Source organism: Adiantum capillus-veneris, chromosome 1, assembly GCF_014529385.1.
Source record: "Adiantum capillus-veneris isolate H3 chromosome 1, ASM1452938v2, whole genome shotgun sequence".
Lineage (NCBI taxonomy): Eukaryota > Viridiplantae > Streptophyta > Polypodiopsida > Polypodiales > Pteridaceae > Adiantum > Adiantum capillus-veneris.
In genome coordinates this window covers 188,180,085-188,252,173 of record NC_140931.1, presented here as the reverse complement: position 1 = coordinate 188,252,173, position 72,089 = coordinate 188,180,085, and the positions used below count along the sequence as shown (strand labels likewise).

Genomic DNA, 72,089 nt, shown 5'->3' with positions numbered 1-72,089 from the left:
TACGACTAAACAAAGGTACATCCAATTTACTGTCATGCAAAGTATGCATCAACCATTTTGGCATACCTCTAGCCTACTCATTCTCAAACCTTTTGACATCATGTACATCAGCTACATCAGAATTAGGCTGATCTGTAGCATTTTCAAAAAACCCCATAGGCTGTACATTTACCTCATTGAAATTTACATTCTACTTTCCACCATTAAAAAGAGGCAGCAAACTATCATAAATGTGCTTCGAGAGGGTCACAAAGTAAAAGAGGCAGCAAACTATCACAAAGGTGCTTCCAGAGGTAAAAGTCACAAGAAGACGCACCATAGACAAAAGTCACAAAGTATAGGTAACTTCAAAGGCTGCATCTTACCCATTATACACTACATTGTTGTTACCACCTTTTCTTTGAGCAACAATAAAAGCATGTTCAACAAGCATGTTCAACTGCACGTTGTTTAGCCCTGTCCTTTATTGAAAGTAACTCTTGCAACAGCAATGTACGTAATGCATTAAACTTGACAACGTCAAGATTTTCGTGGGTCATAAGTCTCCAAGTACTTGTTGCAGAAGTCTGGTAAGAATTTAGCAAACACAAGGGAACTATTAGAAATAACTTCACCTACAAAAATGAGTTTCTCATTAATATCCTTGATACCAACAAGGAAAGTGTCCATATCATCTTCCTCATGCATAGTCTTTGAGTCTAGCTCTTTACGAAGCAATGCAATTATAACCTCATCGTGACTTGCATAAAGACCAGCCAGAATATCCTAAGCCTATGCTGCTAATTTAGCTTAGTGAATGTGAGGAGTAATAGTGCACTTCATAAACAATACGATTAATGTATGAGCCTACACATAGTTAACATCCCAATGAGCTTGCTCAATCGTAGGCAAAACAACTCTAGCAACAATAGTCCTGCCACCAAAACCTGCAACATCCTCAATAGAGTCTACATCCACAAAAGGCATACATTCATCAATGCCTCGCACAACATTCCAAACACCCTTGGATACAAGAACATGTTTCATCAAGTAAGCTTACATTGAGTTGTCCCTATCTAATTTATCCTCAGTAAAAAACATCTTGAACACATCTGTGTTGTTGTTAGTCATGGCGAGTGTGTGCACATAATGTAAAAACTACCCGAAAGAAGGAGAAATGAAGCGAGACTACATGTGCTATATAGAACAATCCAAAGAAGACTATAAGGATCTCTTATGCAAAAAATTACATTGACAAAATTTCTATAGAAAAGGATGAAATTGCATGTGCAGTACTCTACCTATAGTGGAAATGGAGGCCTAAATGAGTTGGAATGAAAATTCTAAACGGACCAAGCTCTACAAGCCATCCCAAAGTATTTTTGACATGTTGACGCTCACCAAAGCTCATCCAGATCGGAGAAAGTGAGCAGACATGTGTTGGTGATGCTGGCAACTATGCCCGTTAGGATGCAACCTGCTTTGATACCCAATGTTGGAATAAGGGTTGCAGGGAAACACACACAGATTGGAGAAGATGAAGAAGCTCAAGGCACATAACAAAGAGTTTATTGCTTAGTGCACAATAAAAAGATAAGTTAGCCCTAGAGTGAATGTGCGCACATACAATGTATGGGGGGAAAATCCTCCTTGTGAGGGAAAAAATGCCTCAGCAGTCCTAAGTGTGTTTACACACATCACTACCACAAATATATGGTAACATGTCCCTAGATGTAATTTATGTTTTACATTTTATTATGGTTCAAATGTTTTAGCAAGCTTTTCAAGTGATTGCAGTACATTTGGGAGGTATTTGCATCAAACTGTATGGTGGTCTACTTTGTAGGTTCATTGACACTAGACACATAGAGGTCTCGACATCGGAACACATGATTAACATCAAATTGTTGAGTAAGAGAGAGAGTGGATTTTTGGGGTCTCCTCTGGCACTCAACTACTTAGCAAGAGCATGAGGAAGCGATTTTGGCTCTCTTCCAACATAGACTTGCCATCGATGTTTATCCTTTGACATTGACCCTCATCTTAAACACATCGTCACGGATCCCATCAACATTTTTCGGAGCAGATCTCCCATCATCGATTATAACTCCTTGACAACCTTGACGACTACATGTACATCTTAAACTATCATAGGGTTTTCTGAGTTAGATCATGCTTTTCTTGGGCACAAATCCCGTACGACATGTATGCCTTATGTGGTTATGGTGGTTATAGGTGGTTGTCAATTCCATTTGTTCAATTTTCAATTGATGCATTTTTTGGTGGATGAGGTAGTGTGTCAAGTTACACCCTATGTGTTTACCAAGCAACGGACATTCCATATTTGTGGTGCAACAAATCTCGCACACCAACAATCCTAGAGGTTATTTGTAGTAGTTAAGGTGCAAAAAATCTCACGCCCAAACAACCCTCCCCTTGAGGATTTTGTTGCACTACTCAAACACATTCCTCCCCTCAAAACACACTTGGGTGAGACACACAAAACATAAGCCTCCCCTTGAACACAAAGGGTTTAGGCACACAAAATATTAGGGTGTAGGCATACACGCAAGCATTCCCTGGCACAAATAGAGGGTAAGGGACAATTGAGAGAATGCTTACAATATATCATCATATACCAAGCCAACATTGTTGTCGTTCTCTTCGTCAGAATTTCTAGTGGTGGCAAGGTTGATTTTTGCTTTTGCTTTATCTTTGAAATTCTCTTTGTGATTGGTAACCTGTGAACATTTATCCTTGAGTCTGCAATACTTTGTAGCATGGTTGTTCTTGCCATAGATGTCATAGCAATGCTTTGAAAGATGATTTGTTCTACCACAGTGTGTGCATTTTAAGTTCTTTTTGTGAATTTGATTGTAGCCGTTGGAGGAGACCACAAAAGCATCATTGGTCGGTTGTTGATTTCCTTTTAGCTTCTTTTCGTGCTCTTGAAGAGAGTTTATTACATCTTCAATTTTAGGGATTGGGTCTTTTTCTTTAAGCACTGTTACAATTTGACCAAAATCTCTATCGGGTACTGCTTTGAGAAGCACATCAATTTGGTCATCATCATTTGGCGGCTTAATGATGGACCATAATTGCTTTGGCATTAAGTAGCCCTTAGTTTTTTCTTGCCATGTATGAAAACCACTGTCATTGAATTTATCGATTCCCTTTTCTCCCATGATGGTGTACTCCCGTGTGCGGTGAGAGGAAGGTCTTAATCGAGAGATTGGGCAGTGTCTAGTCCTCGTGATCTCTTAACCTCAAAGGGTGTTACAAAAGGATTTGTGAAGTCACTCTCCAATTATATGGAGTACCCCTTCACAAAGTTTGCGGTACACTTCAACGTTAAAATATTTGAAATGAAAATTACAAACTTTTGAGGTTTTGGGGTTTAAAAACCTTGAGATGAAAGCTTGGGTAAAGGTTCCCTTAAGAAGAAATTGCCCATTTCCGTTAGAACCAACTCGCTTGATAGTGGCAAGTGGCTTTCTAGAGCTTGAGGGTCATGATGATGCTTTGAAGATGTGCGTTGATGCTTAGCTTTTGCGACAGCTAAAAAAGCGAATCTTGGCCAGGCCGTGGGACGATTCCTAGGCTCGGATGAAAGCTTCAAATCTCCAAGCAGTTGACAAAGCTAGGTGGGAATGGGCCCTTTTTCAAAAAAAATGATTAATGCCAAAAATAAATGTCGAATAAGCCATAGTTGCAGATGCCGGTGACAAAGATGATGATGAGGTGACGAGGGAGGGAAGGTAGGTGTGAACAGGGCATTACAGGGGTCGCAAGAGTTGATGGGTGCAGAATCATAGTGCAAATAATGAAATGGCCAAATTCTAACAGTGCTTAAAGAAAAAGACCCAATCCCTAAAATTGAAGATGTAATAAGCTCTCTTCAAGAGCACGAAAAGAAGCTGAAAGGCAATCAACAACCAACCAATGGCGCTTTCGTGGTCTCCTCCAACCGCTACAATAATCAAATTCACAAAAAGAACTTAAAATGCACACATTGTGGCAGAACAAATCATCTTTCAAAGGATTGCTATGAAATCAACCCTTGTCGCATTTGTGGCAAGAACAACCATGCTACAAAGTATTTGATTATGGTGGATAGATTATTGTGCCATTCATTACTAATACATGTGATTAGAGACAGTTTAATTAAGAGATTAACCTAATTCACAATAGATTAGAATGTAAACACAAAAAGGCTTAATTATTCAACACACGAAGAGTATTTACAATGCCTCTTGTATAGGCACTACAAGTGGAGATCTTTCCACCAAGATATTTGTACAGAAGAGTCAAGAGGCAAGATTCCTTTGTCCCCTTTGACCCTACACATGATCACATGGCTCGACACATGATGGCTTGGCCTACAAATTCACATGACTCTGGACCACATGTCTGTCTACATGGTGGTCTACATATATAGAGGTAATTCTCACATATTTGTGGTGCAACAAATCCCGCACACCAACAATCCTAGAGGTTATTCATATGTAGTTGTGGTGCAACAAATCTCGCACCCCAATAGTATTGGTCGAGTGCATTTGACCAATGGATTGTCGTTTGATATTACAAGAGCAGGAGATGTATGTACGTCATTGCCTAATGGTGCATCATATACACTTTGAAATGTTTGTTATGTTCCTCAACTAAGACAGAGTTTGATCTCAGTGAGACAATTAGCAAATTGTGGGTGTCAAATGGTACTTATAGATTAGCCTTTCCAGATACATTGTAGATTGCTAGTGATTGCAAGGGAAGCGCGGGGTATCTTGGTCTATCCATTGCATGTAGTTGTGGTATGAGATGGCTCGGTCTCAATTTGGTTGCAGACATGTTAATGAGGGATGAGATGAGTCTCTTTCACAAATCCCCAGGTTGATGTGCACAACGTTTCTGTAGATACAAAGTTGGAGTGGTCATGCTGTGGCAAGAAATATCAGGTTTACCCTCTTAATACAAAGATGCCTCTTACTATGAAGATGGATGATATGGAGTTTTTAATATGCTCATGGTAGAGGTTATCATGAGTAAACTTGATGATGCAAACTATTAGACGTTGGGTAGTACCTCTTTGTATATAGACTTCATGATCCTTTCTTCATAATTTCTTGATGACTTGTTTATGTAACCCTTGAATTCATGCACTAGAAGGTAAAGGAAAGTGGTTGAATGAGATTGGCCCTACAAGTTGTTGCACTGGATCAAGACACCTCTCAATCAATGGCATCAATAAGATATTTTGATGTTGTGTGTCACTCTTGCATCCGCACGAGGCAAGAGGAGAATAATGCGTTTGGCACCATGCTTGGGAAAGGTGTGTCTTAGCTTATCCTTGATCATGTTAGATGTAATGGAAATGGCCTATGAACTTTGAGAGTAGCTGTTAAGGCGGTTACGCCGCTAGCGGAAGCTAAATAGCGAGAACTCAACCAACAACAGAATTTGTCAGACGAGGACGGAGCTTGACCCGCAGGCGCATGGAAACAACTAGGTGGGTGTCAAATCACCTACTCGACCTTCTAATGACAATCACTACTAAGGAAATCAAATCTAAGTTCTAAAATACGCAAGTGACTGAAATCCGTACTACGAACGAATGCTATACGAAACAAGATCTAGAATCATTGAATCGATCTCAAACTCAAGGGGAAGTCTATACACTAGGTAAGAACAACACCCTAAAGACTTGAACTGCAAAATCAACCTATAATCACTCCGTGCGGTAAACGCGTATGAAGACAGGCCGAAAAATACAGGTGACCGAAACTTGACCCCGATGGTACTAATGCGTAGCTCTACTCGTTGTGGTTCTATAGATATGCTGCACGCTCTATTCCGACACACGAGTTGGAAGAGAACTCACACCGAAGCTCGTAGGAACTTACCACACATAGAAGCCGATAGCGCGCACTCTTGGTATCAGTGTGTAGCTCTCGCCGTTGCTGACACAATGGCGGTGTCGCTTCTCTAATGGCGGCTCCGTAGCTCGCGTAGCAAGTAGATAAGACTCTCTCTCTCTCTCTCACTCTCTCTCAGACACAGTCACGGCGCTCAAAAACTCACTTTGATAAATAATCTGAATCCCCTTAGGTTACAAAAACTTTGGCTTATATACCTCAGCCTTGGAGGTGAGAACATCTCTAACTAATTACATCAGCAAGTGAAATTACTTCGGGATTACAAGCTGGAAACTCAATTGAGTCCCGTTACTTAATGAATGGCTCAATTCAAAATCAATGTCGGAAAGACATTTATTACAATCAATGGTTACAAAAATGATGAGTGTGAGCAAAAATGTGGGTGTGATCCTCTACTGGCTCAACACTCCCCCCCTCCGCGTTCATGTCGTCCCTGACATGACTTTTATGCTTGGTCAATAAAGTCCTGTCGTCTTGAGCATCTGCAAATGTGATTCGTATCTTAGGTTGCCGATGGTCAAGGTTGGGCCGAATATTTTGCTTTCGTGGGTGAAAAAGCCGGTGTAGAAAGCTTCTTCGAATGTTTGCATGTGGAAGCTAGGCAAAAACATAATCCTCTGGTATAGGAGGTGCAACACTTTTGGAGAAGGCTGCAATGAAAGGTCATACATCATATCAGTCACTGTGTCGGCCGTCGATAGTAGACTCGAGGTCGTGGCTTTATCTGGCGCGAACACTTCAATGCAAGCTAAGAGAGTCCTGCAAATTTTCTTGAGCATCTGACACGAAAGGTCAGGAGAGCCAGTAAAGAGCTTGATGGTGCCCGTTAGGGTTTTCACCATGTAGGCTTTACCTATTCTCTCTCCTGCCTTTGGTCCTGGCATCCTTGGGTAATTAAGCCAATTTGGCTTCTTTTCTGCAATCCTGCCATGCTCTTTCCAGCTTCTGACTCTTGGCACCGGGCAGAAGGTTGCATCCTCCCGAATCTCCTTTGGTGCCTCTACCAAGTAGATGAGGTAGGCTGGGTATTTGTTCAGCCAACCTTTCCTCCATCTAGGCTGCGAATCTACAATCTTCTTTGATTGTTCCTCTTTTGTGATGTCGCCTTCGTAAAGAGCGACATACTGCTCCTCCTCTATTCTCTTTTTCGTTTTTATCACTTCAAACTTCATCAAAGGGAAAGGCAGGCTGGGTTTCATCCACTCTTCATGGAGCACTTTTGTGTCTAATCCCTGAAATCTAATGGAGATTAGGAGTCTCCTCTCCCATTCCATTTCCGCCTTGGCACTCTCCTCTGTTGACTTTTCTATTTGGTCATGGAGCCTTTGTTCTTCTTCTTTAGAGATTCCTGAAGTTGAGGCCACCTCTTGAACTGGGGCTGGATCTTCAATTGTGGTTGCCTCTCCAGTTTCTGGTAGCTCTATGGCTGCTCCACCTGATCCTTCTTGTGGTGTCTCTGTCTCTCTTCTTTGTTGCTCTTGTAGATCTTGGAGCTGTTTGCGGAGGGTCTCATTCTCTGTTCTTAGTGTTTGATTTTCTAAAGTGAGCCTCTCCTCTGCTGCCAATGATCCCTCCGCAATGTGCAACCTTTGCACTTGCTCTAATCTTAGCTCTCTTTGTAAGCTTCGGACCTGGTCTTCCAGAGCTGGTACAAGAGCTCCCTCTTGTTCGGTTCCTGCTCTGCTAGCTCTAGGGGTAGTCCTGAGTCTAGTGATTGTTCTTTCTTGGAGCTCGACTCTTTCCCTTAGCTCAATGAGCTCATCTTTAGCCGCCTCAAAGTCGTCTTCCATCCGCTCCCTTGCTTCCTGTGCACTTGTTACTTCTCTTGAAGCCTCGGCTAGCTGGAGTATCAAGCCATCTCTCTCGTTTTCCGCATCGTAGAGTGATGCTTTATGACTTTCAGATTCAGTCATAGCATCCTCTAATTTTCTCTGCAACTCGGCTTCCCTTTGTTTGGCTGTCTCAATCTCCACTTCCTTTGCCTTGGATCTTTCTTTGATCTTGTTGAGCAGTTCATGCACCATGTGCATGTCTTTTTCATCTTCATCTGTCAACTCTAAAGCTTTTTTGGCCACCACCTCCACTGGCTTCGGCTCTTCTAGTACGTTCTGCTCGTTCAGTTTTTCATCACTTTCTTTTGTACTCTTTGTATTTTCCTCTGTCCCTCTCCGATCATCTCGTTTTTGTAGGGTGATCCCATAAACCGCCTCAAGGGCCTCTTCTTCAGTGTACCCTATCGCTACCAGATCCCCATAATCGTTTTTCTTTTGTTGAATTGGATCTATCTCCTTTTCCTTGGTCCCGGCCTCCGGCTTTTCCATACCAGCCGTGTCCATCTCTACTGTGGTCTCTTCCACAACGATTTCCGTCTTCTTCGGGCTTGGTACATCAGTAAAGGAGGGCTGATTGTCCTCAGTCATCTTGGCTTTCCCTTTTGTTTGCTTGCCCGTCTTTCTCTTGAGGTTCAGTAGACTCATCTACTTTCTTCTTCCCCTTGTCGTCCTTTTTCAGCTCAGCTTTTAAAAGCTGTACTTCCTCTTCAGTGTATGGCTCGACAGGTTGTTGCTCCAGTATAGCCTCTGACTCCTCATAAGCTCTAATATATTGATCATATTGATCAACATGTGGCCTGGCTGAGCTAGTTCCGACTTTAGTGGGGTCTGGAACCCACTTTTCTTCAAAGTCCCCCTTTAGAGCTCTTTCCGCTCTAAACTGCTCCACCAGTCTTTCCATTCTTGCCGCTTTCTGACTTTTGGTTTGCTTGGGAGCAACCTTCTTCTTTGCTTTCTTCATAATCGGCTCATCCACATTCTCTTCAGGTTCTGAAACTATTTCTAGTTTCCTGCGTGCTCTTGTGGACGCCCTCTTGGATACTTCAGGCTGTTCTTCCTCCTCATCGGCTTCTCTAAGCCACTCATTCTGGGAGGGAACCTTTGGCCATTGATCTCTGGCTCCAATAGCTTCATAAGCTATTCTTGTCAGAACTTCAGCTCCTCCTATATACTTTGGCTTCTCGTTGTGCATGGCAATTACTTGCTCGTGGATGTGTTGAGCGTAATTCACCTCTTTTGGCATATTGCTCTTCAATGCCCATGTGATGGTAGTTGCAATGGCATGGGGCGGTGTTGTATACTTTTGCGGTCTTTTACTGCAAATATGGAGAAATTGGTTGTACAGTCGGCAAAGGGTTGCCGCTCTTTGGTCTGCCATATCTCCATAAGTTGCATTCTGTTTCTTGGACCCATAAACCTCTATAGCCTCCCTTCTTTCCCTAATAGAGCTCCCTTTGTTGTTCAGCTTCAATGCATCTGCAATGAGCTGTGGAGTGATCTGTACCTCTACTTTCTCTCCATCTATTGCTGTCAATGTGGCTTTCCCATCCTTCTGAATGGAGGTTGCCAACTCATACACTCTTCTTGTATCTACACCTGATGGTCTCGAGGTGAAGAATCTGTGCAAGTCTGCCCTTTCCAGGTACCTGCTGATGTTCTCTGACCTGCTATAATCCACCAATTCTTGTGGGATCATCGGTATATCCACCGCTTGCCCTTGAGGATCTCTGAAAGTCCCCTGGTAGATCTTTATTCCCTCTTTCTCCAATACAGCTTCCTCCACCCAAGTTTTGGTTGGCTTGAGGGTTTCTGCTGGAATGTCAAAGGGTTCCGCTTCTGCAAGAGCATCCTTGATTGTCGGTCTTTTTCTCTTCGTTGCCGATAACTTGGCGGAATCCATGGATCCTGTAACTCCAATTTTAGAAGTTAGTGTCTTTTTAGTACTGAAAGCCGAAATGAAGCTTTTAACTATCCAAATGGCTTGAAAATTGAAACATGAGCTATTCAGGGCCTAAGGATGCAAGGTAGGTGAAAAAATATGCAAAATGGGCTCAAAATCATGCTGGAGACATCATACGCGTATGATGTCTTTTGTGTCAAAATGACTTCATATTGGTTGTGCTTGTAGCTGATAGTGTATACATGAGTAGCATATGCTTGGATTTGAGTTTGGATACCATTTGGTCAAGTTTTGGCCAGTTTAGTCCAGTTCCGGCTCTTGGCAAAATTTTGAAAGGGATTTGGATTTTATGATCCAAATTGGATAAAACTTGGTGGTTCACTTTCAAATGGCATGTAGATCACTTCTGTTTGGTGGTTGAAGCCCTGAGGTGCCAAAATCACATAGTGAGACATCATACGCGTATGATGTCTTTTAGTGTATTTTTGGACCAAATTTCTCTATAAGCTTGGATTTGGCTTTAGATAGGCTTATTCAGTGGATTTATGAATTTTGGATAGATTTTGGGCTAAAAATGGCTCTGGAGACATCATACGCGTATGATGTCTTTTTCATCAATTTTTCATGGGATTGGTTCTGTGGACTCCCCATGTACTAGTGAAGGACTATATCTACTCCAAATCTTGGTTTGGACTTGGGAGTATGTTGGATTTGGGGCCAAAAATAGGCTTTGGATGAAGGATTTTCCCTCAATTGGGCTAATGGGGTGATCCACTTGACCAAATGGTTCCAAACTTTTATGTAGCATGTATTAGATATATATAATGGATGTATGATGACAAATGAGCAGTTTTGGCTCTGTAAGTGCAAATAGACATCATACGCGTATGATGTCTTTTGTGTCAAAATGGTGCTTTTTGGTTCCAGATAGCTTGTAGATGTGTTAATCAACAATCCTACAAAGTTTCAATGAGTTTGGAGTTATTTTGACAAAATTAGGACCAAAAATCAATTTTATGGCCTACTTTGCGTCTTTTTGGTTTTCTTGGGTTTTCTAACTCCAATTCTCATGATACTTGGTTCATAGGATGTGATTAACATGTGGAATGAGGCTATGCACTCAAATGTTGAAATGGATGTGAAAATCATGCTGTGAGACATCATACGCGTATGATGTCTTTTCTTGAAATGTTGGTCTTTTTGTGCAAAGAATGCTTTGTGCTAGTGCCCTAAGCCCTGCTAACTAGTTTTCAACTTAAAAAGTCATCAGTTTAGCTAAAAAGCCCCCTTATAGGCATTTCAGTCTCCGAAGTCGTCTTTTTGCCTTGGAGTTGAATTTCTTCAACTTTTCTTCTCGAGAGTTGCATTTCCAGCTCATTGGATATGTTGTGAAGCCACCTATTTGGTTGAACTTGACTTTGGCTCCCCGTTCTCCATCTTTCTCCATTTGGTTGCCCGAAAGCGTCTTTTTCACCATCGGTAAGTGAATCAGCTTTCTTTTGGGTTTTGCTTGCAAACATAAGTCATCCATGTATATTTGAAGCTGCTTGTGAAGTTTCATGTCATTTGGTCGTCAATTTTAGCCGTTATGCCAAAATGACGCTTTGTGTGTCCGCAGCCGAATCGGTTGTTCCGACCTACTTTTGGTGATCCAAACCGGAGATACTCCATGGTTGCATTGCCCTCGATGTTGTTAAGCTTCCTGAGAAGTTTTGTGTCGTTTCGACAACTTTTTCCTGTTTGCCTCTTGCAGGCTCTGTTGACCTAGGGTTTTTCCAGTCGTTCTTTCTCGAGCTTTGAGTGTTAGAAACCCATCTTCTATACTAGGGTAACCCACCTCTAAGTTCTTGCAAGGTTTGGTTAGGCGGTTGTGCCCCTACCTAGCGTTCTTCCCCATTCCCCGTCTGCTCTTGTTTCTTGGTTTTGGTCAGTTTTCGCGACAAAAGTTAACGATAAGCATCAAAAGCTTATGGCAACGAGTCTACCTCTCATGTCTGGTGTCCTCTGAGCTCTCGTAGCAGTCGTAGAAGGCGGTAGAAGGTCGGATGCTCCTGTGTGCTCTTTGCTCTCTCCAAGAAGGTAATAGTGGAAATGAGCTTGAAAGTGAAGTGAAAAATACTTAACTTCGGACTTCCCGGATCACTTGTTACCAAATTTGACATGTGCTCCTATCTCGTCGTGAAATGCACTTTAGGATTTGAAATTTCTCAATTTGGACTCCGTTTGACCTGTTTCTGAGAAATCTGTCCACTTTGCCAAAATTCTGTCATTTCGGGCTTTCCGCAACTTTTTCAGAATTGTACCAATTTTTACCATGGGTTGCCCTTGTCATTAGGACCATCACCGTCTATTCTTTTCTTTTTTCCGATCTCATTTCACCTGCTTTTTTATTTTTCTTTTACTTTTATTAAGAAAATCATAAAAAATAAAGGAAAATAGCAAATTGAAGCCAAAAAATTCCAAACATACACGATAAATAGCTGGTAACCCTGTGTATATGAATATACACTTATTTGTGATTTCTGGACTTGGATTACCACTTTTTTCCACTTTTTAGCTCCAAAAACACTCTTATTTAGTGATATTTACACGTCTAGAGACCCAAATTCATCATTTGATCTCTTCTTGTTGCAAAACAAGGTATATAAGGGCATAAATATTATCAATATCCGCAATCAAACATAAAAATTGCAAAATCATGTAAGACACTGCCCTTGTAATATAATTTTTGTTTTTCTTTGTTTTTGGCGCTTGTAGCTGCTTTGTACTCCTGTATACCTGTATACCTCCCCCCCTCCTAGTCTGAGTCCCCGGACGACTATGAAGTGTCTGTGGGCGAAGCATTGTAGTTGTTTTGGTCATAAGTTCCCAATGCAATTGTAGAGCGATGATACAACAGTCTTTCCAATAAAGCTGCTCTTTGTTTGATTGAAGGATTGGTGGTCGGGTTTTGGGTTGGTGGCACTTCGGTAGTAGAATCAGTAGATGGATTCTTCTTTACCTTGTTGTTCTTTTTCACAATCCAAATCTGCTTCCGCTTCGCTTGTGCTTGCCACAAACTCTTTGCGACCCAAACCTGCTTTGTTCTTTGTGTTGATTTCCTCGCCTTGAAATACCTAGGAGTTTCCGTTGATTGTACTGAAGGGAGTTCCTGTTTACAAATCTTTGGATCCAAATTTGCTTGCTATAGCTTTGTGCCGTCATGAACTTCTTTGGAATCCAGATCTGTTTCACTGTCCTTGATTGTCTGGAATCACTCTGTTGTCTGGTATTGAAGACTCTGTTTTCCACCTTTGTGTTCTCTGGCACAACCTTTTTTGGTCTCCATACCAACTTTGACTCCGTTTTTTCCAAGGTTGAGCTGTTATATTATTGCTTGTCTTCCTTATCCACTGTTGAGAATTCCTCGTCGAAGAGTAATCCGGTTGTATAGAAACTTTTGGTTGCCATTGCTTCTTCTTTTTCTCTGGTTGTTGTTTACCTTTGTCTTTGGATTCTTCCTTTGGAGTTGGCTCTGCTCCTTTGGTGAACTTAACTGATTGACTTTCACCTTCGTATTTGATAAGCACTGATTTAGAACTCCAGTCAATCATTGCATTGTATTGCTTCTGCCATGGTTGTCCTAGCAATAATGGATGTTGTGTAGCTTGGTCTTCAACCACGTAAAACATATGAGGATACACATATTGGTTAATCTGTATATGTAAAACTGTGCATCCGACAGTTTTGATTGAATTCTCAGAGTAACTCTTTAACTCTTGCTTGGCAGTTTGTAGTTTAGTGTCATTTGTCAATTGTCTATACAAACTGAGTGAAAGTAGGTTAGCTTGAGCTCCTGAATCCAATAGTGCTCTGGCTTTGATTTGGTTGGTTCCTACTTTGCATTCAATGATGGGTTCTTCTTTGTCATTATCCATTTCTGTTATACTGACTGCGTTTATTCGTATTGCTCCTTCATTGCGCTGTTTCTGACGCAGTAGTCTTCTTTTCTCCATTCTTTCCTTCGCCTCGGCTTGCGCTTCCTCCACAATCTTTTTCTTTTTCTGGACACGCAGCTTTTCTTGATGTATTTTGAGAAGCATGTCTTGGGTTAGCGGCAAAAGATACTTTTTCACTCTGCATCCACTAATCCAATTGGGCATTTCTTCTCCGTCTAATGTAGCAAGCTTGACGGCTCCACTTGGTGATAGATCTTTAATCACCAGAGGTCCCATCCCTCGCTTTTTAAGCTTCTTAGCATGCTGTTTCAGAGTGTAAACTAGGACATAGTCCCAACCTTAAACTCTTTAGTCCGCACATGCTTATCAAAAAATTCCTTTTGTCGCCTTTTTTGAGCGTAGATAGAAGCTACTGCTTTTAGGCGAAGCTCATCTAGCTTTTCCAGGTCATCTATTCTATCAGAAAGCTCGTGCCCTGTCCACTCTAGATCCTTAGCCACCCTTAAGGTTGAAATCAAGAATTCTATTGGTAAGATAGCATTTAGCCCAAAAACCATGTTATATGGGGTCGTTCCTATTGATGTTTTATATGCTACCCTATATGCCCATAATGTTGAATGCAACTCTGGTCCCAGTCAGTTCTCGACTCAGATACAATCTTCGTAAGGACCGTGCATATGGTTTTGTTTGTTGCTTCAGCTTGTCCGTTTGCTTGTGGATGATACGGGGCTGATTTCCTATGGATTACCATGAATTCATCTAGAAGGATCTCTATCACTTCATTTATAAAATGTGTGCCTCGATCACTCACAATTTCTATTGGCAATCCATATCGTACAAAGACGTATTCATATAGAAATTGTGCCGTGGTCCTGGCATCTGCTTTTTGAGTTGCCTTTGCTTCGACCCACTTTGTTAGATAGTCTGTAGCCACAATGATGTATTGTGCATGAGTCTTATATGCAGGAGGTGAAATGGGTCCGACATAATCAATCCCCCATTTTGCAAAAGCTCTTGCCCCCATCATTGGTCTAAGCGGCATATCATCTCTTTTAAGTGGTACTTTGGTCCGCTGACAGTCATCACACCGTTTAACGTATTCCTCAGCGTCCATATGTAATGTTGGCCACCATATTCCTGCGGCTAAGACAAGTTTTGCTGTCTTATCACCTGAGAAATGGCCTCCACCTACTCCTCCATGAGCTTGCTCCAGGATTATCACATACTCAGACTCTGATGCGCAAATCCTAAGCTGGTTGTCTTTACCTCTCTTATAGAGTTGATCTCCTATTAAAGCGTAATCTCTAGCTTCTGTCTCTACAGATTTCTGACGAGCTTTTGACGTTCCTTCTGGGAAAGTTCTATTTGTGAGATATTCAACAATATACTGACTCCATTCTGGAGCGATCATTATCTGATATAATGTCGAATACTCTGCTGGCGGTTTTGATGAACATACAATACATACAGTGACATATTCATGTACGCTTTCTTTCATTCCTGGCCAATAGACTCCCAATTGTAACAAATTCCTATATGTGTTCCTTCTTGAACAATGAAATGCACATTCCTGAACATGTGCTTCGCGCAGATATATATTATATTCCTCAGGATTGATGCATAGTCGTAAAACATGATCATTTCCCAATTGATACAACCTTCCTGCAACCAATTGAAGATTCTTGGATTGCTGAATAGCAATATGTTTCTGGTTGTATTCTCTTCTATCGAACTCTCCTCCATAGGTTAATAGGTTAACGACATTTTGAGACCACTTCGGTATCATTTCTATGTTGAACAAGTACGCGTCTGGCATGTCGTCATCTACTCCTATAGGGTCTTCTCCATTCGTCAATCGCGAAAGATGATCAGCTCTAAGATGTGTTTTTCCTTTCTTTACTACTACCGTGAAGTCGAATTCCAGTAAGATAATGAACCATCTCACTATTCTCCCGGTATTGCATGGTTTATTCACTAGGTAGAGCAAGGCTTGGTGATCCGTAAAAAACACAAACTTGTTGGCTAGAAGATAATGCCGAAATTTCTTCACAGCATATATCATTCCTAATCCCTCTCGCTCTGTTGTGGTGTAATTCTTCTCTGCATTGTTGAGCTGTCGACTGGCGTAACAGATAGGAAAATCCATGTTTCCTTCTTCTGGCTGAGCCAGAATGCATCCTATTGCATATGCCGAAGCATCTATATGCACATGGAATATCTTCTCCCAATCTGGTGATTTCAAGACTGGAGCAGTAATGAGTGCCTCTTTCAATTTCTTGAATGATTCCTCACACTCCTCTGTCCATTCAAAGTTCACTATTAGCCTGTAAAGTGGTTGGCCTATTATAGCGTACATGTAAATGAATCGTCTATAATATCCGCAATGTCCCATAAAGCTCTGTACTTGTTTCGCATTGGTTGGTCTAGGCATATCCACTATAACTTTTATCTTCTCTAAATCCGTGGATATTCCGTTTTGTGAGACAATATGTCCCAGAATTCTGCCCTGTCGGACCATAAACACACATTTCTCAGGATTGAGACAAATGCGATATGTCCTACATTTCTCAAATACTTTTCTTAGGTGTTCTAGATGCTCATCTCTCAGAAGAGAATGTACACATAAGTCATCCATGTATATTTCTAGAAACAACCTTAAGTATTCTTTGAAAGCATGCGTCATCAGCCTCTGGAAGGTTGCGGGAGCATTGGTTAGACCAAAAGGCATAACCCGATAAGCATAAATTCCCCACTCCGTTGCAAAAGCTGTTTTATGTTGATCTTCCAGTGCTATGGCTAGCTGGTTATATCCTGAAAAACCATCAAGAAAGAGTATGCTGTTTTCCCTGATACACGCTCTAGAACATGATCAGTTATCGGCAGGGATAATTGTCCCTGATTGTTGCAGCATTCACTTTCTTTAAGTTGACACACACTCGGAGTTTTCCGTTCTTCTTGGGTACTACCACAATCGGAGATACCCAATCGGTGTGTTCAATCTCGTATATGAATTCAGCTTCCATTAGCTTATCTATCTCTTCTTTGATTCGCTTAGCAAATGTATCATTATATGTGTATGGTCTCTGTCTGCTAGGCTTTGCGTCTTGTTTCAGTGGGATTGTGTGTTGGCATATCGATGGGTCAACTCCCTTTAAGTCCTTATAAGACCATGCAAACACATCCCTATACTCTCTGAGAAGACTCAAAAGTCTCTCTTCCTCGCCTGGAGACAAATCTGTGGCTATGTACACCGGTCTAGGTGTCTCACCTGGAGCTGCTAAATCAACTTTTTTTGCATCCTCCGGTCCGTCATAAGATTCGTTCTCCTTTCTCTCTCGAATAGGTGGGTTAATACCACCTTCCTATCCTCTATTGTGAATTTCCTATAGTGAGAGGGAACATCCATGTTTTCCTTGATTTTGGCGTTTTCGTCCTCTCCACTCTCAATTTCTGTCGTCCAAACTTCTTTCAGAGTTTTCTTGAGCTCTCTGTACTTGTTTCTACGTTCTAACTTGGACTCCGTGTGTTCTCTGTTGCGCTTGTTCTTTTCTGATTTTTCTGTTTCAGTTTTCGTTCCATTCCTTTGAACTTGATTTCTTGAGCCTCTTTTGTCTTTTCGTAAGCTCTTTTGATCATTGCCTCTCATTCTTCCAGAAATCTTGTCCTTAACACAATCTTCCGCCTTTACTAGCATTAGGAATTGATTTTTTCCTCTTATTCTAGGCATCGGATTGGTTCTAACCCCCTTTGTTTTTCTCTTTGCTCTATAGCGTTTCTGGCGTTGTTTAGTTTGGTTCGGAAAATCATAAAATCGGACATCCGTTATAGTTTCTTCGTTTCCGCTTGAATTGTCCGTTGACTCGTTGTCTGCTTCATTTCCCCACTCTGGATGATCGGGAATGTCGTGAAACACCTCCTCTTCATCTTCCTTTTCCAGTGTATCGTTCTTTTCAGTTTCTTTTTCGAGTACAGTTCTCAACATGAAGTACGGAACCACGTCGTACCCGTCCTTGTCGCAAAATTTTGTTGTGGGACCATCCGGAATTGCACAAACATCTAGGGTTGCTAGAATGTGTGTCCATTCTAATGGTTCAAGCGTGTCCTCTGGAAAGGGTTCTCCTATATAAGTTTCGTCTTCGATAGCCCTTTCTAAAACACATTCTTCTCGTTTCAGACTTCCACATTTCGAAGCTCCACACATCCATAACTCCTTGGGTTTACCTAACCAAGCTGGAAATTCGGATCCCGCCAAAGTAGCTGAATCAAACTCCTCCACCGGTGTTCGGTTCACATCTTTGTAGCTATGGTCTTTCAGGTTCACACGTGTAGTGGTTTCCATATTTCTCAGGTATATGTGATCGTAGCCCCAATCCTGGACCATTTTCAACTGTCTCATGAATGGTCTTCCCAGTATGATATCATAGTTATTCTCCTTGCCAAAATCGACAATAGCAAAAGTATGTTCGTATTCAATGCCGCAAGAAGTCACTACGACTTTCTCTAATAACCCCATAGGTTTCTCCATGTGTCCATCTGCTAATTGGAGTTTCAACCTAGTCTTCCTTATTGCTGGTTTCCCCCATTTTTTCCAGATTTCTTTTGTAGCAATGGCTACCCCAGCTCCGCTGTCTAGTATTGCCATCGTGTTCACTCCTTGGAATTCAACTGGTAAGGTTGTATTCCCCTCTTCACCTTCGCAATACTCTCCGACCTTGTTTAAGGGTACAGGCTTAGCGTTCTTTTGTGGTTTACTCAGCTCTTGTATACCCTCTTGCAGTCTCGATGTTGGGTCTTTTATCCCAAATTTCTCCAAGCATTTTCCTACAGTGGTCCACATATGTGGTCTTAGCCTCAAAAGCTCAGCTAGAGTGATAGTGCATGTCACTGGTGTTGACAAGATCTCTATCAATCCTTGCGAGTCCATGACTTTTTCTGATGAGATTCTTCGTGAGGGAAGTGCTCTAATCTCGGATTTTGCTTCATACTCTCCTAAGTATGAAGGTAAGGTATTCAGTGAATGAGGTTTGCTCTCCATTGTTCTAACAAAGCCCCCATCTCCCCAGTAAGATTGCAGATCCAAGTCCACTTGAGATCCTGCCTCAAATTCCACTATGGGAGGATTCCTGATGTCCTTTTCCCAATTTGTCTGATTAGCTTGGCAACTTAGCTCGTTTGCAAAGTTTGCCTCTCTCACTTGTTTCCAAAATTCATTGTAATCCTCATCTCTTCCGTAAGACCTCTGTATGACTGGATGAAAACTCTCTATCTCCTAATCGGTTGTGTTCAATACTATGCGGTCATCCTTGTGTGTATTTTCAGGCTTTTGTGCACTGGGAGTCTTTTCAGCTACCCGTGAAACGATAGTCTCCTGCTGAATTGGGTTTTCCGTTCCACCATTCATTGTTTCTCTTGGTGGTTCTAATAAGGCTTGTGCAGTCTCAATCATTCTCTGGCACATTTCAAGTCTCTGCTTTTCCAATTCCGCGTTTGGGTATGTCATCCACCTCTGTTCTTGTGTTTGGTTGGTCTTTAACCTAGCTTCGTAAGCTCTCATCAGTGCGTCCAATGGTTCGTGTACTTTGTCGACTAGCACTGATCCCCCTGAGCTTAAGCTCGTTGTTTCTTTGATACTCTTTTGTTTCGTTCTTTCCGGGCTCATCTCTCGTTTCCCGTTTTGACTCTCAAGTTTTTCTAATCTAGCTTTAGTTTGCTTTAGTTCCTCAGCTAGAATAGCGTCTTCACGTTCTTTTCTCAACTTCATGCGTGCTTTTCTAGCTTTCCATGTGTTTTTCTGACTCCGCGGTCCTTGACTAACCATTTCAGTCGCTAACTTTCCATTCTCAGGTTCTCTAGTGGTTTTCTTAGCTTGAGCTCTAGTAACAACTTGCATTGGTATCAGAGTTTCATTTTCAGACCCACTGCTGGTAGGAATAGTTTCTAGCATATTCAATGTCGTCTTTTGCACTTTGTTTGGATTCTTTGAACAATCCTCAATGAAGTGAGTAACCCCACACTCAGTGCAATAAGCGTTAATTCTAATGATTTCCGTATGTGGGCAAACATTCATCAGATGGTCACCTCCACACTTGTAACAGGGTCCTAGTGCTGGTCTTGGTCCCATTTGATTCGTCCTTTGTGGATAGGATGGTCTTTGTCCTGTTAACCCTCCATGAGCTATGAACATCAATGTTCTTGCGTCCAAATTGTATCTCTCTTCATCAGAAGCACTTGTAACTGTTGGTGTTCCAACATTCCCCATCATGCCCCATGGTTCTGGTTGTTTGGGTTCTTCTGGTGGGTAATACACAGTTGGAGACATGTGTGCACCAGATTCTTCATAATAGGCTTGAACAGGCACTAAGGCTTGTTCTTCCTGATTCTCTAAGATTGGTGCATATCTAATGCCCACTGGTCTTGCTCCTGGTAAAGGTGGTTGTTGTCCCAATACCGGTTGCGGTCTTTCTATCCCCATAGGTCCTGGTACATTTCCCGTTGGGTATCGAGGTACTGGATGTACTTGAGGTGGTGCTAATTGAGCAGGAGGTGCATACTGACGCTCCCTTACATACCCTTTGTTGTAATAGCACTCCTCTGTTGGATGGTTTGTCCATTTTTGTTCAATAGCACACCATTTCAGTGTTTTTGGCAATGGTTTTTGGTATGGTGCCATCCTTTTTAGAGCATCTTCTATCATTTGCTCTACATTTGGCATGGTTGTTGTTTGAACATTCTTTTTAGTGGTAGTCTCGCTCGCTACGGAGGAAGAGCTACTGGATGCGAAATCTGTATCCGCTGACACCTCTCCATAAACCGTACAGTTATCCACTAAGTACAATGCTTCTCTCGTCACTTGCTCGAAACTTGTACAAGCTTTCAAGTGCAAGTCCTTCTTGAGAGTGTCGTTCCTCAGTCCCTCAATAAAGAGAACAGATAGTCTGTCATCTTGTGGTCATTCACGTACTGGACATCTCTCAATGTATTGTTTGAAGCGAAGTGAAGCTTCCTTCACTTTTTCGTGTTCTCTCTGTTGAAAAGCATATATTTGTGAGACCGTATTGTGCTTAATCCCTCGTTTTGAGAATTCCTCAGCAAACTCTCTTAGCAAATGGTCAATGTCATGGAATCCCCCTATGTTCAGTGGTTGAAACCATGTCAATGCCGTACCTTCTAGAGTAAGACCAAATCCCTCGTATTGTGTATGGAAATCTGTTATCTGCTCAGCTCTTAAGACTTGCTTAAAGAGTGACACATGTGCATACGGATCTCCCGAACCACCATACTTCTTTGGCATACACTTCACTACTTGAGATGGTCTCATACGTCTATGGTCTGCTACCAATCTCATTGCTCCTGTGTCCCGGCTAAAGCTTTCTCTAGCATCATGGACTTCATGGGTTACCCTTGTCGGTTCCCCTGCCCTGAATCTACTACTAGGAGGTAAATGTGATGGTTCCGCTTCGAACCTTGGACCTGGAGTGGTATACGTAGGGATTGGAACTGCACTACCTCGATTCGTATCCATTGACTCTCTGGAATGTAATGATCCCATTGGTCCGGGCTTCGAGTACTGAGGTTGACTGAAAGAGTCAGCAGCCTGAGTTCTTTGTCCTCCTGTCGTCATTGGGTTTTGCCCTCCATTTTTTGGTGCTGGTCTTTGTGAGCTAGAAGTAACATAATACTGATGTAGTGGTCCCCCAAAGTATGTATATCCTTCTAATTCTTTCTTGCCCATTGTTGAGTATTGCCTGCCATACTTGTCGTAAGCGGCAATTTTCACTTCCGATCCCTCTGTGTAGGTAAAGACATAAAGTCTTTTTTGGTTTGTCAACTCTCCGGTGTAGGGTTCTTCACATCTATAATAGAGATCTTGCTCCCCATTATTATATTTGTATAGCCCCACATAGATGTTATCAGTGTTGATCCTTGTAGTTTCATTCTCTCTTCTTAACCTCGCATCGGGGAAGTTCATTATTGGTGCTTTCTCCTCAAGTTCTTCATCTACTTTGGCTTTGGTGCCCATCAATCCCCACTTGTCCACAATGTTAGGGTTTAGGACTACCAAGTACATGGTACCCTCATCATTTAGATATCTATCTCCACTATAGCTCACAGGCACTAAGTCCTTGAACTCACTAGGTCTATCTTCTATCTTTACACAATAGCGGTCCATTCCATCTTTGTAGATCTTGGCACCTTGCTCATTGTCGTACTGGTATTTTATGAACAATAGCTTCATTGTGGCGGAAGGGTTTGATGATCCTACTGCCATATTTTTTCTGTTGTTCAGGTTCAGGTGTCCCAAGTGTTCGGTGAAAATCTCGTAAGATCTCTCCGAAGAAGTATCAGAGACACTTCCTTCAAAGATCGGCTCTAATAGTTGCACCCAACTTTGGTTTACACTTCCCTCGGTTGATATGACACTTGCTTGTTCCCCTTGTTTTGGTTGGTTATTCTGGAGGTTCCTGCCCGATCTCAAATTCATCAATTCCCCTAAAGGACTTTAACTTTTCCGTCTCGGCAATTTGTTTTCCCCAAGTTTTTGTGGTCAGAATTGATCCAAACTGATTGATACTTGGTCAATTGTTTAATCTTGTCAGTTGGACAACTTCTGTTTCATCAAGTGAGAATTTTGTTGCAGTTATGCTGAAAAAGACATTATACGCGTATGATGTCTTTTTTCACAGATTTAGACTATTTTGGTTATGCTCACTCTCAGTAGCCCCCTTATGCTCTATCCACTCACAAAATTCAGTTTGAACTCTGTTTGAGCAAGTTATGGCTAATTTAGGCTTTTCTTGGCAATTTTCCACTTTTGACTTGTTTTGGGTCAATTATGATCCAAATGGGATGAAACTTGAAATATAACCTCTAGACAGTTATTACAATGGATCTGTGTTGGCAAAGTATCAAAATATGTCCAAAATTAGGTAAAAGACATTATACGCATATGATGTCTTTTTCATCAATTTGGGTCAAGACTTGATATTTTTGCTTTCTACAGTGTTTGTAACAATCTTGTCAGGTCAGATATAAAAAATAAGCAGTGGATGTGCTAAAAGACATTATACGCGTATGATGTCTTTTGTCCCAGATTTTGACTATTCTTGGTTTTAAGCCTTCTCCAATGTTTACAATTGAGTTTCAAGTGTTTTTGTCAGGTTTGAATGTAAAAACAAGATCTGAATCCAAAATTTCCTATTCTTTGCGTTTCTTGGACTCCGACTTGTCTTTTTGGGTTTCATTGAGTGTTAATGCGCTTGTTTTAAGTTGAAATTAGGGTATAACCCCCCTTTTGAACACTCTGGTAAAGTCAAAATTTCTGTTTTGGTCTCTGTTTGGTCATTTAGACATCATACGCGTATGATGTCTAAAGTTGCAGATTTCCAATTTTTTGGCACAGAATCCTTCCTAAAGCTTTCTCTAGTGCTCAGCAACTCACAGATACACAAAAAATTTCTCTGACTTTTGTTTATTGCAAGTTTCACTACTAACTCGACGGTTTAGTGATCTAACATGCAATCAACCATATCAAGCAAATACTCCAATGATTACTAGCTCTAGATCAGGATCAAATGAAGTCCTACCTAAGCTATTCCTAATCATAAAATGGGTTTGGTAATTGTGATTTTAAAGAGATCCACTGCCACTCACGGACTAGCAAATTCTTCTTCTATCAACAACTACTCAACACCAACAAAACAACCAACAAATCTAAGCTAAACTAAAAATACTGTCAACACGGAAGACCCAGGAATACCCCACTTCCTAGTATCTCTCGCGATCTTCGGAGTCCACCACTCCTAGATCTTTTCTAACTAAAGTATACAAAGTAGTTTATACGACTCACCTCGTAGGATTAGTCTAAGGTCACCTACTTAGGGCTCTCGTCCCCGGCAACGGCGCCAAATGTTAAGGCGGTTACGCCGCTAGCGGAAGCTAAATAGCGAGAACTCAACCAACAACAGAATTTGTTAGACGAGGACGGAGCTTGACCCGCAGGCGCATGGAAACAACTAGGTGGGTGTCAAATCACCTACTCGACCTTCTAATGACAATCACTACTAAGGAAATCAAATCTAAGTTCTAAAATACGCAAGTGACTGAAATCCGTACTACGAACGAATGCTATACGAAACAAGATCTAGAATCATTGAATCGATCTCAAACTCAAGGGGAAGTCTATACACTAGGTAAGAACAACACCCTAAAGACTTGAACTGCAAAATCAACCTATAATCACTCCGTGCGGTAAACGCGTATGAAGACAGGCCGAAAAATACAGGTGACCGAAACTTGACCCCGATGGTACTAATGCGTAGCTCTACTCGTTGTGGTTCTATAGATATGCTGCACGCTCTATTCCGACACACGAGTTGGAAGAGAACTCACACCGAAGCTCGTAGGAACTTACCACACATAGAAGCCGATAGCGCGCACTCTTGGTATCAGTGAGTAGCTCTCACCGTTGCTAACACAATGGCGATGTCGCTTCTCTAATGGCGGCTCCGTAGCTCGCGTAGCAAGTAGATAAGACTCTCTCTCTCTCTCACTCTCTCTCAGACACAGTCACGGCGCTCAAAAACTCACTTTGATAAATAATCTGAATCCCCTTAGGTTACAAAAACTTTGGCTTATATACCTCAGCCTTGGAGGTGAGAACATCTCTAACTAATTACATCAGCAAGTGAAATTACTTCAGGATTACAAGCTGGAAACTCAATTGAGTCCCGTTACTTAATGAATGGCTCAATTCAAAATCAATGTCGGAAAGACATTTATTACAATCAATGGTTACAAAAATGATGAGTGTGAGCAAAAATGTGGGTGTGATCCTCTACTGGCTCAACAGTAGCGGAATTAGGGAATTAGATAAAGCACTTCTGTGAGATTACTTTCTTAGCATAGCGGATGAACGTAATTGATGGTAGCAACGTAAACATGGTACTTAGTTATCTTGGCATGAACAATAATTTTGCAAGAGAGAGAGTTTAGAGAACATGACAACAGTTGAGGACCAGATTCATACGGAGCCGGTCCCCCCTCCAATAGGCATTTGTATTAAAGTTTCTCCCATCAAGAGAGACTTGGTACAATACAATGTTTGTGTTCCTTGTGACCTAGGTGATGCAATGAAGATGGAAAAGCTTCATGCATCACAAGCATAGCATAAACTTTGTAGAAAGTATTAACTATTTCAAGCCTCAGTCCCAAGGCCTCAAACACCTTTGAAGGTGGAGAGAGCTAGCGGGGAATGAGGGTAGGGAAGAGGAAGAAGAAACATTCCATAGGAGAAAGAAATAGTTCCTCACTTATCATCACTCTTCTTGCTAGCACACATAATAGCATAGTAATGAAGATGGAGAAGATGACAAGCTTAAGCATTGAAGCATGGCTCTTGGTTGGATTTGCATTCCATAGCCAAGAGTGTTGGTGTAAGCTATCACTTCTCACACGCTTGGAGAAGGAGGTGGAGTTCCTCTACTTTCACCAAGTGAAAATGAATCCACAAAATGAGTGTGTGTCTGTGTGTGTGTGTGTGTGTGTGTGTGTGTGTGTGTGTGTGTGTGTGTGTGATGTATACCCCCCAGCACACCCCTTGCTTGCTTGTGGCGAGTTCTACTTTTTGCTCATGCCTCAAGATCATTGGGACCCCTCTCCCCCTAGCCAATCATATGCACCATGCATTTCAAGTACATGGGTAGTATTTGGACAAGTGTCCTCCTTACCCCTTAGAGAGAGAGAGAGAGAGAGAGAGAGAGCTTAAAAATATCTAGATATTTGTTGAATGGAACTAGAAGCTCATTGGACCCCTCTTTAGCCCACCCAATAGCATTCAAGCACACCATGTGGCTAAGCATAGGGAGAGTCTGACATGTGTCACATGTGCCCCTTGAGAAAAGGGTGCCCTTTGGGTGAGTGGGAGGTTAAGTCAAAGATTCCCCTAACTTTGGGGCTTTCCCCCTCCTTTGTAGGATCTCTTTTTGACTCAAGCACCTTACCCCCCATGCATAGGAAGCTTTTCAAGAACCGTCCTCATCAAGCATGACAAGCACCTCAAGCACCTTAGTTATCAAGCACGACAAGGACCTCAAGCACCTTAGTCATCAAGCATGACAAGCACCTTAGTCATCAAGCACGACAAGCACCTCAAGCACCTAGTCAGCAAGCACGACAAGCACCTCAAGCTTAGGTCGGGTTCCCACCTCAAGCTCAACCCTAGCTTGCCTAAGGTTAAAGGACTTTTAACACTAACTATTGGACGTCTTTAATGAAGATAACCCTAAGGTCTTTTAAGCTCCATTAGATGCATGTTGCTCTTTATAGACTACCTTCTTTTGGACCCGTATTGAGATGTAACCATCTCTCCTCTTGGTCCCTTGTTGAGGTAAGTCTAGAAGCACTTATTGCACATTTCTCTTTGGTAGACCATCTCCTTTTGGACCCCTATTGAGATGCAACCATCTCTCCTTTTGGTCCCCTGTTGAGATAGGTCTAAAAGCACATGTCTCTATTATAACTCTTGTTCTCGTTTATTCTCCCACATTAATATAAGAAAATCAGTTGGGTTAGCTAGACATTAGATTTTATGACATCAAAATTCAAGACAACTAGTTGAAAGGATACTAAAAAGGAAAAATTACACTTGGGTTTGCAAGAAAAAGTGATTTCCTCATGAGATTGGCTTGACGGGATTTGTGTATGTTCGGGATGAAGGTTTTTTCATATCTCTACTTAGGGTATGGGTTTTGGGCATCCCCAAGTGACCTTTGGGTAGGATTTTGGGCCTTATGCATAGAATTGAGAGTTAGCAATGTACTTTACCCCAAGCTAGACAGTGTTCGTCCACCCACTTGGGTGACCATTGAAGTTGCTTCCTTTGACAATGGGCCTTTGAAGTATTGGATAATGAAAACACTTTCTTGTGACAAAAAACTTTTTGCCTTTGTAGCATTGGCAATGTCTCTCCAACTTGTAACAAGCAATGTGTGATATGCTTCTAGTGTCAAGTCAAATCTTTCTAAATATTCTTGATTACAACAACAAGATTAGATTCAAGTCATCTTCTAGCTTCAAGTCAGCCCTGTCTAACTTTTTTTCTTGATTACAACAACAAGATTAGATTCTTAGTTTGTCTTGCATAAGGGATGTTTGTCATCTTGCCCCCCTCTACACGGACCCCTTGCAGAGAGGGTCGACCTTCCTCCAAGAACGCTAGTGTGAAAATGAGCATGAAAGGGGGTCACTTTTTGTAGCTAATGTTGTAGTGAATGAGTTGCAATTGCAGTAGGTTTGTCATGAACCTATCATTTTCAAAATGGTCTCTAGGTTGTACAAGCTTCTATGGCCATCTTGAGATGATCTTTCAACACCTTTTCCCACCTTCTTTTGTAACATGGAAACCTAGAGTTTTGACCAATTCCCTACAGTTTCACCACAATCTCCCATGTAAACTCCATTCCTATTCTCATTTACCTCCTTCTAAATACCTAGGTAATCTACAAATAATTTAGGTCTATTAAAACAAGCTAAACACAACTCCCTACATGAACTCCACCACATGCTCTAATGTAAACACCTTTGACAGATAGATCGTTCTCATGATCATTTCTATCCCATTCAAACTAACAGATAACCTATCAACGATCACTTTTAGCACAACTTAACTTATATACCAAGCTACATTGGATTCCCTACAAAAAAACAAAGAAGTGACTCTTTGCAATCTAAGAAACATTAACTCTACAAGAAAGTTGTAGTCATGAATTTTTTAAATTTGTATCTCTAAGGAATAAGTTGATCCTAGAAACATGTTATGCAACTTTTATGGAGATAGCTTACAACATCATGCTCGTGGGCATCTCTTCGGCCACGTTGTTGGAAACCTCTTCTACAACCTTCTCACCGGCCAAGCTCTTTCCACCAACCAAAATTCACTTCATGCAGGTGACTAGCCTCATGCATAAATATTAGCCACACAAACCCAAGGGCTATAGCAATCAATAGATTATGATAGGCAAAGAGATTATTAAAAAAAGGATAATGGTGATAACTCTATAAGGCTTAGAGACATGGTAGAGCTAAAAAAGGGAATCAATTGAGGATTAGAGAATGATTACTGGAGGGAGGGAGGGACACAGACACAAGGGGGAAGGGGAGAGAGGGAGAGAGAGAGAGAGTACATCCTGAGAGAAAGAGAGTATATCTCGAGAGAAAGAGAAATGAGGAGGGGGGGAGAGAGAGTACATTTTGGGTGCATTCAAACTTTTACCTTTTGATATGTATACAATTGACGGGTCAAATTTAAAAGGGAATATGTTCAAAATGGAAACTCAAAACCCATATATTTATTTTGAAACTATGGATGATTTTGATTATGTGGAAAGAAGTTTTGAAAGTTAGTGTATGGGGGGGAAGAGAGAGGGGAGAGAGTACTTGTATGAAAATGTGTGATGTGAGATGGAGACATTTAATGAGATAGGGGCAAAAGAAGAAAGAGAAAAAGGGAGTAAATGTGGAGTTTTGTGAGGGAAATGATTTTAAAAATTATGTTTTGATATATATGGTACTTGTGGGCCACTTTTCCTCCATGAGGCTGTCATAATTTCAACTTTTTCTAAAATCCTTTTTTTGTAAAGTGACCCATGACAATTGAAAGAAAATATATTTGGGTCACTATCTCACTATAGTCCGCTTTCAAAAGGTAAAGAGAGTACGTCTCCCCCACCTGCCACCCTCTCTGGAAGCTAGAACTAGAGTGCTTCGTTAGCTGCATTTGCATCAAATTGAGATCGAGCAAAGTATTGAAAAATTGTATATGCCATTTCAATGCTTCTTAAATGGAAAAAAATCTCAAAAAGTTCTATTATTTGAAGCTATTAATTATGTCTAAGATATTTATTAAATGGGAGGAGAGACATTAAAAACAAGCACGTGCACGCGCAAAAAGAGAGAGAGAGAGAGAGAGAGAGAGAGAGAGAGAGAGTTTTCATCAAAATTTGTTAGATTTTTTTACCTGAGAGTGTGTTTGGGATACGGATCGTAGTGTTTCAGAAGTGTACCTCGCAAAGAACCATAAGAAGGATTAGAGTTTTGTCAAGCTCAATGTTTGTAATCATACAAGATGTCAATGTTATTAATTATTTGTTGTTCCATTTTTATGTTTCAAAAAAAAAAAAATGCAAGTCTCTTTGCATGGGGAAGTTTGCACATTCCTCCCCAATTTTTATAATACGAGGGAACGTGCCATTTCCACGACACCGTGCAATTTTCAGCTCGTTCATTTACTGCGTTCTCAGTGTCAAAAATGAAAAATGGTAATGCTCACTCAGCGTCTTATTAAATGTCTATCCTCAATGTACACAGGTTGCAACCTTTCGTGTAACTGCACTAGAGGTGGGGTGGACATTGCAAAGCCTGAATTTGCGTTCCTAAGATTTGATATGGAAGAGCTGAGAGGGGTAGAGGACCATTTTGAGCTTGGTAGGTACATATTGGAGGCGGGGTGGCCAAGGCGAAGGCTGAAGATGTAAGCATATTCTTCAAGACAAAAGTATAGCTGACTGGAATTCACAATCTCCATAGACCTAATCAGCTATTGCACAAAAGAGACAGCTACCATCTTCAGCCATCCGTTGCACCTCCAAACCTCTTGAGCGTCTAATTTCAACCTCAAACTCTCTCTCTCTCTCTCTCTCTCTCTCTCTCTCTCTCTCTCTCTCTCTCTCTCTCTCTCTCTCTCTCTCTCTCTCTCCTCATTGTCTCGATCTGTTTATCTACACTATTGTAGCCATCCTACTCAATGTGTAACCTTGAATATGAAGCTCTTGATGTCTGAGGTGGTCTCTTTGATGATTTTACATTCCTCCACCCCTTGCAAGAGGATCCACTTCCTGTTTTGATTGAGCTCGATGCAAGAGATAAGCCCCAGCTTCCCCATCGGGAGCTTGGAAGTATGACTAGCAGTAAGCTCCGATCAATGCAATCCAGATTTAGGTGCAGCAAATGGTTGATTCATTGACATATCTTGTACATGTGAGGATGAACGACCGAAAGAAATGGAGTCTCCATCAGGCTTACACGAAGGTAATGGAAAACCTTTAGCATTGCTTTGGTCTTCTTGACATGCATTTATTGACAACACAACAGCCTTCAATTGTGAATCCCCATGCCCCCACAATAGTACATTCTGCAGTTGTCACAGCATTTCCTCTGCATGAGCCTGCCTCAAATTGCCTGCCATATCAGGAGGATCCTTCTCACTGTGCTACTTTAAAAAAGCAGTTCTTGTAGCATTTAAGGTCTCACTGACTTCTTCATAGCTGACCACAACATTCTCTATTAACCTTTCGTTTTCTGCCAAGGGATATACCTCTATTTGTGGCAAATGTTGCAATCAGTGCATTGCAAGAGTCCACACTCCGGACTCTAGCGCTGCTATTGTTGCGCACATCCCAGACATAAATCTCCTCAAGCAATTTTTGTTCTTTCTCAACCACACCATACTTTGCATACATATATTGAACATTGACGAACAATATAATTATGATTTTTTGTACCCATAGCATCTTGCACCACATGCCTTCAAGATGCATGCGTAGGTGATTACATCTGCTGAAAAAACACTAGAGCTTTCTCCTCTGGGACATATGTGCAATCAGTGCATTCCAAGAGTCCACACCTCGGATAGGAAGCTGAAAACAGCCTAGAACTTTTTGGCCCTGCTCTTGTTGTGCATAACCCGCGACCATTGCATTCGAATGCTTTGCATCCGTTGAAAATAGCCTAGATATTTTTGGCTTTGCTCTTGTTATGCACATCCCGCATTCAATGCATTCCAAGAGGCGACAGTTTGGATAGGAAGCTCCTCAAGCACTTTTTGTGCTTTCTTAAGTGCACCACATTTGGCATACATATCGACCAAGAGAGTGCCACCCTTACTAACAATATCAGAGTTTGCCAACCACAATAATTTTTTGCTGAAGTGTCCCATAGTTGGCGTGCATTACCACAGTCAATGCACTCAAAGAGACAGCATTCAGGACATGAAGCTCCTCAAGCACGTTTTGTGCTCTCTGAAGTGCACCACATTCAGCATACATATCGACCAAGCCATTGCCAAGCATGACAAAGCCTTAGTGAAAGTGTCCCACATTTGGCGTACGTATCAACAAAGGCAGGGCCAAGCATGCCATCTCTTGTAGAGAGCCTCTTGCATAGAGTCACGTGCCTGCAAGATGCACACGTAGGTGATAGCATCTAGAGAAGGCCCCCGCTTCGCACGTGCTCAAAACAACCCATCGCTTCCTGGCCTGGCCATTGTCGGACATATCTTGCAATCATTGCATTCCAAAAGACAACATCCCACACAAGAGTACTACATTTGGCATACATATCAACCAAGGCATTGCCAGACACAACAATTTTCTGTAACAACCCATAACTTACAACATCAGAGTGAATTTTTAAGCCCATATCGGTATCTTGCGTACAAACACATGCCTTGTAGATGAACGCGTATGTGATTGCATTTGGAGAGAGGCCCTCGCTTTGGATCCGATGAAAATAGCTGAGAGCTTTCTGTCCTTGTGCCTGTTGCATGTATCCTGCAAGCACTGCACTCCAAGAGACGGCGTTGGGATTAGGAAGCTCCTCAAGCTCGTTTTGTGCTTTTTGAAGTGCACCAACCAATGCATTGCCAAGCATGACAATTTTTATGAACAACCCTTGTTGAAGTGTCCCACATTTGGCATACATATCGACCAAGGCATCGCCAAGCGCGCCATCCCTTTTTGAGAGAAATTTTCATAGAGCCACATGCTTGCAAGATGCACACGTAGGTGATAGCGTCTAGAGAAATGCCCTCGCTTTGCACCTGCTAAAGAAAGCCCAGAGCTTGCCGGCCCGGCTATTGTTGGGCATATCCTGCAATTTGTACATTCCAAAAGAATGGCATCCCGCACATGAGCACCACATCTGGCATAGATATCGACCAAGGCATTGCCAAGCATGGCAATTTTTTTCAACAGCCCCTTACTACCAATATCGGAGTGAATTTTTCTGGCCCACAACAACGCCGTGTGCCTTCAAGATGCACTCTTATGTGATTGCATCTAGAGAGAGGCCCTTGCTCTACATTCATTGAAAATAGCTGAGAGCTTTCCGACCTTGCTCTTGTTGTGCGTATCTAGCAATCAATGCACTCCAAGAGATGGCATTCGGAACCAGAAGATCCACAATCACATTTTGTGCTTTCTCAAGTGCACCACATTTAGCATATGTCTCAACCAAGGCATTGCCAAGCATGGAAAATTTTTGCAACAGCCCCTGACTAACAATATAAGAGTGAATTTATAAGCCCATGTCGGCATCTTGCATAAAACATCATGCCTACAAGATGCACGCCTATGTGATTGCATATGGAGAGAGGCCCTACCTTTGCATTCGCTGCAAACAACCAAGAGCTTTTTGGCCCTGGTCCTGTTGCGTGTATCCCACAATCAATACACTCCAAGTGATGACACTTGGGACAGGAAGTTTTGGGCGTATTCTGTAGAAAACGCATTCCAAACAAAGAGAGCCTTAAAGACATTTCATGTTTCCATGATGGCACCACATTTGACATATATATGGACCAACGCGTTGCTAAGCAACACTAGTTGATTGTGAATTCTCTTACCCATATGAGAGTCTTGCGTAAGAAATAAGCCAAGTACGACAATTTTTTGAAACAGCTATACCGAAAGTGCCCCACAGTTGGCGTACATGCCCGCAATCAATGCACTGCAGGAGACGACATTTGGGAGTAGAAGCTCCGCAAGCAGGTTTTGTGCTCTTTGAAGTGCACTACATTTAGCATACGTAACGACCAAGGCATTGCCAAGCATGACAACTTTTTGAAAAAGCCCCAGCTGAAGTGTCCCACATTTGGTGTACGTATCGACGAAGGCAGTGCCAAGCACGCCATCTCTTTTACATAGCATCTTGCATCGAGCCACATGCCTGCAAGATGCATATGTAGGTGATAGCATCTGGAGAGAGGCCCTCGCTTCGCACGTGTTCAAAACAACCCATAGCTTTCTGGCCCGGCCATTGTCGGGCATATCTTGCAATCAATGCATTTCAAAAGACGGCATCCCGCACACGAGCACCACATTTGGTGTACATATCAATCAAGGCATTGCCAGGCCCGACAGGTTTTTGCCGCAACCCTTGACTAACAATATCAGAGCGAAATCTTAAGCCCATATCGGCATCTTGCGTTCACACATGGCTTCAAGATACACATGTATGTGATTGCTTCTGGAGAGAGGCCCTCGCGTCGGATCCTCTGAAAACATCCAAGAGATTTCTGGACCGGCTCCTGATGCGTCTATCCCGCAATCAATGCACTGGGGCAAGAAGCTCCTCAAGCTCGTTTTGTGCTTTCTAAAGTGCACCACATTTAGCATATGTATCGACCAAGCCATTCCCAAACACGACAAGTTTTATAAACAACCCTTGCTGAAGTGTCCCACATTTGTCATACATATTGACCAAGGCAGGGCCAAGCACGCCATCTCTTTTGAAAGCAATTTGCATTGGATTGTTTTCAGCAAGTACAAAACGAAGGCCTTTCTCCAAACGTTGTCACCTACATGTGCATCTTGCAAGCATGTCGCTCTAAGCTTGCTGACCCTGCTGTTGTTGGGCATATTCTGCAATCACTGCGTTCCAAAAGACGACATCCGGCACAAGAGCACCACATATGGCATACATATCGACCGAGGCATTGCAAGGCATGGTAGTTTTTTGCAACAGCCCCTTACTAACAATATCAGAGTGAATTTTTAAGTCCAAACCATCGCCCTCTGTGCTTTCAAGATGCACGCGTATGTGATTGCATCTAGAGAGAGGCCCTCACTCTGCATCCACTAACAGCTGATGTCATAAAATCTAATATCTAATATCTAACCAACCCAAATGATTCTCTCATATTAAACTGATCACTTAATCTGGGAGAATAAACGGGAACAAGGGTTAAGATATAGACACGTGCTTATAGATCTATCTCAACATGGGGCAAATGGTAAAGGGGCCCAAATGAGAGATGGTCTATCAAAGAGCAAGGCTAAACAACGGAGCATAAGACCTTAGGGTTAGCTTCATTGAAGACCTCCAATAATGTGTGTAAAAGTCCTTTGACCTTAGGTAAGCTAGGGCTGAACTTGAGGCGCGGGAACCCGACCCAGCTCGAGGTGCTTGTCATGCTTGATGACTAAGGTGCTTGAGGTGCTTGAGATGCTTGAGGTGCTTAATTATTCGGATGCTTGAGGTGCTTGACATGCTTGAGATGCTAGGGTTGCACTTAAGGTGAGAACCTAGCCCAAGCTTAAGCTTGTGGTGGGAACTGGGCCCATGTATGAGGGGCTTGAGGTGTCAAAAAGTCAAATATTCAATCCCTACAAGGAGGGGGCGAGACCTACATGAGGGGGGATGAGAGAGAACACCCACACACTCACACAAGGCATGCATGGTACAAAGAAAGCAAGAGGGACACTTGTCAAGTTCCTCCTCATGTTGCCCTCATGGTGTGCATGAAGCCTATTGGTTGGCCACCCAAGGGGTCCAATAATTATTTAGGAGATTTAATTAATTGATTTAGCATTTATCTAGCCCTCTCTCTCAAAGGGGAAAGGGGGACACTTGTCCCAAGGCTACCCTTGCTGCTTGTAATGCCTCCTGCTTGTGATTGGTTAGGCCTGGAAGGGTCCAATAAGCTTCAAGCATGAGCTACAAGGGGGGGGTCGACCCAAGCAAGCTAGGGGGTTGCTTAGGGTGTATACTCACCCACACACACTCACAAACACTCTCATGGTGTGCTATGCAAAGTGCAAGAGCTCCCTCTCCTTCTCCAAGTAAGTAGAGGTTGAGAGCCTACACCAATACTCTTGGATATGGAGTGCAAATCCAACCAAGAGCCATGCTTCAATGCTTAAGCTTGCCATCTCCTTCTTCTTCATTACTATGCTATTATGTATGCTAGCAACAAGAGCTATGATAAGTAAGGAACTAATTCTTTCTCCTACGAAATGTTTCTTCTTCCTCTTTCCTACCCTCATTCCTTGCTAGCTCTCTCCACCTTCGAAGGTGTTTGAGGTCTTGGGACTGAGGCTTGGGATAGTTAAAGCTTTCTTCAAGTTTATGTTATGTTTGTGATGCATGAAGCTTTCCATCTTCATTGCATCACCTAGGTCACAAGGAACACAAAGATGGTATTGTAACAAGTCTCTCTTAATGGGAGAAATCATAATACAAATGCCTATTGTAGGGGGGACCGGCTCCACATAAATCCGGTCCTCAATTGTTGTCATGTTCTCTAAATTCTCTCTCTTGCAAAAGTATTGTTCATGCCAAGTTAACTAATTGCTATGATTATGTTTCTATATTCAATTATGTTCACCCGCTATGCTCACAAAGTCATTTCTCAAAAGTACTCTCATTAATTTCCGCTACTCTCAAACTAAATAGGCCAATTTCATTACAGCTGATAGCTTTCCGGCCCTGCTCCTGTTGTGAGTATCCTATAATCAATGCACTCCAAGAGACAACATTCCGGATAGGAAGCTCCTCAAGCACTTTTGGTGCTTTCTCAAGCACATCACAGTTGGCATACATATTGACCAAGACAATTCCAGGCATTGCATCTTGAACTTTTTGAACAACCCCTGACTATAGCACTCTCATCATGAATTATCTCATCCAGGGGGAGGCTTTCAAAGTGCTTGCAGGTCTTTGCTTTGAATCTTGTGAAAAGAACCCAAAGCTTCCTTGCCACAGCCACATGCCTTCAAGATGCATGCCTAGGTGATTGCATCTTGAGAGAGCCCCTCAGTTTGCTATGTGTCGCTGCTCTGAAGTCACTGCGTGAAAAGCAAGGCGTCGATAAAAAAAGATGCATGCATAGGTGATTGCATCTGGAGAGAGCCCCTCACTTCGCTATGTGCCACTGCTCTAAAATGACTGCGTGAAACCGAGGCGTTGATAAAAAAAGATGAGCGAAGGAACGGTCATGTGCCACGTGGGAGGACGAGAAGCCAGATTTTTGAATGGAGATGTTACGCTAACGAAGTAAAAAATCTTAGAAAAAGCTTAGGCCTCAATTCTCATCATTGAGTTCGTCCCCTCCACCTCCAACAAGATTAACATTAATCCCTTAGAATCAAGATCCTTACAAGGCCCATGCAAGGTCCATATTTTCCCTAATAGGCTTAATCTTATTGATATCTTGTGCTTTGAAAGGTTCATATTAGTATTGTGCACAAGTCCTAGGACCTTACTAATGTTAGGGATGTAAGAGCATGGTATAGTTGACAGTGATAGCTTCAAAGAGAAAAATGGTGTTGAACATATAGGAGATGAGGAAAGCAAAGGTTTTGGGCTGAGGTCGACTCTTGAAAGTAGCTAGGGTTGGCATCCAAGCATGAGGTAACCAAAAGGCTTGGTTATCATGATGATTTTCTTAATGAAAGTGAACTCTTAGTGAAGGTTAAATCTTTTTCTATTTGAAAGCGTGATGCAGATCATGATAGGAAACATGGCGGAGAATTGCAAAGTGCAAAAGGATACAATGACAGTGAGGACTCACACAAAGATTTAAGTGATAACATGGATCTCTAATTCTTGATGCTCAAAAATATGTTAATACACGTGCATTGTTGAGAGTGAGGATCTTGATTATGATGTAGAAGGAGATGTTGATAGCCATGAAAATGTAGAGAGGGATGTAAATAAAGATGTTGATGATGTAAAATTCTGATGACATTTGCCATGCGAATGTTGAGGGTGCTGCTAGTGGCCATAGGCATGATGATTATGACAAAAAAATGTTTATAGAGAAACTTAGTAGTGATGGAAGTGATGTTGAAAGGGATGATAGCAATCAAAAGACAAGTATAAAAATGGATAGGGGGTTGTTGCACCTATGGGAGACAAACAAACCACCCTTTTAGTGCTAGCCAATGTTAGTTATAGGCATCAATGGTATTATGTTAACTTTAATGAATAGAAACTAGGCCATCCTACTAAAAGTAATTCAAAGTTTTGAGGTTGTTGAAGGGTTAGTGCAAGCTACAGAAAGGATGCATGTGAGTTCTTGAATTGGTATTTCAAGCACTTTGGTGTGTAAGTATGGACTTGTTGTATGCTACCAAAAGCAATAAAATGGAAAGACTACCTTCTAAGGCACCAAGCTCGTGAAACAAAAATATTTTAGCGATGGATAAAGTGCACACTAGAGGCCAAATTGAAGATAAGGGGATAAACTTGTATTCTACAAGAAGCTAGAGAACTCTAGGAGGAAAAAAATAGTAAATCTATTAAACACAATTGGGATGGGTGAGTGAAAGCATAAAATTCCTTGGAATACCAAAGGCATTTCCTGCATTTTGAAGAAATTGGAGGAGCAGAAATGCTTAGAGATGGCTGAGAATCTTGGCTTAGCTCATAGATTGTTACGGCTAGTTGCCAATATTATGCATGTAAATCATTGGCCAAAAGGTGTGAGTATGGGAGTATAGAAGTTAGCAAAGAATGGTACATTGAATATAAGATTCTTTGATCCCATATGTAACCAAATTTTCCATGTAAATAAGTAAGTACTTATCTTATAGCCTTTTTTAGCTAGTTGTGAACACTGTTATCACTTAAACTATTTCAATGAGGCACCCAGATTGTTTTGTACAAAAATTTAATGAAGTCTTCGCATTTTCATTCTTGTGCCCATGCAGAATGATTGTCATTTCTTGTTGATTTTAGTTGCATTGTGCACCAAATTACATTCACTAAAGTTCTTTCACAATCACACATTTTTTATATTTGCGTAGTGGTTCAATTGCACATGGTTTATAATTGCATAATAATGGATGATAAGTGTTTACAATGAATACATTCGTTCACCAACATGTGAGTAGACCTTTTGAGTGCAAAATCTCTGTGTGTGTTGTCTACTTTGGCAATACTTGCATACGTGGGAAACAAAATTCTACTTGTTCAACCCTTTCAATCTCACGTGTACACCTTGCATGGCATGCCTATATTCCCAAGGAATGAGAGGTGGACAATGCCAATGGATTTCCCTCTGAGGAGCCACCCACCACAACTAAGCCAAATAAGCCCAAACATTGAGCCAAGACTTCATCCTACCCTAACATGGTGTGGAACATGAGAGGTGGCCTAGAATGGTGGCATGCTAATGGAGAAAAGGTAAAGAAAAGGTCATGTATCTTTTGGCCCAAATACCCCTGATCAGGGGGTTCACCGTTCGATACCCCCCTATATAACGTGCATTCATAGGGTATTAAAAAAAACCCTCTTTTAACATGTCTGAATTAATAAAATGACCCCTTATTTTAGGAAATTTTTCCCCAAAATTGAATATAAAAACCCCTTGTTTTAATGTATCTCTGTTAAATTGCCTAATTTTTTTGCATTCTAAAACCCCTCCTTTCGAATTCACGTTATACATTAAAATGATTACATAGTGCACCCCCCGAGCCCATGATCAGTCCAAGGGGTGGGAACATAATCATACAATTGCTAGAGAAACTCATGGAAATGCATCCAAAACCCAAGCACTATGGAAAATCCTTTGGAAGGACTCTTTCTCAACTATTTTTTATGGAAGGAGTATCTAAGAAGATTGAGCCATCCCACTTCTAAAAACTTTGCAAATGGTTAATGGAACTACCAACCCAACTAATCATGTTTCTTAGTTAGACAAGTAGTATATGTTGAAATGGTGACAAATGTGTGCATAATGTTCCAAGGTTTTGGGCTCACTCTAGAGGGCAAGGCACTAGCTTGATTCCAAACTTTGCAAGTGTTTGCAGTCTATGATTTGAAGTGATAAAATCAATTCCCTCTAGAGGAGAGTAGAAAAATTGGCGTAAAGAATAACACTTCAACACAAATTTTGAGCTTGAATAGGAAGGAAAGGAAACGGTGAGGGATGAGATTGGTTACCTCGAGAACTGCATCTCAAGATTCCCCTTCGCAAAAAATCCATTAGAGGATTGAATTATCTCATGTTTTCTAGAAGAATTCAAAGACAATACTCTCTGAATTCACCTCTTTGTTAGGCATCACACAACTTTAGAATGAATGCTACAAGGATGTTTGGGTTTATGTAGATAATTGTGGCTTAGATGGAGCTATTGGAATAGGGGTTGTTTCTTTCTATGGCCTTGAGTGCTAACAACCACCATATAAACTCAAAGGCTATTCTAGATTGAGAACGATATGACAAGAGAGCTGAGGGCCAAGCTACTATGAGAGGAGTCCTCCTCACTACCTGAGAGCTTATTTGTTTGAATCTACTCAAGTGATAATCTAGCATGGCATGTTACATAGGGAAAAAATGTTGCTCAAGGTGCAAGCAGTATGTTGTGGTGTGACATGTGTAGCAAAATGGGTAATCACAACACATAAAGGTGTTGTTTTAGGTCACGAGCACTAAATAATTCGTAGGAAGTGACACATTACTGATTGGTCACCCAAGGTGAGGGAGACCCTTTAATTTGGGTGATTTAGAAGGCTCTTGAGAGAGATTTTCTCTCTCCTTTCAAAAGCCTATCATGAATTTGAGTGTTTGAAATAGCCATAGCTCAATCTTATACTAAAAGAGAAATCAAGTTGTTACAATCTAAAATTAGGTCTAAACGACTGCTCCCATATTAGGATTAATTCGTGCTTCTCACTGTGAAAGAAAATTATAAAATAGCATTGATTTCTTGTGCAAAGACATCATCATCATTAAAGCTTCTTCTGACCAAATTAGCTTTTTGAACATCAAACATAGTGGACTCCCTTGTGAGTCTAGAAAAGTTCTTGTAGCACCCATACTCGTGGTCTACATTTTGTTGAATAAGCAAAATAGAGAGGAGGTACATAACAATCCTCCTAGACTTGCATGCTAAGTCAATAGTGGTAAAACCAAGCTAATCTCCCTAAAAAATCCACTATTATGGCCACACCTTTCATGGTGTTAAGCCAAATACCAGATACAAGATCCTTGTCTCCCTTCATTTGGTTTATGAACATGCTCAACCATATGGTTTGCCCTCGAGGTGTCCCTATATTTAGTAAAAGAATAAACCTTGTTTTTTGACACCTATATAACATAAGTTTTCTAGTACTTAATTAAACATAATAATAAGAAACATTCAACTATGAAAATTAAGTAAAACTAACACACAAGAGATACATAAGCTCAAATTTGTGTAGAGAGTCGGGTTTTCTTGGACCGCCCCCACCCCATCCCCTCAGAAGGAAACCTTCACAAAATTATTCAGCATAATTACATGTACATAGACTTGAATATAGAGCTCATAGGTTTAAATCACTTATAGATAATAAAGGCTTACGAACTTCATGATTCTTATGATAGTTAGCTCATATTTGCTAGAAAATTCCTATTATCCCACGCTCACTCTCAAAGGCATATGAGTACTTGAATCAAGTAGCCTTGCATAGAATTTTCTGAGATACTCAAAGAATACTCTTACTAGGTATGCTTTTAGTAGTCCTACTTCCTTTTTCACTCTTTTGTGCTTCTTAACATAATGAGGATCCAAATCTCCTTCTTAAGAGTTGCATATACATGGGTGGTGGAGGGTCAACACATTTTGATCCACACCGATCTTATTATTTTTAGATCTTGTTCCCTTACCTTGAAATATTTGTCTAAGGGATTTTTCCAAATGGTTGTGATCTCTCAAAATTTAGATTAAATTTCTAGGAGATTTGTTAGTAGCTTATAAATGTTCTGGAATCGTTTTAGCAACCTTGTTGGAGTGCGGTTTTTCCATTTTAGCTAACACTATAACCCAAGCAGCTTGTGTATGTTTCAAGGCCCTTTAGATATTTGTGGCTCTTGCATTGTCATTCTGCTATATCCATAGCCGATTTTAGGGAAGATACATGAATTTCCTCTCTTTAGCCAATAAGAGAACATTGCAAACATTACCTCTAATTATATATGAACATGTATTAATGAGAAAAAAATAACCTAATCCTCACTTAACGATCCCCAATCTCCATGGAGTTGTCTTAGGAATTCTCTTTGGACATTATGAATTCTTAGTTATGCCTCTTGGTTTGATCAATGCACTATTGACATCCATGATCCTTATGGATAGAGTCTTGCATCCGTACTTCAGAACTTCGTAGAGGTAAGGGGCCAATTTTAAGGTTGAGCCAGATTAGAAGCTTTCAAGCTAGTTAGAATAAATGCAGGGTACAAAAAATCAATGGGCGAAGATCCTTAAGGATTTTTACTTCAGAGAGTTAGCATATGTATAAAGTTTACTCTATGAACAAGCTCTTTGACCAAGATTGAGGATTCAAAAGAGCAATTAATTGCATATATGAATCTTGTTTGATAGTCAAGTTGTGCATATTGTTCTCAATGGTCTTTTAAATTCGAATTAGAGCTTTGCATCTACACCATGGTTTTCAAATACATTGTCATTTGAGTCATATACATGTTGTAAATCAAGCATTTATGGCTAGCCAGAAAGGCAAATGGAAAGCTATCCCTTCCATCAACAAGTACGAGCTTGCTTCTATTGTCTCGTTTACTCCTATTGCTAATATCAAGATGGTAGATAAGGATTAAAAGAAGTCTAAGAAGAAGCATAAGAAGAATCGTGGCGACCCACCAACAAAGGAAGTTAATACTAACCTAGAGTTGGGGCATTGGTCAAGCTAAAGGACATAACCAAAAACTCAAAATGCTCAAACATTGTTTGAAAGGTAGTTTCAAAGCAATTAAACCCCATGGATCATGGAACTTGAGGAATCAGAATGAGTAAGGTCAACCCTAGTAGGTGATGCAAACTCACACATGAATGAATGCCACATCAAGTATGCATGCAGCTTACACATGAAACTAACACCTTTCATACCCCTTTGTAAGCACAACTTCTACACAAAAACCTGCATTGTTACATGGTTTGACTTGTGAAGGGGGAGATCTCACGAACTTTACTTCAAGTTTCATAATCCCTAGCCGTTTAGGCTTGTGGTGTGGTAGATAGCCTCCAATGAGGCTTTCCACAAATACTACCATATCAAGGGGGCAAGATGTTGAACAAGTACACTATCCCTTATGGCCATTGAGGTTGGCCGAAGTACAACAAGGCAAGGTTGGTTATAGGCTAGTGCCTCGCAATACTTCAAAAAAATTACTAGTGTTGATCTTTGCAGTATAAATCGCTCTGGCCAGCAATTTCTGAAGCTTTTGCTACCCTGCGCGGCGCTACACGAAAACCTGACTTCGACGATCCCGTTGCAAGCCCCAGGAAGAAGGTAGCCATGAACCAGTTCTCTGATCTACACGTTCTGTCAGTTTCTTGGTCCGACTGTCGCCATTGATTTCGAAACAGGTTTGTTGTTCTTCCTTCTCTTTCTGTTATATCAAAGGCTTTTCAGCTTATCGCGGCTTTCTCGAGCTTTGTTTCGTCCTTTGGTCTTCTATGGACGCTCATACGCAGTAGTGCCCTGCACGCTTGATTTTTGTCATTCTCTTACTCTCATGTGTCATGTCTTGTGCCTATTTACTTCATCATTTGATCTTCTCTGTTCAATCAATTACATCTGCTCTGACGTTCCCTCACTTGATTTCAGTACTCTGGAATTGACTCACCACACCAGCAGGTGATGTTTTCATAACCTTATGTGGTTCCCGTCTGTGAAAGTAAGAAAGTAGCAGAAAGTGCAGGAAAGATGGCCTCTTCGTTGTATCAGAATGCAGGCCCTCCTGGCACATACAGACAGAATCAAGTCCCTCCTCCCCCACCACCTCCCAATCAGTACCCCCCCTCAAATGCTTACGGTTATGCTAACACGCAACCTCAAAGCTATGGAGGGAACGTGGGACCTCACTCACAAATGGCTTATAATGCTAGCTATGGGTATGGAGCTTCCGGTGCCTCTTACGGTCCTCCAGGGATGGCAGGTCAAAATCAATATCCCCCACTACCCCCCTACTCTATGCCTTCACAACCTCCTCCTCCTCCCCCTCCTCCTTTATCAGCAGCACCTGCTGCACCACCCCCACCCCCCCTTCCACCCATGTCATCGGTAAGCCTACCACCTCCTCCTCCCCCTTCATTGCAGCCAACATCGCATCATGGTATCTCCTATGTGCCTCCCAGCACTGCCTCTACAGCTCAGGCATACCAGGACGGAACACACAATGCTTATTATCCACCAACTGTAACGTCGCAATTGCCACCAGCTCCATCTGCACCTACCTCATATGGGTTGTCTTCTCAAGTTCCTCATTCTGTGGCTGGACCATCGACACAAGTTGGATCCATTCCGGCGGCCTCTTCAAGGCAGAGTCAAGCACCTGGTGGAAATAATTGGCATTCTACCAGTGACCCCAACAAGGGGAGTTTAAAACCCACTGCTGCTTTTAAACCAGGGGTATCTGGCTCGCTTGATAAAATATCGGGGCCTCCAAAGGTTCCCAACGGTTCTACCAAGCTACCCCCAGCATTAAAGGGTGACAACAGGTCAGAAACTGAGCGGGAACATCGGGAAAGAAAGAGGCGTGAATATGAGAGGAAAAAGTTGGAGGAAAAGAAAGAGGCAAGGATGCACTCAGGGCCTGCAATTCACAAGTTCCCAGCAGCTGGGACACCGTTAATGAAACAACCCAGTTCTGCAATTGGTCTTAGAGATGGAAGGACCGACAGAAAAGACAAGGTTGAGAATAGATTGAAAAGGCCTTCCACTTTTGTGTGTAAAGTCAAGTAAGTCGACTTCTAAAAACATAGCATTTTGGTGCTCTTTTCGCTTGTAATTAGCTAACTGAGAGTTTATCATCTTTCACATTTCACATGTGCTCTTTACAATGTTGGTTTGAGTTATCAACGATGGATAATTCTCAATATTTTCTTTACTTTTTAGGCTAAATTTTCAAGGTTCTTTTTAAAAGGGTAGTTTTGCTGGCAAAAAAGTTTTTTTTCCATGATTGATGAGACTTTTGTTGAGAAAATAACTGGAGGCATGATTGATATCAGCCTTTTGTAGTTGGTTTTTAAACTACAGGATGGTTAGACTATAATCCTTTTGAGACTTGATCATTGGTTGGAAAGGCCTTAGCTTCGACATGAAATGAAATTGGTTGCTAGCCCTGATTGGGAAAGGGATGAGTGAAAGGAGAAATCCGTGTTATGTGAACTTAATTGGCATTCACATCGTTTCGAGAAGAGAGCTTAGAAAGTTGCTACAAGCTATTTTAAGGATAAGGTGCATATTGTCGGCAACCAAAATACAGATCTGGGGCACTTTTACTACTTGTGCTTGGTTTGAAATCACCTCCCATTGAAGTCTAAAACTACATTTTTGGTGAGAACGAGTAGGGTTGTCGGCCAAATGATTTTGGGACACCAAATAGTCCTGGATGTGGCTTCAAATCTGCCTTGGGCTGATCAAGAGGGAGAAAAAACTTGGCAGGTTGTTGTTTGAAATGCAAGTTTGGCTTGAGGATCCTTGACAGAGCTGATGGTAAGGCTTAAGAAAAGCGCTCGATTATCATAACTGAAGTAAATAGCGAACCAGACAACAAGTGATGGTTGATAGAGAGGAAGGTGGTGCATTGGGATACTTTGTCGCAGAGTGTTGGTGGCCGTGAAGTTGTGCCCGGCTGTATTTAAGGTAGACATACCTTTTAGTATGAGCCATTTATGTGCCCACCCAATAGGCTAGCCTGAGGTAGACCCCTTGTCCTTAGGTTTCTAGGGGTCAGACTTTGTGTATAGTGCAGGTTATCTCCGTTAGGACACATAGTTGTGAACTTGTGGTGATAAAAATGTGCCATGTGGCATAACTAATAATTATGCCATGTGCCTATTTATTATGGTGATGTGGCATTTTTTCTAGGTGTTTGAACTGATTGCTTTTGGGGCTTTGCTTTTGGGCATCATTTGTAAGAATAAAAGAGCCCTTGGGCCTCTCACTCTGCACGTAGAGTCAGAGAGCAGAGGACCCTCGAGAGTTGTACGTTGCTGTGAGCAATAATAAAGAAATACCGAAAGGGGCGCTAGTCTTTGGGGCCAGTGCTTCGAGGCACGGAACTCTGCCGTGCTGCTTTCTCTCTCTCTCTCTCTCTCTCTCTAGTTAAGTTCAGTGATTATAAAGTTTCTGTTCGTGTGTTGCTATTGATTTCTCGCTTGGGTGTCCAAGCTTGCAATAGTGGTTTGAGAGCTCAGAAAGATTCTTGTTCTATGGAGGATCCGATCCCTTCTGTAGCACACAGAGGTTCTCCATGAGATTTTGTTTGTGAAAGAATCTTCCTGTCCCTACCCCGGAGTTATTAGCTACTCCCACTCTTAGTCAATCTTGCATGGGGCGTGCTCCTGTCTTCATCGCTTTGTCTTAAGGGGCATAAGCCATAAACAACCTAAGACCATGCATGGGTTCTCGTGGAGAATCTTACAAAGATAACACCTCTCAAGGGGGGGGCGAAGAAAAGTTCAAACCCGGTGCGGAAATTGAAGAATGGAATAAAGAATCGATCAAATTTTCGACGGGGAAGTTTGCGAGAGTGGAGTACAAATGTCAACAGAAGGTTGGCACGTGTGTGAAAAGATTGATCAAGTACTCTAGATACCTGAAATTCACGAAACACCTGAAGAATCACCCGATGGATGAGATTCACTCGAGATGGCATGAGGCCATTGATTCTCCTCTCAGGTCGGGAAAGAAGCTGAAAGGACTGTATGTCACAAGATGGGCACCACGTGCCAATAGAAAAGAATAGATTGAACAAACTTTTAGCACTTCAATAACAACTGAAACTGAAAGAGAGAGCACACGCAACACGGAGTGGCGGAATTCCACCCTAGAGAGTATTGGCCCCAAATTTTGGCGCCCCTTTCGGTATTTCTTTATATTACTTGAACTCAGTACAATGCCGGTACTCGCGCTCTGCACCTTTTCACTGAAGCGTGCCAGAGACTGAGCCCTCTGTACTTATTTAAAGGCCCTTGGCCTTGAAAAGCAATATACATGGAAAGCTTGAAACTCGAAAGCAATTGGCCCAAAAGCCGGCGCTGAAAATCAGCCAGCGTAAATCACGGAAATGTTAAAGTGTGCAGCGGAAGGTGAGAGAGAGAAAGAGACAATGGCACGAGAGAGAGAAGAGACATGACATGAGACAGATGGTGGAAAGGCTGGCAGCCCAATTAACTCCAGATGGCTACATGGTGTGAGACAAGACAATGAGAAAGAGGGTGCCCCCCCTCGTTACTAATTGACACCTCCTTTTGGGAGGTGGGATCAATGGCTCACGATCACTGGTTGATTGTGACCGTTGGATTGCCTATGGAATGCAAAAGATTCCCCCATTTCCGGATCCGGGGCTTGAACCCACTACCCTCTCCCCCACGGGATTAATTCTAACCACTAGGCTATCGTGCGTTCGTTGAAAGGTATGTGTGTGGTAAGTTTATAGATCACGGCGTCGCGGACAAGTTTACATCTAGTTCACACCTATTTCACACCGAGTTCACATTGAGTTCACACCAAATTTGGTGAAGTGTGTAGACCCTCCCAAGTTCACACCAAGCTCACACTTTGTTCACGTCGAGTTCACACCAAATTCGATGTGGTGCACATAACTCTTAGTTCACACCTAGTTCAAACGACGATCAGACGGCTTGGATTGCACCCGCCTCGCGACGCCTAATGTGGGCCATTGATCCCACCTCCCTAGGGAGGTGTCAATTAGTGACGAGGGGTGCCCCCCCTCCTATATATATGAGAATCGGGGTTGGTTTGGCAGTAATCCTCAATATATCCCAATGACCTAAAAATATGATCCTCCAAGGGGAATATGTGATCAAAACAGGTCTAAAGTGGGAAATGTGCTGTGAACAACCCTAAGTGTGACTGAGATCCCTGTCCAGCAAGTGTACGGGTGGCCAACCCACAACCAAGGGCTAGTGCACGTGATGTGTGTGAAGCGTGTAGACAGTGTCACAAAGTGATGACGTGGCGGACAGCAGAAACCCTAATTTCTGGAAATCGCGGAGGCGGATTATTAATTTTTTTTTTTTTGGAAAATGATGAGCGACGCAAATTTCGCTTTTTCTCTACTTAAATGAGAAAGAGAGAGAGAGAATGCTTTTGCTTTCATATTTTGACTCTCTGTGAGAGAGAGAGCAATTGCTTTTGATTTGAAGATTTTGGGGCTCTGCTTTTGGGCATCCCTTGTAACCTTTAAATTAGTGGTGAGGGCCTCACTTCTCAGAGCATCTGGACGCAGAGTCTGAGAGTGAAACCCTAACCGCTCTCTTGTACTTTGATGATTGATTAATATAAAAAGAAATACCGAAAGGGGCGCCAGTCTTTGGGGCCAATATCTCTAGGCACGGAACTCCGCCGGGCCAGTGCAAATCTATTGTGATCTGTGAATTGTTTTGAAGTGGTTATTTGGTGCTGTCGCGGTTGATTCTTGACTTGGAGTGTCCAAGTTTGTTACAGTGGTATCAGAGCACGGCCGATTTCTCTTCTACGGGAAATCCGATCCCCGAATTTTTTTCCGCGGCACCTATGGCTTCAGGCAATGATCAGTCGACTCCCTCTGCATCTGGAGATGCGGGCTGGGATCACAACGAAGATTCAGACAGAGAGTATGGCCCGCCTCGGCCTACTCAAGCGGAGCAAACAGAGATGGAGCGTCGTCAATTGATTGGCGATGCAACAAAGATGATGCTCAATTTTGCCAAGGACCCGAAGATGGCAAAATATATGAACCGGACCTCTTTGAAAGAGGTACAGATGGAGTGGCAGAGAACCACAACACCACTCCCGAAACCCGCTCTCAAGAAACCTTCTGCCTCCAAGAAATATACGGAGAAGGAACTGGAGAACGTGGTTGATGCACGGATTGCTCAGCTTTTTGACACGCAAAAAAAAGCCAAAAAGCACGGCAAAAAGCAGAAGAAAGGCACTGACTTCCCGGGATATTTGGGTCGTCGGTTGACATTTGACAAGGCAAAGAAACGGAAGAAGCGTGTTCGATTTGAAGGAGTACCCAGTTCTTCTTCTTCTTCTTCTGACAGTTCTTCTAGCTCCTCCTTATCGAGCGAAGAAGACAGAAAAGGTAAAAAGAGAAGCAAGAAGCAACGCTTTGGAAAGGGCAAGGCAAAGAAGGCTAAATCTCGCCCAGAGACTGATAGTTCTACTGAGGACTCGTCTACAAACAGCTCAGATTCCGATGACGGAAAGTTTTATGCGAACAAGAAGAATTTTTACAAAGCCAACCAGTATGACTTTCTCGAAGATAAAAGCAAGAAAGTCCGAGAGTTTAAGGAAGGTGGCCACTCGATCAAGTTTGATACTTTTCAGGAGACTCAGATGCTTCGAAGGCTGTGTCTTTGACATCGCTTTCGCGGGAGGACGCTATTCAGAGCACTCCAAGATTCAGAGAGCTGCCTCTTACTTTAAGGGGAATGCTCGTACTTGGTAGTCCACGCTTCTATTAAGCAAGACTGTGCCAGTTACATGGCTGAAATTCAAGAGGCTTTTTATTTCTTCTTGGTTGACTCAAGAGTTTGAGCGAGATATACGAGCTGCTTGGAACCATCTCCGGATGACCAAGAGCGATACAGTGAATTCTTATTGTGAAAGATTCTGGAGCTCTTTTCTACCCGCCTCTTCATTCAAGAAGATCTCATTCAGAGAACAGACTGAGCGGTTTACCTTGGGTCTACCTACAGAGATCCGAGATCATTGCTTGGAACAGAAGTCAGCTTCTATTCAGGAGTTGATGAGTCATGCGAAGCGGGGCTTTGCCATTCACTCTGGCAGTCTGACCTACCCCACAGATGAGGCCATGACACAACGAGCCGAACAGACTTCTGGGAATGAAAGTAGAATGAAAAAGAGCAACCCAGAGAAAAAAAAAGGATGCACGACCCAAGCTTACTCCTGAGGAGAGAGCTCGCTTCATTAGAGAGGGGAAGTGCTTTGGATGCGGGGAACATGGACATATTTCCGCGAAGTGCCCTGATACGGCACAGAAAGAACAGCATGATAAAAACGACGACAGGTCTAAGAGTTCGAGAGCAGCTGAGGAATGTGGCAGAAAAGGCAGATAGAAAAGCAGAACTGGTACCACATGGCGTGGGACCTGCACCGAATCTAATGAATGAAAGTACAAACTTTGCCGCTTTTGGGGCAAAGCGAAGGATCAGGAAGCTCTTTTGAAGGAGCCAAGGCCAACTTCTTTTCACTTGGAATTGGCGGCTCGATTTGGAACTACGCCCGACAGACTGATGCCACAGGCGGAGGTAGTTCGACTGGTACCCGGATGGGATGTTGCCATTACACCGAGCATTGGCAAACTTCGTTTGCAATGACAGGGGTGTTCAGGGCACGTGAGTGACGTTCTACTCGGGATCCCTTGGTACCACAAGAACTACGCCGTGGTTGACTACCGGGCCGAGAAAGCGACTTTGATAAATGAAGGGCTTAGAGATTGTACTTGAAGAACTTCTTTTCTTACTCATTCTTTTGGGAGAACTGAACGATGGATAAAAGTTGAATATGTTTTGACCTGAAAAAAAGAACGCCAAGATTTTTTTCTCCACGCTCATGCCGATTGCTTTTGAGAGGGCCTGAAGATCATACCATTGATCTGATATCTGGAAGCACGCCACCGAATCGGCCACCTTATCGTGTGAGCCGAGTACAGAATGAAAAGATTATGAACTCAGTGAAAGACCTCTTGGAAAAGGGTCTTGTCCAGCCTAGTACTTCACCGTATTGCTCTCCAGTGTTGTTGGTTTTGAAGAAAGACGGATCTTGGAGAATGTGTATCGATTATAGCACTCTCAACGAAATCACCATCAAGAACAGATTTCCGATTCCTAGGATCGATGATATACTCGACAGGTTACAGGGATCCTCGTGCTTTAGCAGGATTGGCTTGAAGAGTGGATATCATTAGATCAGGATAGCACCAGGAGATGTCTACAAGACAGCTTTTCGAACGACTTTTGGGTTATTTGAGTTTTTGGTGATGCCTTTTGGCTTAACGAATGCTCCTGGGACATTTAACCGGATGATGGATAGGATTTTTCGAGAGTACAGGCTATTTGTTGGCACTTTCTTTGACGACATCATTGTTTTCTCCAAGAATGAGGTAGAACACAGAGATCATCTGCTTCAAGTCTTTCAGGCATTACGAGATCACAAGTTAGTGATTAATGCAAAGAAAAGTAAATTTTTCCTACCAGAGATACACTTTTTGGGACACATTGTGTCAGCCGCAGGAGTGCAAATGGATCCGGCCAAGATAGAGACTATCCGTGATTGGCCCGATTTGAGGAATGTCCATGAAGTTAGAAGCTTCTTGGGACTCTGTTCCTACTACAGGCGGTTCATACGAAAGTTTGCAGAGGTTGCTTCCCCTTTGCATACCTTGACACAGAAAGGAGTACCTTTTTCGTGGGGACCCCCAGAGGTGACTGCCATTCAGACGTTGAAAGAGAAATTGACTACGGGACCTATTTTGACTTTGCCGGACTTGCAGAAGTCATTTGAAGTATTTTGTGATGCTTGTGGTCGTAGTCTGGGTGCGGTCTTGATGCAAGAAGGCCATGTCATAGCTTACGACAGCCGTTTGTTCTCTAGGCCGGAGATGACAACACAGATCTATGGGAAAGAGCTTTTGGCGGTTATCCATGCTCTTACTCAGTGGCGGCATTACCTACTCGGAGCGGATTTTACTGGCTTTACAAACCATTAGAGTTTGCGCTACTTCTTGTCACAGAAGCAGCTTTCGGAAAAACAGATGCGGTGGGCGAACATCTTGTCACAGTTCCACTTCCAGATTGTCCATGTGCAGGGACAGAAGAATGTGGTGGCAGATGCTTTGTCTCGGAAACCGTTGGTTCTGGCTATTTCCGCGATACATCATAGGAGCTTCGAGGATATGGTCGATCAGTATGCCACAGATACAGATTTTGCAGATATTTTCACACGGATACGGGATGGGGAGATAGTAGCTGGATACTCCCTTCGGGAAGGCTACTTGATGAAAAAGACTATGTTGTGCGTTACACAACGGTTGAGGGAAAAGTTTATGACTGATTGCCACTGTCCACCTTTTACGGGTCACCGCGGCATTGCTACCACCATGAAAGGGGTAGAGAGAGATTTCTTTTGGCGGAGACTGAAGAAGGATGTGGAAGAGTTTGTGCGCACTTACTTGGTATGCCAGAAGGTCAAGTTTGACAGGCATAAGGCACAGGGATTGTTACAGCCTTTACCCATACCCACCCGCCCCTGGGAAAATATTGAAATGGATTTCATTTTTTTTGATCTCCCGAGAATACAGAATGATCACGATGATTTTCTGATTACATGGCACGTATGAGACGATTGTCTCCGACAGAGACCCCAGATTTATGAGTTTGTTTTGGAAAGCAATTTGGGAGAACATTGGCACGCAGTTGCAGTTCTCGTCATCGTTCCACTTGCAGACTGACGGGCAATTTGAGATTGCCAATTCAGTGATTTTAGATTTATTGAAGTCTTGTATCTCGGATCAGAAGACTCAATGGGAAAAGAACTTACCTTTGGTGGAATTTGCCTACAATAACACGATACACTCTTCAACGGGGAAGATGCCATGTGAGATTGTTGAAACTGCTGCGAAGGTTCCATCCTTCCTGAGCACGAAAGATTAGAAATTTGAAGCGGATGAATATTCGCGAGATTTGGATACGGCTTTTGCCAAGGTTCGCGAGACTTTGCAGGAGTCTCAAGAACGACAGAAAAAGGCAGCGGATCGCCATCGTCGCGACTGGAAACTGAAGGAGGATGATTGGGTGCTCTTACTTTTGAGAAGGCACGCCTAAGAAAGAAACAGGGAAAGGAGAGGCTTTTTTCCAAAGCTTAGTATGTGATACTACGGACCTTTCCAGATTACTGACAAGATAAATGATGTCTCCTTCCGATTGAAACTGCCAGATACTTGGAGGATTCACAATGCATTGCATGTGAGTCTCTTGAACCCTGTTAAGGGTGATGTACCTGATGACGGGGAGCCTGATGAGCAACCCAAAGTGGAAGAAAACGAGGAGATCCTTGTTCCTGATCAGATTTTGGCACATAATGATACGAAGAAAGGTAAAGTCCGAAGGCGGTTCTTGGTTTAGTTCAAGAACTTTCCTGTATTTGATGCGAAGTGGATGGAGGAGGAGGACCGAGCAGATACTCCTCGGATTGTGAAACTTTACCTCGATGTTTTGGTTTAGCATAGTCTACTCCAAACGGAACCTAGAAACTCAGCTTGGCCGAAGATCTGGTGCAGTGCGATGCACAAGAGGGGAGTTACTCCGCTCCTTTGTCAACAGATGCCTCGATTTTGATACTGAAGTCACTGATGTCTCTTTGAGCTTCAGGGATACTGAGAGCTGACAGTATTCTGCTGGATGACTTTATGAAATGGAATTCCTGATAATGATACTGATTTGTTCTTGACTTCTTGTGAGTGCAGGATTTGATGCCGAAATGACTGCAGCATTTTGGTCTGATTGATCTCGAATAGACATGGTTGCAATAGGGGTTAGTCAATCGGACATCGATGAGGTCCCGATTGGACCTAGATGTGATTGCTAGCTACATTGCCGATAAATCATGGTCTAAGATCCGAATGAATGTTGAATGTCATGTGATGTCCTGTGATGTCTGGTGATGTCTTGTGATGTCGTGTGATGTGACTGTCGATTTTGTACATGTGCTAGATGTGTGTTCCTAGTACGTAGGTACTAACAGTCAGTGTCTGCTAAGACAGTTTATGGCTTTTGTCGGTTTTGCAGGCGTAATCGCCGGTCGATTACAATGCTTTCAAGAGGGGGGTATGTCACAAAGTGATGACGTGGCGGACAACAGAAACCCTAATTTTTGCCAAAAACCCTAATTTCCGGAAATCGCGGAGGTGGATTATTAAATTTATTTTTTTTGGAAAATGATGAGCGACGCAAATTTCGCTTTTTCTCTACTTAAATGAGAAAGAGAGAGAGAGAATGCTTTTGCTTTCATATTTTGACTCTCTGTGAGAGAGAGAGCAATTGCTTTTGATTTGAAGATTTTGGGGCTCTGCTTTTGGGCATCCCTTGTAACCTTTAAATTAGTGGTGAGGGCCTCACTTCTCAGAGCATCTGGACGCAGAGTCTGAGAGTGAAACCCTAACCGCTCTCTTGTACTTTGATGATTGATTAATATAAAAAGAAATACCGAAAGGGGCGCCAGTCTTTGGGGCACGGAACTCCGTCGGGCCAATGCAAATCTATTGTGATCTGTGAATTGTTTTTAAGTGGTTATTTGGTGCTGTCGCGGTTGATTCTTGACTTGGGAGTGTCCAAGTTTGTTACAGACAGTGTTCGAGGCATCTGGAGATGAAGAATCTAACACCCCCCCTCAACAACAGATGCGGATAAGTTGTCGAGGAGAATGCAACACGCCTGGTAAATCTGGAGAAGATGTAAATCCCAAGAGAAAAGATGAGGAGCACCAGCCAAACAACACGACAATCGTACAACACCAATGTGATGATGACCAAGGGTGAGGAAATTCGATCAAGTCGCACAAGGAAGCTGATGGAGTGGCAAGCTACGGAATAAGTCGCTAAAGAGGATATATATAAGGAAATGACCTAAGGATGAGCGTCCAATAGCCCATCGGTTATGATCACCACTGGGATGGAGGAACCCAGTGTAGCAGCATGAGATAAGACATGGGGACCCCCCCTGAAGAGCTCTGACCACGAGGAGAGGAAACTGCCAAGGTGGGAAACCGGTAGCATATTCAAGTCAAAGAAGCTTGAGCAGAAGAGGGAGGAAGAGCAGGAAGAAGAGGCTCTATAGGGAAGGCATCGTCCACCATAGTAGACAAGATGACAGGATGAGCAATCCATCCCTGTATAGAGACTGCGATATCTGCAATCTTCCGGGAGAAGAGTCGTCTCGGGGGTATAAGCTGCAATATGATCTGCCATTTCATGGTAGACCGGCCAAAAAAGTCGGAGGAGATCTCGGGAAAAGTCAACCTGTGGGAGCACATCCACCATTGGGATCTCCAAGAAAGAGTCTGCAAGTGCAAGTCGTGAAGGCACACAATATAGGAGCACTCCCCCCCCTGGGAAAGTAATGGAATGTGGTGAGGTAAAGGACGGCTGAGAGGATGCATCGAGAAGAATGACCGGTGTTGTAGACGTCATAGCCTCGGAATAGACCAGCAAAGCAAGGAACATCCATGAGGTCTTCACCGTGTAAGTAGTGCATAGGTACATCCAAACTGCAAGGGGAGGAGCCATAGAACCAAGCAAAGCAAGGAACATCCATGAGGTCTTCACGGTGTAAGTAGTGCATAGGTACATCCAAACTGCAAGTGGAGGAGCCACAGAACCAAGCAGAAGCAAGGAAGAGGCTCTACCAAGTAGAGGCAAGGCAAAAGAGAGCCACCATGAAGCAGTGTACCGGAAGAGACCATGCAGGCATCCTGATGCCAAAGGATACTCACATCTAGGAGAACATGTCCAAAAGAAGTGTCTGACGTGCCAAGAGGCACGGGTCTAACGTTCAGAGAACCAATGAAGGAGGTGGATAGGGCAATCCAAATAGAGAGACAACAGTCGAGGGAGAGGGAGGGAGGGTTACTGAGGGAGAAGTAGCAGTGGAAAACACAAGCCACTTCCACATAAGTACCTGTACCAATCCTATCCCCTGCATCTTCTTGAGGGCAAGAGAGCCTCGAGGAGGGAAGATCTGCAACGTCGAGGGAGATCCGTCTGTTGTGCGAGAACCTATATCTGAGTCCACGGCTCAATGTCGAACGAACGAAGAAGGAGAAAAGCTGAAATGCAATCTGAAAACACGCCGTGTAAGCGCCACACCGGTGCGGGTAGGGGGTAAAGACCTGTGAATCAGGTAGGGAATCCCAGAAGTCACTGACGAGGCCAAGGTAAGGTGCTGTCCATGCCAAAAAAACGCAGCAAAAGAGGCTGAAAAATGCTGCTGTAAACAAAGTATTCAGCAGTCCACTCAGTGTCGAAGGCACTGGATGCCGGAGCTTGGGGCAAGAGGACGGGAGGGGTACCAAATAATCGGCTGAAAATCAGCAAAGCAGTCCCAAATCTGAAGTAGAAGGTCTAACAGCGGTAATGGACAGCAATGGAAGAAGCCTCAGGTTGCCAAGGAGGTGTAGATCCAGCAAGGAAGAGGGGCATCCAATCGCCGAGGATACCAAAGCTGAAAACCGCAAGGTGTGTAGGGTGACCCCTCTACTGCAAAAACGCCATGCTAGCCAAAAACGCAAGGGAAAAAAAAATGCTTGTAACAAACTGCTGACGTGTCAAAGCCCTGAAGAATGGAGTCAACTTGCAGATGCCGGCCGAGAGGCCTAAACCCTAAAAAGAACAAGTAGCAGAAGAAGATGAAGTCCTACCAACTTATGGGGACCCCGTCCGATGGGGCCCTAAGTGACAAAGGATTAAAATAAAGCAAGACACACACACACACACACACACACACGCAAAAACTGATGACGTGGCAGATTTTTGAAAATTGCGTTGACATGATGACGTGGCATGCTGTATAGATTTTTGCGTTTTGTGCTGGTTGATGATGTGGCAGGTTGTACGGATTTCCGTGATTTACGCTGGTAGCTTTTTGGCTTTGCTTTTGGACCAGATGCTTTGAAGTTTAAAGGCTTTTTACTGTAAACTGCTTTTTAGGCCAAGGGCCTTTTAATATGAGGTTAGGGCTCATTCTCTGGCATGCTTCCTGGAGAAGGTGCAAAGTCTAGAGTACTGGCTTGTACTGTGTTGATGCAATATAAAGAAATAGCGAAAGGGCGCCAAGGTTTGGGGCCAATACTCTCTGGGGTGGAATTCCGCCACTCCGTGTCGCGTGTCGTCTCTCTCTTTCAGTTCAATTGTTATTGAAGTGTTAAAAGTTTGTTCGGTGTGTTCTTTTCTATTGGCACGTGGTGCCCGTCTTATGACAGTGCCTAACTCCTTGATCAAAACAGCCGAAAGGAGAAGCTAACTCCTTGATCAAAAGAGCAGAAAGGAGAAGCTAACTCCTTAATAAATAAGAGCAAACTGATTGTCCCTCGGAATGTCCCTCGGGATTTTTTTTAGCTAACTTGAGTTGTTTTGTAGATATGCTGTAATCGCGGACGATTACTCTCTTTCAAGAAGGGGAGATGGAACAAACTGCTGACGTGTCAAAGCCCTGAAGAATGGAGTCAACTTGCAGATGCTGGCCGAGAGGCCGAAACCCTAAAAAGAACAAGTAGCAGAAGAAGACGAAGTCCTACCAACTTATGGGGACCCCGTCCGATGGGGCCCCAAGTGACATAAAGGATTAAAATAAAGCAGGATCCGCACACACGCATAAACTGATGACATGGCAGATTTTTGAAAATTGCGCTGACATGATGACGTGGCATGCTGTACGGATTTCCGTGTTTTTCGCTGGCTGCAAGGTTGTAAGGTACGTAGTATTCGGTACGTGTTCGGTATGTACTATACGTTGTACCGTATGGATTGGGCCATAAGGTACATAAAATTCGTGGTATATTTTTTAAAAGCTAAAAATACAGAGAATTTCAAATTTATATACAACCTATCTAGTTTAAAAACACTGCACAATACTTAAGCATAGCCACAACTTTCAAAAAACACTTAAAATCACCCCACAAGTTAAGTAACTGCTAGAATCTTCAATGGAGTCGAGACCACATGTCATAGTGTAAGTCAAAAGTACATAACTGAATGCTGATTCCTGATACAAAAATAACATAGTCACTCAATAAAGAGTCTGGGTGGCTCAAGCAACAAAATAAAAAGCATAAATGAGTCATGACAAATGTCCAAGTCCCAAGACCCAAAGCATTGGGCAATCACTACTACTCAAAATCATCATCAGAGGCTGATGAAGACTCAGAGAGCATGTCTCCATCTGTCAAGACATTGCCCTCATCATCATAATCGGGCTCTCTCTCCTCTGGCACAGATGCTAGGGGTGCATCACGCTCATCTGGATCATCAGCCTTTGAACTCTGGGTGGGGATGAGTCGAACAGCCTCATTGGCTCGTTTACGAGCAGGCCGAACGAGTAACTTTCCTCTGCGAATGCTCTCTCTGTGTGCAACCTCTGGATCTGCAGCAGCAATGCGAAGAGGAATACTGTAAGCTCGAGAGCGAGATCTAGTGACCCGGCGATCCACGCTCTCTAGCTCCCTGTGCAACTCTCGAAGGATCTCCTCCTGCTCATCTCTAATCCGTGCATCGACCTCCTCCGCAGTAGGATTTGTTTTGAAAAATTATAAATAGATATGTCACATGAGGACATTAGAGCACTTTGTAGTTTGTACTTACCGATCCTGTGTCAATGAGGTACATCCAGAAATGTGTCTTCATCCGCATAAACAGATGATACACCAACCCAAGTGTAGAGCCCTCCATGTCTGTGACCCGTAGTAGTACATACAATGGCTGTAGAGCCACTGCCAAGGACTGCACCTGTGTCCAGAAGGTCTCATCAAGAACCTTTCTTTGAATGTACTTGGTCGCCTCTGACTGAGCGTGGTGCATCAATCTCCACTTTGGATCCACAACTGTCTGCAACAGTGGATCTCTCAATCTGAACAGCCTCTGAAGCACCATATACATGTATGCAAATCTGGTCTTCGAGGGACGCACCATGTCTACTATGTTGTGGCTCCTGAAGATTGCCAAGGCCTGGTGTTTTTTGCGGAAAAAAGTGGTAAGCTTAGACGCATCAGACACTGTAGGCTGCACCCAGGGAAGTTTGCCTATGTCCTCCATGAGAAGGTCTAGGCAATGTGCAGCGCATGGTGTCCACACAATGTGCTTGAACTCAGCCTCACCATATCCCCCATGGCCTTGCAATTGGAGGCATTATCAGTGACCACCTACAATGAGTCGTGACAAGATATTAAATGAAGTGTGGACATTATCACGTTGGACAATGTATGCAAAATTCAAATGTGCATGCCACATGGTCAGGAATTAGTATCTACCTGCACGACGTTCTTCTCCCCAACCTCCTTGATGGCCTGGCGAATATGTTTGAAGATGAACTTCGCAGAAATGTGTTCTCCAGCTTCCCTGCATCCACGGCTTGTAAGAAGTATGTGCCCAAGCAGGAGGAAACAAGGATATTGATAATGTGGCGCCTCCGCGTGTCACTCCACCCATCAGAAAGAATAGTGCATCCAAATTGTTGCCACCCAACCTTCCCTGGAGTCAATGCTCGGTCTATGATCTCTTTTTGGTCGTCAAGCATGGTAGTGCGCATCTTTTGGTAGTCAAGACCATTCCAGGAATCTGTAGCACCAACCTGTGAAATAGCTCTCACCATCCTCTTCCATTGATCAGTCTACAACACATTGAATGCAATGTTGCACTCTATGAGAGTCCGCGCAATCTCCATCTCTGCAAATTTCTGTCGCTCTTTTACCCATGAATCACTGTGTACACGTGATGGCAATGTGGTTTGCCTTGGGCCACGTACACCCTCAACCCCACCTGCACTTGCTGTTGAAGCACTAGCACCCTCATCCTCAGCCTGTGAAACACGAGCTCTCTTTCTACTAGTGCCTGCAAATGATGGCGCTGCAGACGCAGAGCCGCCAATATCTCCAAGTAATGCATCCTGCAAGGCATCCTCTGGTGTTGTTGCTGCTGCACGTGCTCCCCCTGACTGTGACGATGCAATAGATCCTGGAGGAAAATGCTCCAAAATCAAGGCATCCCTCAATGCTTGCGGGATAGTCTCGCAACCCCCACAATGTCCAGTGGTGCCAATACCAGTGAGGTGCTTCAAACCCTAGTAATTGTACTGGTCATCTGCTCTCCGCAGTACTTGCACACCCAAGTGCGAGTCCCTGAACCTGCTTGGCCTCCTGTGTTGACAACTCTCAGGACATTGGTGTGCTCGGCCCAAAGAGGATTAGGTCGATGAGTCATGATAACTTTGCAACACAATTAACGCACACTTCAAAGTTGAATACAAAACTTACAATCTTTCGCGAGGTCACGACTCTAGAATGCCTCCTTCAGGCTTGCAGACTCCAAACACAAAGGGAGGGAGGGAGGGAGGGAGAACCTTATCGGCGGCATTCCACACTTCCTTTGTCTCTGTGCAGACACTATGCAGACTCTTGAGACCGTGTTCTAACTTCTGCTACTCTGTAATGTGGTAATAAGATAGGTTGGCTTATAAAAAGGCTCGCCCAAAGTGTCCGACCAGGCGGATAAGCAACCGACGGCCGAATTTTTTTTAAAAGCCATGCACGTACGGAATCGTACGATACGTACGGATTCCGTACGGAAGTATCGTACGGTACGGAAGGCAGCCGGACGTACGTACGAAAGCAACTATGGCTGGCTGATGACGTGGCAGGTTGTACGGATTTCTGTGATTTACACTAGCAGCTTTTTGGCTTTGCTTTTGAACTAGATGCTTTTAAGTTTGAAGGCTTTTTACTGTAAACTGCTTTTTAGGCCAAGGGCCTTTAAATATGAGGTTAGGGCTCATTCTCTGGCATGCTTCCTGGAGAAGGTGCAGAGTCTGGAGTACCGGCTTGTATTGTGTTGATGCAATATAAAGAAATACCGAAAGGGGCGCCAAGGTTTGGGGCCAATACTCTCTGGGGTGGAATTCCGCCACTCCGTGTCGCGTGTCGTCTCTCTTTTAGTTCAATTGTTATTGAAGTGTTAAAAGTTTGTTCAGTCTGTTCTTTTCTATTGGCACGTGGTGGCCGTCTTGTGACACGGTTGCAGCCAGAGGTGTGTGAGAGGAAAGCGCTATGAAGAGGAGAAGGATGGCGATGGAGAGAGAGTCGCAAAAACGCCAACAAGCCACAAAAACAAAGCCCTTGCTGAAAAATGCAGGTAGGCTGAAAACGCTGGTGGCATGAAGGATTTTTCGCGATGAAACTCTTCGAAATGGCCTCCTTGCTGATGGCGATGGCAGATCTAGCACCCTTGTGCTCTGATACCATTCTTCCTTTTTTGCTCTTCCTCATTGGTCATATTAATAATGGTGGAGGTAGGTGTGGTCTCGGGCATCTGGGCCTTTCCTTTCTTCGCATCCTCAATCCATTTCTCTGCTTCATCAACCTTTTCTTGTGTCTTAAAAAGACGTTCCGCCCATGAAGATGCCGTTTTCGATTTCTGTTCATCTCCTTCCCGTAGAGCTTTCATTTGATCCTTCATGTCCTCGAGCTCCTTCAACACCGAAGGTTGGTCGTCTCCCTTCTTCTTAGTTGCAGATTTGCAAGCTGCAAGTTCTCCTTTTAGTTCCTCGATTATTGCATCTTTTTCCCCCATGTTGCTTTTCCATATTTGTTCTCCATGCTTCAAAACTTGCTACTGCCTCATCGAGTTTCTTTTGCATAACGCATTCTGTTACATTTACTTCGGCCTTGATTAGGTTTCGTAATTCCGTTTTCAAGATCTGAATTTCCTCATTCTGTATCCCCCGGATCTCTCTCCTTAGTTCTCTCATCATGTCTCCATACATGGAGTTCCTGTAGCTCTCAATGCTCGCGTGCATTTCCTTCTTGATGTCATCCCTCATATAGTTTAGCTCTAATTTGAGCATCACCTGGACCTTCTCCATCATTAGCTCATCATGTATCTTGGAGGTTTTCCCAACTCGTGAGGATCCTGGTGATAGTACATTATCTCTGTTTCTCCGTGTAAATGTAGTTGTTGCTTTTTTTGGGGTGGTGTACTATCTACACCCGGCCCTTCCCCTTCGGTAGGCGGATCCATCGAACTCGAGCCACAAATGTGGGGTAGGTTACTAGGGTACTAGGTTACTAGGGTGAGGGACTAAGAATAGGGAAACGGGACTTTCTACGCGTAGAGGAGCCCCTGCAGAGTATGGTACCCTGCGACCTACAGAGCAGACCTCTGCTCTGCGCCTATGGACCTTCCTCGCGTAGGAGATCAGCTCGCGTAGGAGATCAGCAGCGCGCGCGCGAGAGAGAGAGAGAGAGAGAGAGAGAGAGAGAGAGAGAGAGAGAGAGAGAGAGAGAGCTCCTAATCGACAGACTCACACTACGAGCATTTGAGTCAGCTCTACAGATAGCAGAGTTTGGGTATGACAGAGCATGGTACACACAGTTTAGAGCATGGTTCGGAGCACATGGTCTTGACCTTGAGAGTTTGCCTTTTTTCCAGTACGACCTCGGCTCCTCCCATCTTCATCCCTCACATAGTGAGAGAAACATAGTGATCCGACAAGATCTCTAGCAGACGTGGATCACATCTCCCCTCCAGCGAGATGTCACATTATAGAGATCATTTTCTTACCATACTGGAGGACGGGTTCATACAACGACCATGCTATATGGACACCTACATGCCACACAACTCACGGGTGGCGATTGGTCAGCTCATAGTGTCATCACACAAACTAGAGATCGAGGTGGGGCGAGCTCATGACATTCCCAGGGAGGAGAGAGTTTGTCGAGTATGCAGAGAGGAAGTGGAGAGTGAGGAGCATTTTGTTTGCAGATGCAGAGCTTATGCTGGTATTACAGGCCGATACAAGCCAACCTACCCTTCAAGAGGTCATGCACTCTCGAGATCAGAGACAGCTGGGGCGCTACTTGCTAGAGATACAGAGGCACAGGGATACACTTCTACAGCCACCTATAGAGACCTAGGTGGGGGGAGACAGTCACAGTTTACAGATTTCTTTCAGAGAGCTACACCCCTTCCACTCCTAGACCCACCGAGGAGAGAGACCCTTCAGCAAGCTGAGGCTAGCCGGGCCAGACGACGCTTGCGTGCTACCAGATGCCGGGTCCCACGGCTCCACTATAGACATATCGAGGTGTTTTTGATCCGAGCACATCGAGCTGCTGAGGAGAGACGAGCCCAGATGATGGCTCACCAAGCCGCATCCATTAGGGCAGCTCTTGCTCCCTACCCTCCCATGTACTACATTCTACATCCCCCGATTAGCGCAGGGTGGAGCTAGCTAGATTGATACATTTGCATGGTTGTACTACCCTAAGCATATAGACATGCACACATCCCTAGTACTCCCATCCCCATCGATCCCATCATCCACTGGAAGTCCTTTTCTTTTATTCTGTACCAATTTGAACTATTTTGTCTTTTTTCCAATAGACAAAGGATATACACACATGTATGTTTGATTTGTCTCATAGGCCGACATCGGCATCACATAGACGTTAAAAAGCTCTCTCTCTCTCTCTCTCTCTCTCTCTCTCTCTCTCTCTCTCTCTCTCTCTCTCTCTCTCGCGTTCAACTCTCCTCGTTGGATAGATCTTTAAGGTCTCTTGGGATAGTTTCCTACGACTTTAAAATACTCTTCTTCTCGGGTGTGTGTATGGGGGGGTGTGCTAATAAAAGGAGGAAAGTGGTATTACCTTTCTATCACCCAAGTGTGGTAGATTGGTCATGCCATTTTCCTCTTGAATAACAGGTCTTGAGTTCAACTCTCCTCATCAGATAGATCTTTAAGGTCTCTTGGGATAGTTTCCTACGACATTAAAATACTCTTCTTCTTCTTCTTCTTCTTCGCTTCTCTCTCTCTCTCTCTCTCTCTCTCTCTCTCTCTCTCTCTCTCTCTCTCTCTCTCTCTCTCTCTCTCTCTCAAATTACACGTTGCGAAGTGCTTCAATGGTGCAGTAACTTTTTGAAACGACTTACTTTTTAAGCCATAATTTTGATGGGACCGGAATTTTACTGGATTGCCTTAGTTTTGAGCCTTTGACAACACCCTGCCGCGGAGAACATAAGTTAGATGGGACCCGAATTTCACTAGATTGGCTCAGTTTCAGCCTTTGCCAACACCTTGATATTGGACTAAACAGTACATGTGCGTTTTAATCCTGATGTCTTTATTTGGAGTATCAAATACAAAATGGATTGCTGTTTTATTATGTGATTTGCCCAACTGAAAGGTAAATGGCCTTGTTTAGTTGCTGTAAAAAGTTTAAGGAAGTTAATAGTTCTTTACGTGTTTCAAATTTACATGGAGCATTTTTATACTTAGTGTTTTATATTTTTGGATCCACTTGGATGGTCGTTTTTGCTTAAAAAGTTTCCAATATTTTGAGATGATGTAACTGGGCACTATTATGGCTCAAATGAAAATCTAATTTGAAAGCACATCTCTGTCGCTATAGTGCTCTCTTCGAATGGGTAGCCTACAATTTCACCTTAAAATGTTTGTTTTGTGCAAGAGGTGCTTCCTATGAAATATATAGTGAAATAGTAGAAGGATGAGATAGTGGTTCTAGAATCTATACTATTGCCGTTTTTAGTAGATTTGATTTATTCCACAGCAGGTATGTCCCGCTGACAGCACCTGACCCATATGCTTGATCTTATCATCATTCGTGTATGTGACTATTTATTTTGATGGTATGTCTCACTTGACTAGCACGGTTTCTCCAAGTTCATTTCTTACTTTGAAACTCATGGCTGTTGAAAGTTTTCTTACACCTGTTGGTCGCATAGCAACGGCTTGGCACTTATTATGTAAATGCATGTGCACAGGCTGGGTCATGCCACAGTTTTAATAGAAGGTAGCACTTTCTTCGGTCAAGTTATCTTCTGACTTGAATCAGTGTCGAAAGTTGAAACATTATCTTAACCAATAAATTACCGTTTTTTAAAAAGCAGAGTAAGTTCATCGTCTCATTATGCAAAAAGGATGGAATGCAGTAATCACTGGCTCTGTTTGAAAATTTAACACTGAAAAAAAATGTCAATTTCAGGTTCAGAAATGAGCTTCCAGATCCAGTTTCACAGCCAAAGCTGCTGCAGGTCAATAGTGATAAGGATCGGTGAGTTTTGCTGCCATTATTCTTCATGGACCAAGTACATATTTTGGGCGGCTCCCACTAAAAGCTTGTAGACGTGCAGTTATTGTAAATACAGCATCACTTCATTAGAGAAGACTCTGAAACACAGGCTGTTGGTGGATTCTGATCTTGGCATTCCTTTAGATTTGCTAGATATCAGCATATACAAGTAAGAGTAATTCCTTTGCTGTGGGCAATGTTGTGCTAAACATTTACAAGTGCTGGTTTCCGGTTATCTTTCAAGATGATTCCTAATTGAGGGTTTGCAAACAGTGCCCCGAAGGTTAGGCCTCCAATGGACCCAGAAGATGAGGAGCTTTTACGTGACGATGAGAAGTTACCATCTGCGAGGACTCACAATATACGAAGGAAAGATAGACCTACTGATAAAGGAGTGGCATGGCTTGTGAAAACACAATACATATCCCCCATAAATTTGGATCCTGCCAAACAGGTGTTGTCATTAATGGAGATATGATGTTTGTAAAAGGTTATTTTAATCATCAAAGGGGTACTCATCTTATCTGATGTTGTGCAGGCACTGACGGAGAAACAGGCGAAGGAACTGAAGGAAATCCGAGAAGGAAAGAGAGACTTCTTGGAATCCCTAAATGATAGGTATTCTATATATTAAAGGGGTTTACCTTTGACAAGTTTGTTGATAATACTACCGCTCTTTAGTCAAAAATCTTCAACATCCAGCTTATACGCGAAACCGGGCTTGTAGTGTCAAAGTCATAAAGTGGCCAGGATTCTAAGTTTTTATTATTTGAGATTTTTAGGGAACATCAAATTCGATCTATTCAAGAATCTTTTAGGGTTGCACAACAAGTGCCAGTGCATCAAACAAAGCCGCATTTGCAGCCCGTGGAAATTTTGCCTTTGTTGCCGGAGTTCAGAAGGTTAGTTCCTTTTACCAACAATTTTTGGACACCAATACATGACACTTTGTAAGAAGATGCAAATCTGTACATTTATATAGATAGTTTGTTGATAAACGTTGAAATTTATGGTGATTCTTTCACTTCTGCTGATATAATATTTGAGAGCCCTTCCCAATAATGCTTGTCCTGAATGTTTTGTTATGCTAGTTTGCTCTGAAGCTTTTATGCTGAGTTCCTGGAATTATACAAGAGACATTTGTTGTGACATGGCAGGTTTCAAATCTTAGGCATTTATTTTTCTTAGGCACAGGCATGCTGGCTGCTGATTTTTATCAATGCACCAGTACATAAAGTCATGTAATGTCATGCGATTTATCAATCGTATTGCACAGTAGCCGCCACAGGCTCAACATAGGATATAGAGGGTCAATCATGACAGGGGTTTACACGTGCCACATACATGTGATCTCGATTGCTACATTTCCATAAAAACGATGTACATGCATTGGATGCAACTATATTGAGAACAACACAACATCTCCACAAAAATGATATGCATGCAATGAACACAAACTATATCCAAAAGCACAATTTCTAGGCACCTGAACTCGTGCTTTAATGGTGGGCACTTTCATGGAGTTTTTTACTGTTCTGATGTTTCATAATTGCTTTCATCTGGAACACTAGTTACAAAGGGGTTCACTTTCACATGCAACGACTTTTCTTTTGTCATTTTCATTCTACATAACCGATCTTGACCTAGAGCAAAACTTTTACCCAATCATTGTTGCACAACAGGCAAAGCAGCAGACTCACACATGCGACATTTGATGGTGAACCTACAGCCGACTCTGAATTGCACAGTAAACTTGAGCGTTCAGTTCGTGACGAGCTTGAAGCACTAGTAAGTTTTTCTGTACATCTATGAAAGGCTATTTGCTCACCAAGATTAGCTGTATTTTCTAGTTTGCAATATAGGAACTGTACTGGTTGAAAAGGCTTGGTAGTTTGGTAAACAAGGGCTTTCTTTTTGTCTTACAACAGGCAGTTTTGAAGACTTACACTCTATCAGATTCAGAGACTGGCAAGCAAGAGAGGTTTTTGGCATACATGGTTCCAAAAGTGGAAGAGGTATACTTCGCTGTACAAATGTGGGTTTTGTTGACTGTGTTCTAACTTAACATTATTTTCTTGACAACGAGACCCTCAATATTTTCCACGACTATGTATGAGAACATTTGAGATTTGTTTCTGATGTACAGTAACATTGCATATGCATGAGAAGACATTTGAGCGTTTTTGGCTTATATAAACTAGTGTCCAGGGAGGTTATGCATCAAAATATTTTCATCCTCGATCACATGTTTGAGGAGATATTGCTTTCAAAAAGAAAAGAAACAAAGTGTGAATTACAATCACTTGCATTGGATGGAGGCTTTATATATTTATTTATTTGGTCATTAGCTTTTCTCTCCATGGAAGGTGAGAGAGGCTGAAAATCATGCACAATGCAAGGTAGGTAATTCTTTGATTGGTTCCACCAATGACTGATAGCGCAGTGCCTATTACCATGTGAAAGTGAAAGGTACGGAATCACATTCCGCAAAGGGTGTCTGTCCAGGGAGGTTATGCATCAAAATATTTTCATCCTTTATCATATGTTTGAGGAGATATTGCTTTCAAAAGCAAAAGAAACAAAGATTGAATTACTGGCACTTGCATTGGATGAAGGCTTTATGTACTTATTTGTCATAGGCTTTTGTCTCCGTGGAAGGTGAGAAAGGCTGAAAATCATGCACAATGTAAGGTAATTCTTTGAATGGTTTCACCAATGACCAATAGTGCAGTGCCTATTACCATGTGAAAGTGAAAGGTATGGAAGCAGATGAGGGTTTCTGCCTGACATAGAGACGCCCTACTTGTATGACTCAAGAAATGCTTACCGCTATTCGAACAGGTCATAGAAGTGTCTGATGCCCAAGCATCGTAGTAAATGGTGCAGAAAATTGCCAAATCTGTAAGTTTGCCTGTTACCGGCATGGCGGCGTGCACGTTCAAGGGAATACATATCTTGTTATGTAATCAATCATAGAAGGACTTGTTTTTTAATTGCTCATATGCATATTTTGTAAGTATGTGTGTTGTGTTTTGCAGCTTAACAGTGACTACATGAATGAGATGTCATACACATGGGTGAGGGAATATCACATGGATGTAAGTTATTCATTTTTATTTTGGCATTGAGATGTGAAGATTGTCTACTGCTGTTTCTCTGGAAAACATTTTGCATGAATTTCCAGGCTAGGCCAGAAGAAACACACAATTTTTCAACCTATGTGTTTACATTCGGTGAGGACTGTGCACATTATCTGGTAAGATTCTCCACTATTATGTATCTTCATGTATTCTATTCATGGAATCGAGCATTTTGGTTGGTAGATAGGGAAGAGATGGCCACAAGGCACCTTTCTCTTTTGTTTTACCCTCGCAGCCCCGGGGGGGGGGGGGGGGGGGGGGGGGGGGATAATCACACATGGCAGTAAATGATGTCTTTTTTGTGCATGGCAGCCGCTGCAACAAAAAGTGTCGTTACAAAAGAAAAAAGCAAAAGAGCGCTCAAAAGAGGACTCTGAGGCCTTTGCTATTCCTTCTAGTATAACTGTCCGACGAGGAGAGGATGATCCAGCCCAAGATGAGGATGAGAGGACAGGTCACAGGCAATCACGCACAGAGGTATGCAGGTCCATGAGAGAGTTTTTTTTTTTTAATAAGTTTAAAAAAAAATGATTCTATTTTTAAGTTCTTTGCATCCCATCAGGGGTTATCGCGTGTGGAGGGTCAAAACTCACATGCATTAAAGAGACGGCAATCAGATGAAGGAGAGTTTTCAAGAGTTTCTAAGCGTAGAGAAGTGAAAAACAGAGATATGAGTGATGAAGATGAAGACAGTTATATGTGATATTGTTTAAAAGTATGGGATCCCACTTTGGAGCTTTCCTGTTCAGGTAATAAACTGCAAGTTTTGATCTTGAAAGTGACTTGAGTGGGCAGTTTCATATAAAACCTGTTTTGGTTTACCAGGGCATTACAGCTTGTCGACAATTGGCCCGTTTGTCATACTCCTATGGTCCTGTTGTACTGCTATAAGGTTCTGTTAATGCTTAAAGCCCATGCCCAGATCTCTTACACGTAGGGCAAGGCAAAGTATTCTTAAGTCGGACTCTGTTTTACTACTGATAGCTTCATGTTAATTCTGCACCTGAAAATGTCTAGGTGCTTATACAAAATCTTTAAGCCTGCTTGCAAAGTTTTCTTGCCCCAGGAGAATCCTTGTCGGGGAAAGCTCGAATCCCACGCTTGATAAGCGAAAATCACTGAAGATCGGTGCAGAGGCCATTTTCTTTTATTATTGGAGACATTTCTGGTGCGCTTTCTCTGATGGATTAGGCTTTTTCCTCTATCAGGGTGGGACATGTACCAGGTAGCATGGTTTTGGTGAAAGGCATATGTGCGAGTTGGGGAGGCAGTACCGAAATTAGCCCTTTGTGTTGGGACAGATCAGCCACATGCACATTTCAGGGGGTCCTGGATGATTGGTCGTATGTAAAGCATAGGAGATCAGCCATGAAGAATTATATGATTATTCACAAATGGTGGTCTTGCATTAGTGCAGGAATGCCCTTTGCATAAGATTTTTGTGCATGTCTTACCAAGTGGTGTAAGCATCTCTGCAGTTACACAAGATTTGTTATCTTGAAGTCCACAGTTGCATGATTTGAGGCATTGCTAAAAGTAATTGGAGACTTTCTGATATGACGTTGTAAAGCTTTTACTATCTTGTAAATTACTTTGAAAAACCCATGACGGTATTATCACAATTGGATTTAGTGAAGCTAGATTGCACTTATGTTGACATGTCTCTCTCTCTCTCTCTCTCTCTCTCTCTCTCTCTCTCTCTCTCTCTCTCTATAAATCTGTCCAATGATCTGTGCATTTGAAATGCAGGAGGTGGATTTTGACATCGAAGTGTAGGTGTATAAATGGTTCATCGAAAGTGTGATGTTTCCAAGATGTATGATCCCATGCAAAGTTTTCGACTGTAGAGGCTATTGAACAGACAGTGCCCCCCCCCCCCCCCCCCCCCCCCCCAGGGCGCGCGCGCGCGCACACACAGCCCCCGTGCATGCCATACAAGAGTTGGGCCTTGCCCTGAGGAGTGTTTCTCATGCGGCTCCTAGCCAATGGGCTTCTAGCCTGCTGTAGGTCTTGTCTGCCATGGTGGTTGGTCCCTGTTCTGTAGGACCCTTGTTCTTGCAATAGATTTCCTGTCAAATTTATATAAAAGAACATAAGAGAAGAATTAATCCAACCTGATTTGACGTCCTCAAAAAGTTATGACCTTGCTGCACCTAGGTCCACAGCTCGTAAACTTTTGCCCATTAAGATAAGGAACAAGCATCAACATCCCTCGTTCATGACCTGTCTCCACAATGAATGATGATCTCACATCCCTCATTCATTTGAGCAATTCCATTCCTCGAGCAAGATTTCCTGAGCTAACTTAAGTCCGAGTAAAACCAGTCGAGACATATTTCTTGTAGATGTGTGAGCTAAGTGTATGTTACTTGTGCTCTCTCTTTCTATCACTAGTGTGGGAGATTGGTTGTGCCATTTCCCTCTTGAATAATAGGTCTTGAGTTCAACTCCTCGTCGGCTAGATCTTTAAGGTCTCTTGGGATAGTTTTCTACGGCGTCGCATAAAACTCTCTCTCTAACTTGCCCAACTTTATGTATTTCACTTAAAGAGTGCTATTACACATTAAAAAAAAGGCATTGATTACAAATATTTACAAAATTTTGGCGAACCCTCCATGTGCCCCCACTAAGGTTCAATCTTTCTGGTTATGAGACGTGCATGGATGCAATCTTGTAAAAGTAGGCATGATTTGGAAGTTGGTGACAAATATGTTGTAGAAACCTAAACTTTGTGCATGGTATGCTTATGTTTTATGTTGACAGTTATCAAGAGTGTTTCTTTTACAGAATAGACAAATCACTTAGTTTAGATATAGTTAACAGAAATCCTTTCACTCTTAAACATAAGTGAAGCAAATCCCAGGAGCGAAGAGGAGCCTTGAGATTGCACTTGAAAAGAACTTTATGTTGACTGCCCTTAATTTTACCGGCTAGGAAAAAGGTTTTGTTGAGCACTTCATCAAAAGTGCGATGTGATCCCCATGGGAATCCCAATTGGGATGTGATCACCTTGTGAACCCATCGATTCCAAAATGATCACTCTTTGATCCCATTCATCCAGATCATCCAACAATTGTGATCCCATCCATCCCAAATTGATTGCCGTGTGAACACCATATGATCTCCACCTTGTCATTTTGCTATATCATTGCAAGTTCTCACCACCATTTCAATTGACGCACGATAGGTAGAGTCAAGACACTCAGCGAGTCTTTTGAGAACCTTGGGTGGTGGGATCAATAGTTGGTGGCCCATGCGAGAATCTTGAGGTGGATAGATGGCCCAACAAAAATGGGCACCTACCTTGCGGCCAGGCAACTTTTAACCCGGCACCTCACACTTGCAAGGTTGATGGCCAAACCGCCTCGTCCGCACGCATCATGTGCATGGGTGGCAAGCATAACGTTCATAAGTAAACTCAGGTGCCTAGCTTCCCTTGTCTTTGTTTACTAAGCGTGTCCTTGTTTACTTTTAGTCGATCGGTTGGTGCGTGCCTTTCGTGATTCTCGCTTGCAATCCCGCACCGTGGATCCCATGGCCGGGGCTTTATTAAAGACCCCGTGTTACTTAGTGACTCCTCGGGACTCACGATCTCCGGATTGGCAGGTAGTCCTGAGGAAGAAGCATCTGCAACGTCAAGCTCTCTCTCTCTCTCTCTCTCTCTCTCTCTCTCTCTCTCTCTGCCAGCACTGTGTACATCAACAATCTCCTCCCATTGTTGCTGGACACAATAGCCTACTACTACATAAATGGCTCAAGTAGATAACTGCAATTTTTCCTTAATAACCTTCACAAATGCAGGAGCGCTTATTCAAGAGGTTTTAACAATTATATATCCAAAGTCACCTTAACTTGCTATATGGTGATGATAAATTTTGAGCGCTGCTGCTGCATTGGATGGGTGTAGACATGATTGAATGAATGTTGTCTACTTCTAGGGTTTGTTCCGCTCTTTTTACTTGAGTGGTCTTACACACTATGGATTCATCTTTGTTATCTCCCAAGTTAGAGGGTAATGTTTTCAAGGTCAATGGTTTAGACATTCCTGAAGCTTTAGATCCGCAATCCCCATACAAGGATTGTACATCCATGTCCATATCAGGAGGTAGATTGTCTAACCAAACTTCCTCTATAGGAACTGACTTAAGAGTTAGGCTCCCATTATTGATCCCTCTTAACTTTTTTCCATAAGTGTCTTGGCCAGTCTTCTTCTATGAATGGAATTTCGTCTAAGGCATCTTCGCTGTCCGACACTATAAGTTCTGTCTCTTTTGTTTCAAGGTGGGGTTTTACCACCACTCTAGATTTTTTTTTAATTGTCTCTTACCATAAGCTCTTTAGGTTTTTCCATACTTTCAAGATTGGGTTTTTGTTTTTTGAGCAACGCTTGCGTGATTCTTACCAAATTTTGATAAGCTTCAAGAAAGATGCTTCCATGTCTGGAGAAGGATAGTTCTTCCATTTGTTTTCCATGTTCTGGCATGCTTTAAGTCCCGCTTGGTAGGCTTCCAAGGCTGCATTAATAGGCTCAAAAATTTTATCCACCAAAATTGATCCTCTAGATTTCACGCTGGTTTCCTTGATTTCACTTTCAGTTTCTTTCATCTTTTCCTGGAATAGTTGTTTTGCTTTCTCCTTGATTTCAGCTCGTTGTTTTTTATTTTTTATCTCATACCTTTTGCTTTTGCTTCTTTTGGTCTTTTGAGAGGCAATTTTTGAATTCTTTGGAACATCACAGGAGTTACGTTTCTTTTTTTTAGCCTGGGGTCTAGTGATTATCTTGATTGGAACAATCGGTTCACTCTCAGATGAGCTACTAGGTATCACTTGGACTATGTTTACTACTATATTACCCTTGTTTAAAGGATTTTTATGACAATCTTCCGGGAAGTGTCCTCATTTTTTGTTGCATTGTATGCAATAAGCTTCAAGTGGCTTGAGGTTCTTGTCAGGCTCTGGGCATTCATTTTTTCAATGATCATCTGCACCACAGTTATGACAGTTTCCTGTTCTTGGCTTAATCATGGGTCTTACCATAGGAGGTCTAACACCTTGATTAGCTACATAATACATTGGTGCAAGCTCTGATGGCGCATAAGTAATAGGTTCTTCCATTGGTGGTGAATGTGAATTATACCAACTTCCTTTTACCATTATTGTAGATGGACTATGCTCAGCACATAGGGTGTAACAGACACTAATGCTTGTTTATCTATGACTCCTTCTGAATGCATGTACTTTACAGGCACTCCATTATGACATAGGTACGGAGGTTGTTGACCCAATACGGGTTGAGGTCTTTTCATACCCATCGGTGCCCTTTGAGCTGGTGCCATGGTAGGCTGGTATCTGTACATGGGGTGTCCTTGTGTCCTCGTGGACACGTACTGAACATTCTCATCATACTTTGGTCGATAGTAGCA

The 72,089-nt window shown here is 42.7% G+C and overlaps 1 protein-coding gene across 1 annotated transcript; it reads left to right on the top strand.

Annotated features, from left to right (window-relative positions):
- Positions 1-41,811: 41,811 nt before the first annotated feature.
- Positions 41,812-68,323, top strand: ELF7 (hydroxyproline-rich glycoprotein family protein). Its single transcript, XM_086524569.1, has 14 exons — positions 41,812-42,003; positions 42,245-43,377; positions 63,440-63,508; positions 63,588-63,695; positions 63,800-63,980; positions 64,065-64,144; positions 64,309-64,428; positions 65,209-65,314; positions 65,455-65,541; positions 66,565-66,624; positions 66,711-66,782; positions 66,979-67,143; positions 67,229-67,415; positions 67,492-68,323. Exons 2-13 carry the CDS (start codon positions 42,344-42,346, stop codon positions 67,367-67,369), a joined length of 2,223 nt encoding a protein of 740 aa, XP_086380695.1. The 5' UTR covers positions 41,812-42,003; positions 42,245-42,343; the 3' UTR covers positions 67,370-67,415; positions 67,492-68,323.
- The last annotated feature ends 3,766 nt before the right edge of the window (positions 68,324-72,089 follow it).

What these genes read in the sequence shown, in the direction of transcription:
- ELF7 (XM_086524569.1), top strand. Translation starts at nt 42,344, where the DNA reads ATGGCCTCTTCGTTGTATCAGAATGCAGGCCCTCCTGGCACATACAGA. An exon ending in CTAGATATCAGCATATACAA is followed by an intron (nt 63,696 to 63,799) that starts GTAAGAGTAATT and finishes GTTTGCAAACAG; the next exon opens with TGCCCCGAAGGTTAGGCCTC. An exon ending in AGGACTGTGCACATTATCTG is followed by an intron (nt 66,783 to 66,978) that starts GTAAGATTCTCC and finishes TGTGCATGGCAG; the next exon opens with CCGCTGCAACAAAAAGTGTC.